Source organism: Scleropages formosus, chromosome 15, assembly GCF_900964775.1.
Source record: "Scleropages formosus chromosome 15, fSclFor1.1, whole genome shotgun sequence".
In the NCBI taxonomy this organism is placed as follows: domain Eukaryota; kingdom Metazoa; phylum Chordata; class Actinopteri; order Osteoglossiformes; family Osteoglossidae; genus Scleropages; species Scleropages formosus.
The window spans coordinates 616,754-687,003 of record NC_041820.1 but is presented as its reverse complement, the minus strand read 5'-3'; the positions used below and the strand labels follow the sequence as shown (position 1 = coordinate 687,003).

Here is a 70,250-nt window from a genome sequence, read left to right as displayed (position 1 = left end):
CCCTGCCATTTTTGGGTTAGGGTTTGGGGTTGGGGTTGGGATTAGGGTTAGGGTTAGGGTTTGCCTTCCTAGTTGCATCTCCACCCTTGGGGCACATCATGTGTTCTAACCAAAGCTGTGATGTGCGGTTCTTACCGAGGCCTCCTGGCAGAACCGCAGCGCCGCTGCTGTCGATGAGCAGGAAATGGAAGTTTGGAAGTTAGGCTTTGTAAATGAGGGGGTGGCAGCGGTGGGATTTATTTTCTCTGGGGTCCGAGTTTCTCTATATTAGTTATTGAATCCATAGCAACGGGGTTAGTGTGGGGAGGCGGTTACAGCAATGGAGTAATAACAAGAAGAACGTTGTGTGTGTGTGTGTGTGTGTCAGAGAGAGAGAGAGAGCTACAAGGTTGGTGCAGCAGCTCTTCTTGCGAACTTGTCTCACTGGGGAAAGAGATGCACGTCATTGAAGTTCTGGCTCTTCTGTCCCTCTTGAGATCCATTGCGCTGCCTGTCACCGGGTGATGGCTGTTAGGGTTAGGAGCGCATGGGGACACGAGAATTACCATGGTACTTTGTTGAGGATGCTGTAGGAAGTGGACTTGTGTAGAGGAGTAGAGGCTGTTGCGGTCAAGTGCGTACAGGCCTTACGGTAAGATCGGTGTAAATCATCGTAAAGTGTAGGAAAAAACAACCTTGTGCCCCAACGACATTCCTCTAGCTACCATTAATAATAATAATAATAATAATAATAATAATAATAATAATAATAGTAGTTGTAATTGTTATATGACTTCTACATCCCTAACCTGTGAACAACGTGGATGTGAAGAAGATGGGATAAAGTGCTTGTGAGATCGTGAGCTCAGCAGAAATAAGGGTTTCGTGACCATTTTTTCCAGTTCAGGGGATCCGTAGCAGTGCTTTCCTTCGCTTCGTGGGCCACCTGGGACACCTGGGACACACCTGTCCGGCCTCTCTGTCCCAGGGGCTCCCGTGTTTCCGGGTACAGCTGCGATGCAGGTAACGTACTTTATTGTTTCCAGCCTCCGTTGGGGGCTTCGGGAGGACGTACGTCCGGGGTGTGTATTCCCGGCGACGGTCGCTAAACGCTGCTTGGGACGGGGTGAGACGCCCCCCCTTCCTCTGGCCTGAATGGTTCCGGGGAAGGGTGAAAGGTGAAAGGTGGTGCTGTTGGATGATCCGCTGCCACCTGTGACACGCCCTCCTCGTGGGCCTGTCCGCTCTCTGGAGCTACACCAAAGTCATCTTTCCTCGCCGGAGGGACACGCACGCACTCACGCACTCACTCACGCACGCACACGGGTGTAACTGCACTTCGGATTAACTGTGGGCGGGATACCTTTGCAGCGGAGGGGGAGATAGATTGGCACGCCGCTGTCCTGCAGGCAGAGCCTAACCCAACTGCGAAAGGCCTCGGTCCTAATGGATCGGAGGAAGATCCATTAGTGACTTCATACCGTATGTATTAAGTAACAATGAGCCCATCAGACTCTCATAAACATTATAACACACTGACTGGTACTCTGGGGGCTGGAGGCCAGTTGGCAGACAAGTCCATATAGGCCCGAGGCTGCTGTAGGCCTTACCGTGGTGCTCCGGTGCCCCGGCGTCCTGGTGACCTAGGGTCCTGGTGTCCTAGGGTCCTGGTGTCCTGCCCCTGCTGGGCCCGGCTGCTTTACATCTGTGGAGACCCAACAGGTGCCAAGTATCGGTAAATTCTTTGCTGCCGAGAAACCGCAGACACAACTAAAATAAAGTTTGGGGGTGGGGAAGGGTGGGGTGGGGGCTTTTAGTTAAACAATGGCATCTTTCTTTGCGTTTGATGATGGATGGAGCTGTAGGAAAGTCCAGGTCTGGAACAGATTGGGAGGATTTCGAGCTCGAAGGCGAACCCGAGAACGAGAAGCAACGTTAGGAGCGGCGCTGCAGGGACACGGGTCTCTCTGCTTTTTTCTCTTTCAGGCTCCGCTGCGGAGGCTCTGCGTTCCGCCAGGTCCCCGTACGTTGGGCGTAGCCTCGACGCACCTCTCGGCGCCCCCCGGCCTGTGTATGGACACCTGGCCATTTACATGTCTCGCTCCATCCATCCACACACACGCGCACACACCGCACCCGCAGCCTGGCCCGTGCGCACATACATGAACGTGGAGCGAAGAAGAGCGTAAGGTGGGGATTTCCACGGAGCCACAGGTAAATTGCAGAGACGCACGAAAGGGCCGCGGCAGAAGAGCCCCCCGCGTGGCTCCGAGTAAATGAATGTTCCCCTTATGATGCTCCCGTCCGGTGACTCTCGTGTTTTCCCTTCACTTTGTGCTTTGCTCACTGCCCTCCCTACACGCCCCAAACACGCACCGCTTTCTTCTCGCTTTTCTTCTCTTCGAGAGCGCTTGCTGCGACTCCCAGAAGTCCAGGCGGCCGACCGCCGATGAGCCTGCTGGCTGTTTCCACTGTCGTGTGTGTGTGTGTGTTTGGGTGTGTTGGCGCACGTAGGGGTGTTTCTCACTCCCCTGAAACGGAGACGTGCGTTGGATGGAAAATTCACCTCCTCGGCCTTTTTAACACGGAGCATCTAAGTCGTGTGTGTAAGGGGGGGGGGGGGCTTTGACAGTAATCTGCAATAATTGGCCCATCCCAACCCCACCCCCACCACCACTGCATTTCCCCACCGTCATCTTTCAGGAAAATCCCCTCACCATCACAAAAAGAATTTAAATAGACTCCCCCCCACCCCCCCACAAATGAGCTTCACTCCCTTCCTCCCCGAGGTTTTATCTGAGCACTTAGAAGCAATTATTAGTAAAAATGAAAAGCTCTCGAACAGACGGAGCCATTGAGAACAACCCCCATTTCTTTCTCTCTGTGCCCGAAAGGCAAAAAGGCGAGACCGGGGAGGGGATCAAGGTGTCGTGCGATGTGTGGAGCGTGCGACCGACTCCCCGCCCCCGCCGAAGTGGATGTAACGTGATCCCGCAGGGATCCCGGAGAAGGACGAGTTCGGCCCGCTGCCGCGGCCTCGGCGGGACCGTGGGAAAGGATGAGTCGTCCACCTGCGAACGTGGCGGATGGAGACGCTCGTCCGCGCTCTCCGCCTCTGCTCCCCGTTCGCGTGCCGTGGGCGGAACCACGCCGGCGCCCGTTATGGCCGCCGGCGGAGCCTGCGGAGCCTGCGCGTCAGGAGGCGCCCTCTGGGCCCTTAGGTTTTGTCCCTTCTATGCCACCGCTGGCGGATCGTTGGCCGTGGGCTGGCGCTCGTACCCGTGCGCGCGGGGGGCTCGCCGCCGACATCGTTCACCAAAAACTTTGCCCACGGGACGCCGCGCTCGGGGCGGGAGCTGCGGGCTTTCGGCGGCTGTCGCGGCTCTTTCACGCGTCTCTTTGGCGGGAGCTCATTTGTTCCGGGCCGCCGGTCGATTCACGTCGCACGCGAATGAAAATCGTTAATTTTGTCCGCTCGTTCCCCGGCGAGGCGTTCGCGCCGCAGGCGGCCGTGGCTCTTGAAACGCGATCCGCCGACACGTCGCCGCTCGGGCGTCGGGGGCTCCCGGGCCTGGAGGGGAGGAGAAATAGTGCCCGGAAGAGCAGACGTCCAACGACGAACCTGGAAATGGTGCGTGCGTGCGTGCGCGCGTGTGCTTCTTCCTCCATCCCCCACACTTTCTGTTTCAAATTAAAGGGAAAAGACAACTGTTTGAAAACTGCCAAGGAGCGTCTGCTCCAGCGTCAGCCCTCATTACCTTACAGGGGCGCCGGCGAAGGCGGCTGCCGCGTGTCGGCGTCGAGGCGCAGGCGGGCGCCGCGTCGAGGGCCTCCCTGCCTCCGCCGGGCCCGTCGCCCTCCCGTGCGCTCGAGGAGCGAGCGCGGAGGGCGGCCCGGGGGAGCAGCCGGGTGCCTTATTATGGCACTTCTGCGAGCGGCGCTTGTCTGCATCTCAAACGCTGTTTTGGTGCCTCTTCTCCTGCGCCTGCCCACGTGTCAGCTCGGCACAGCACACGCACTTGAACCTCGACCTCCCGCCACGTGGTTTGTGTCTTACGGGTGTGAGATTGAGAAAGTGCAGCTGAAACCGGATTATTTAATGTGGTGGAAACCCTCATTAATCAAGGCCACGTGGCCCCAGTTCCTCTCCATTCCTTTCCTCTTCAGCTCCTCTCCTCTCTCCTCTTCTCTCCAAAAGGACCCTTCCACGACCAGCGGCACAGGATCGGAGGAAGAGCGAGACGTGCGAACGGGGTCGTGTTAAGCACGGGGAGCGAAGGGCCGTTTCTGCACCCAGCTGCTCTTCTGATCTTCCTCCAGAGTTCATTCCCAGCTCTGGGGAAGTAAGTGGGTGTTGAAGAGATGCGGTTTTCAACTGAGTGGCACACAGTGAGCGCACGACTGGAAATGACCTGCTGAACTCTGTGTGTGTGTGTGTGTGTGTCTGTGTGTGTCTGTGTGTGTTTTCCCTGCACTATGTACAATTCACAGGCTATTCTTGTGTGAGAAAAGGAGACAATGAATATCGATTCTCAGGAAATACGGTGGGAACCAGCTTTCCGTGGGGGAACCACACATCTCCCCAAAGTGTTTTTTTATGCTCTTTTGGGCACTTCATTACAGTGTATTTCAGGTCATCTCATTTTTACTTATTTTCTCTCAGGCTTCTTCTTCTCGTTGATGCGTCAGGGAAAGCGCGTGCACGCACACGCACACGCACGCACACTCGGAGACCCTCGGCCGCTAACGGTGGTGGATTTACACCCCCCGCATCCTGTGGCTCACGCAGCAGAGAAGGGTTCACGAACAGCGTGTGAGGCCCCCCTCTTCTTTTGCAAGTTTATACACAGTGTCTTCAAGTGTTTTTCTCTTTCCATCGTGGAGATTTAGAAAGCGCTGCGGTCGTATCGATTTCTGTCTTTCCGAAAACCCCGACCCGCTGAACCTTCGGAGCTCGGAGGGGCCTGAAGGGCTCCGGCGACCGCCGCTGTCAGCGTCAAATGAGGAGGTTCGGCGGTTCCGCGACTCTGCGCCGGAGTTCCGTCCTCGCTCGCGGCCCACCCCGGAGCCGCCCTCTTATGTCCTCCGTTCGCGCCCGAAGCTGAGCTCGGAACGTTCCGTTGTGCCCCACGTAACGGCCTTGTTCGGCACCACCGTCAACTGGTCGGGAGCCTTTAAAGCCCCGTCGCGTCTACCGGATCGCTTCGGATCGGTGCCCTTCGCCACGCTGACGGCTCGCGCTCCTCTTGCTCTTTGGAGGCGGAGAGAGGCTCTTCAGAAGGAGCTTCGGAGGGAGCTTTAGTTCTACTTTGAAATATTTACAGAAACCGAAATACCGTAAAGGGTCGCTAATGAAGAAGAGAACCGAGTTTCCGGCAACTCTTTTCAACACGGTCACCGGTGCGCTGGGAACGCCGGTTTCGGATGCGGCGGCCGCTCCCTCCCTAACTTCCTTCCTTCCTTCTGCTCGACCCCGGAGCCTCGCGCTCGGAACTCGCGAGCCGAACCGCGTCCTTCTCCGCGGCCGACCGATGCTTCGAGCGCCCGTCGGGTGGGCGGTCACCCGTCTCGGCGAATATGGACGTCCGCCTCCTCGGACCCCCGTCTGCTGTCCAAAGCGACGGCGAATGACCTCGACATGAATGAGGCGAAATGATGAGCGGGAAGAGAACGATCGGCTCTCGGAGCAAAGGATTCAAGGGCGGGACTCTGCCCCCCACACAGACACACACACACCGACCTGTCTTTACTGCTGCATGTTACACTCTTGAATATCGTAAAAAACGCAGAAATGTTGTGTATTTGTTGCCCTCTCACACTGTCTGCTGTACCGTGTGTGTTTGTTGCCGGCGGCCGGCTTTGCTCGTTGTCCCCACGGCCTGCGGGACGCACACGAGTCGGGATGTTGCCGTGGGCCGAGCCCACGTATGGCGCACGCGCGTGTGCGAGACGTACAAAGTGGAACGGCACTCGGCCCCCGGAAACCCCGCTTCGTGGCAGAGGAGCGGGACTCGGCGTTTGCGTGGAAATTGTCCCGAAGAGGCAGGACGTTTATGTAAATCGCTTTTCATGGGAAAGAGCAGGATTTGCATCCCTTTCGCTCAGCTGCTTGTCGTCGCCTCTTGTGCGGTTATTCCCAACAACGCGACCGCTGTCGCCGTCGCTCGTTCCGGACGGTTTGCGTTTCGCTGCGTTTCGCTGCGTTTCCGCTCCTGTGCCTCGTGACCCGGCGGCGAGAGGACAGCGTCCTGCCTTGAGCTCGTACGGCGCCGGTGCGTCACAAAGCAGCGCAGCCCCTTGTTACCGTGGGAAAAACGCATTGAGTTTTGCGCAGCTCCTCGTGCGATGAACATGGTTCATACGGTGAAAGACAGTAACTGTAGCGTAGAACCGCACGTCCGTATCCAACCGAGCGTCTCTTCCTGCTGCTCTAATGAACACTTTGTATCTTCTATGAGATGACTGGGAGTTTTGTACCTCTGAACTACTCCTCCCGTGCGTGTGTGTCCAGCCCCGTGCCACCAAGCCGAGCTCTGGCTCCCCGCGACCCCACTTGGGCCGAGCGATTCTTGACGGTGTCTATAATCTATGCCTGAACCGCTCGTCCCATGCGGGGGTTGCGGGGAGCCAGAGCCTAGCCTGGCAATACAGGGTGCGAGGGGGAGGGGACACACCCAGGATGGGACGCCGGTCCATCGCAGGGCACCCCAAGCGGGACTCGAACCCCGGACCCACCGGAGAGCGGGACCCGGTCCGACCCGCTGCGCCACTGCGCGCCCCTCGACCGTATAATGTATGTAAATGTGAAAAACCAAGTGCAAGAAAAGTGTATGACGTCATAATGTACGAGAAATACAGGTAACTTGCCAGAAGTGTTGTAAGGCTGAAGGCTTTTTCCGCCTTTCCTCCTCGCCGTGTCGACAGGCCCGGTGCCGTGAGCACGGACAGGTAGGCGGGGGTTACACCTTTGCACCCTGACGCTACCTGGCAGTTACCGGTTCTGCTGCTTTGCTGTTGCGACTGCAGGCAGGACTCATAACTGCTAGCGCTGACGCTAACGTTGTGCTCCACTGCTGTACTACCGAAAAGGTGTGTGTGTGTGTGTGTGTGCGTGTTGGGGGGGGGCGGGTACCATTTTCGACCGAATGAGAGCTCTTCACATCCTGTTCGGAGAAACGTGCTCCTACAGGCTGAGCTGGATGCCGCCGTGCTCTGGGAGTTAGTCTGGGAGGGACGTCTCTGTAGACTCCAAGCGGGATGAGAATCCCCCCCCCGACCCCCACCCCCACGCAGTCACACACGGAGCCTTCCAGGAACACTGATGTGATCCGACGAGCGAGTGTGAGAAACGCTGCGTCACACGTCTGCCCTCGCTCCCCTCGCTCCCCTCGCCCTCTCCTTCTCCCCCTCACGGTGCTTCTCTCGCTCTCAGCTCCACTGTGGGAACGGCGACTCTCGGCTCCCGCCCGCTTTCCCTCCGCTTTCCCTCCGCTTTCCCGCCTCTTTCCCATCGCGTTCCCGGTGAAAAAATAGCCGGCATCGTAGGCACCCGAAGCAAACTGGTTCCAGCCCGCCGTGCCTCTCGTGGGTTCCCCGAGAAAAGGTCGCGCCGCTCGGCCTCGACGCCACTTCCAAAATAGCCCTAATGGCTTTCGTATGCAGGTACCCGCAGTCCTCCGACTTGGGACCCTTCGTCCGTGAGAAATGAGGCCTTTTAAAGGACCTTCTGCTGCTTCCAACATTACGGCTCGTCCCTCCCGCTTTTTCCGCTTGTTTTTATCTCCGCTTTCCCATTATTTGGAGCCGTCCGGGGATCCCTGGCCGTGTTCGGTGCTACTTGTCCCCCGGCGGAGCAGACGCACCATTTGTGTGTGTGTGTGTGTGTGTGTGTGTCACTGTAGATGTGTTTCTATGTCCACCTGTGTTTGTGCGTTTCCTCCGAAGACTCTACAGTAGAGGTAGTGCAGAAAGAGGCTCCCCACATGGGCGTCAGGTCTACGCTCCGCAGCTGGGAGGCACAGGGCCACGCTTCGGTGCGTTGACCTCAGTTCGCGATGCCCAACAGCCCCCTCGTTTCTAGGGCTCACTCAGTGTTTGGGTGTGTGTCTGCGGAGGCAATTTCACAGTTGTTTTCAGCATCGCGCCAATGTCACGGTTACGCGGTTCTTCGCTCGTCACCAGAGGGTCGCGAGTTCGGCACCGTTTTGCTTCCGTGCCGAATGCGGTCGGCAGGGTAGAGCTCCGGCGAAGCCGCTCCGGTCTTTTACTGCCGGTGGTGACGGCTGTGTCAAGAAGTACCGGTGTAAGGCGAAGGCGCACTGAACGTGGGAGCTGCCGCTCGCCCCCTTTCGCCGATCATGTGGAACAAGTTGAAAGCGGCGTGAAGTTCGGACGCCGTTGCGACCGGTCGTCGTGTAAAAGGTCTAAGAAAACTCGTCGTCCTCGGCAGGAGGAACTGCGGACGAGCATCTGCGGGCGCCGATGAAATCGCTGTCGGCGCACGTCCTCCCCCGTGCCACGGGCAGCTGAAGTGTCCCGGAGGCCTGCGCTCCGCTCTCGTCGTTCCCGCTCTCAGCGAGCGGAGACTCGTTAGCGCCGGTGCCACGCGCCGCGTCTTGGTTTTCTCCCTCTCGCCGTGCTCTTGCTCGGGGCGTCTCGAGCACTACGACCGGAGCGCCTGGGCGCGTTCATCAATTAGACGAGAACGACGCGACGTACTAATGAGAGTAAAATTGTTTTCTGCAGGGAGCCGCCGAACTCCGCGTCTCTTTGGGCTGCGGGGATAATAACATCCCTCGCTGCTCTTTTTTTCTCTCGGCTCAACGGTCGGATGGATTCTTTACTCGGCCTGTTGCCTTATGAGGAGGCGCCGCTGCTCCGTGGAAAGGGGGGGGGGGGGGCAGGGTACACTGAAGTCGCCGTGCCTGGGGGGAGTCGCGCTCTGAACCGTGGTACCGACCCCATGCTGGGCTCTGAGAAGTACAGCGAAACATGGTTTTACACAACATGCTAAGCAGACGTTGGCCTCGCAGCAGCGCTGGCCAGTTCGGAGGAGGATCTGGAGGAGAGCCGTAGCCCAGCGGCCGTGCGAGCGGTACCGCGGTACGGCGGGCCGAAGGCGATCCGAGCGGCTCTCCGTCATCCTCCGAGTGACGGCGCAGTTTTCCAGGCCTGGAGGAGATTCCTGCTGCGTCAAAGAATAAGTTCCTGTAACATTGTCCTGTGGAGCTGAAGTGCCCCCCCCCCCCCCCACACACACACACACACACACAGTGTCAAGGTTCCCCGTTTCTTACATTTGGAAACAAAAGAAGCCGGAAGTGCAGAAGCTGAAATTTTTTTTTTTTTTTAATTAAAATGAATTTGAAAATTACATCAGTCGCACATAAATTTATGTATTTCAAGCAATTAATACAGACACTTTAAATTGAAATTACACCAATGAAACTGCAATATACATCCTTTTTAAATTAACATACGTGATTGAGACACATGCCTTGAGCAGAAGGAAATTGGGAAGCATGAAAAACAGTACAGGCACTGAGACAAGGTGACCGTGATCTTGTGTGTGTGTGTGTGTGTGTGTGTGTGTGTGTGTGTGTGCGCGCATGAATATAAATATAAATGCCTGTACAGACTTTGTCTCAAAGCTCAAAAAACACAACCAGAATATTTTAAAATAACATTTCATGTAAACAAAAGAGCAAAGACTAACTTTGTAAATGTTGCAATATTACAGGCAGCAGAAATACGTTTGTCTTAATGGATTAAGGTTTGTTTGGTGTCTTATTTGGTTTTTCTCACAGCTGTATGACTAGCCCTGAGAGGGGAGCGGCCGTCATTGTGCCCTTCCTCAGCACGGTACAGCACGGTACAGCACGGTACAGCAGGGCGGAACAGAGCAACTGCCAGGCCGCTGCTGCTTCTCTCCCACTGCAAGCTGATGGTTTCACACCTCACACACCGCGCACACACACACACCTCACACACACCTCACTCACTCGCAGCAGCATTAAGAAGAGCACTTAAAAGGTCTGGAAAGTTCTGGTCAGCAGCCCGGTTCTGTGACCGTTATTCCCCGTTATCTGTTCGTTCTTTCGTCGATGAACAACAATGAAAAGGAGCGAAGTGCGAAGCGCTGATTGTCAAAGAGCACCGTCCCGGCAAGTCCTGGCAAGTCCTGGCAATCGGTTCATTTCATCCTGACAAAACGGTACTAGAGATTCTGGGGGTCCAGCAGCTGGGTTGGGAAATCCCACCAGTTTTTTAGTTTTTTTTTTTTTTTGAAATTTTATTTATGTATTTATGCATTTACCCAGCATGCTTCAGCTGCAGCCCCAGGTGTTCCCCCACATGAGAGCCAGACCCTTCATGGCACAGCCTTCATTAGTGCTCTAAGTGCTGCCTTTGCTCCTGGCGCCGCCCACACAGCACAGCGAGCTGCTGCTCGACGCCCCGACTCGGGTGGCGCCGCGTCACCGTGCACTCGGACGGCCCGCGCACGTACGCTGCTCAGGTGAGGAGTCATCACCAGAAACGCCGCAAAAGAGCTACGGCTCATAAAGGCGAAAGGTTTTCCCCCGACAGCGGCACCTGTTTCCGGAAGGATCCCCTCACTGTACTTTCAGCGTAACTCTAACCTGGCTGCTACTTAACGGTAACCCCCTCCTTCTGAACACCTCTTCTCCGCCTCCCTAGATCCGCCACCTTTGGTCCAGGACAGCTGAGGCTGAGCCGAGCGGCACCGCGTTCTGGTCCCGCTGGCCCGACCTCGGCGTCCCGTGGGCTCGCACCTCCCGGCGGCACCGCGCGGCACCGGCTTCCCAGCATCAGCTCTCGTGGCCTCCCGGGCGGCGATGCGTGAGGCCGGAGAGCCCGCACCCTGCCGGCGCTGCCGGGTCTTTCTGCCTCCGGGTCTCCGGGCTGTTTGCTGCCCTCCGTCACACGAGCATCTGAACACGTGACCTCGTCTACCGTAGACAAACCATAAGCGAATAATAGTGCAAAGTGAGATTTTTACTCCTGCTACTTCTTTTTCTTTTTTTCTTTTTTTACTTCTTTTTATAAGACAATGGGGTCCTGCGAAAACTAGAGAAAAAAGTATGGAAGAAAGAAGGTAAAAGTGGCTCTGGCTGATACTGATTCTTTTCGTTCTCATCATCTGACTTGTTGGATGGAAGGATGCTGGGGTTCCTTCACACTCAAACTGCTCTTACCGGCTTTAGTGCATCGAAGCTACAATGGAAAACAAACTACTGAAGTGATCATTTTATAACTTATAATATGTTACAGTAGCTCAAACTCAAATGTTATATGGAAAAAGACAAGGTGGAAAAAGTAAAGAGAGTAAATGGAAAAGAAGACTTTGACCCAGCGTGTGGTAAATGTACATTTCCTGAAAGTTGGCTCAAATAAATAGGAAACACAAACCTTAACTGTCCAGTTTAAGCTAACGATGCAGGCCTCAAGAAACCGCCATGTGATGTCGTGCGATGTGATGATGTCATGTGATGATGTCATGTCCCAAACAGGGATCAACATGCATCGTATAAATGAAAGTAACGCAGAGTGAAAAGCAGACGTGGCGAGATGGCGAGACGTCTCTAAAGCACCGAAACGCTCCATGAAAGACACACCACCTCTTCCTTTGGTCTCTGCAGCAAAAAGAGGCCGATTTCCATCGTTGGCAGGTGGCCTCTACGATTTGGGTGGACAAAACAACTTAGAAACCGAGTTGTTTTTCACGCTCCGCCATCCCCAGCAGCTCACACCAAGGTGGGCTTTGCTCTTATGCTGGACTATGAAGAAGTCTCGTTCGCGCAACCGGGAGGCCAATACGATGGGACGCGAGCGCCAGCCAACGGGCGCCGGCACATCTGGAGCAGGAAGTCCTCGAGAACGTGGAAAACATGCGCGTGTCCTGCCCCCGCGGTGGACGTACAGGCGACGTCCATGGCGAGCCGGCTGAGGGAACCTGCTCAGCAGTTCAGCTGCGAGCGCGTGGACGTGTTGGAGACGCCCAGCGGCCGTTGGGGTTGTGCTTTTCGCCAGCGGACGTGTCTGCGCGATGCACCTGAGCAGCAGAAGAAGCCCACGAAGTAACTTGAGAAAGAGGGACAGCTTGACCCGCAGCTTCTTCTCCGGCCCGGCGTGGCTCGTGCCGACATTAAACCGCACCTGCGTGCACCTTTCGTGCGTTTACACCTTTGGAATTCTGGGTAATGACTAGTGCGCTGTGCGCTGGCCAGTCGTGTCATCGCTGCAACTTTGCTTGCGTCTTTCTGTGGTGCCGTCAGGAGGTGGCCCTGGAACAGCACGTTTAGTGCCGTACCTATGGTGGAGGACAGACTGCCTCTGGTGCAGAGAGTGTGTGTGTGTGTGTGTGTGTTTGCTTCGAAGCTGACAACTGAGGGAGGACTGAACATTGCGCAGCGGCGCAACTCGGACGTTTGTGGACCGACGCTCTCGGGCCTCGCCTTGTTCCGGATGCTCACGCTTGGGAAATCCGGTGCGGTTCTGGGAGCGTCTCCTTGACGCGGAAAAGGGTTCGACGGGAGCAAATGAGCCAAACGTGCGGCGTTTGTTCTTCGTATTTTTCTGCTCGTGTGTTGTTGTTGTTTCTCTTTGGACGACGCTACGTGTCGTCGTCGTCGTCGTCCTCGCGACCTCTCGCCCGCCCTGCTCAGTACGGCCTCCACACGGACTCATCCATCCGGCCGGGGGTGGGCATCGTGGTGGGGGAGTTGCTGTGGCTCCCGTCCGCATCCACCCCATCGCTCTGGCTGCTGAGGTTGGGGTTCATCAGGCTGTTGCCCCCGGCGGCGGCGGCGGCGGCGGCCGCAGCCCCGGTGCATGAGGACAGCATGCGGGTAGGGGAGCGCTCCCCCCCGGCCGCCACCATGGAGAACTGGTAGGAGCCGGAGCCTGTACCGTAGTACAGGTGGTAGGGCGAGGAGTTGGTCTGGAAGTGGCTGCTCTGGTTCTGGTTTCCCGGGTAGGGCGGAGGCAGGTAGGTGTGATAGCGCGACGAGGCCGACATGCCCGTCATGCTGATGCCCCCGATGCCCGAGCCGGAGGGGCTCGCGGAGTAGGTGAAGGCGCCCGGGTAGTGCATCCGCGGGTCGGAGAAGCGGGGGTCCGTCAAGGGCGACAGCGACGGGAACGAGGTTCTCTGGGGGAACAGGTCTGTGGTCCCTGTGGGAACATTGCGGAGAGCGTGTGACCGAGGGCCAAAGCGACGGTAACCAGAAAGACTCTCGACCGCTGCGTGCTGCCTGGGTGTACGGGAGGGGACGTGATCCAAACCCCGAGCGGACGCCTGAAAGCGCGGACAGTGCTGCGGGTAAGTTATAAATTAGAGCTACGGTTACCGTTAGTGGGTAGTGGATGGGGATGCGAGGGTGTCGCGTCCCTACCTTCCGCCCGTGTCTGAGAAAGGACAGAGGTGATGCGAGACAGACGTACGGTGGGACACGGCACAAAAACAGCGACACCACATGCGCTTCTTTTAACAAAGGTGTCAAACACAGGCGAACGTGAGACGGCGAACAGCGGCTGCAGTCGGTCACGTTGAAGACGGGAGACGGCCGTTTGGGGTAAACGCGAGCGCCAGTGCGTTCGGAGCCCCGTCGACAGGGCCTTCGTGGCGTCGGGCGACGCTCCCTAAATACTGGCAGCCCGCGTGGCCGCGCTGTAACCTGCACGCTCGATCGGGCCAGCGCTGACACGTCACCTTCCCCGGCAGAGCGCCGGCCCTCGGTTCGGCGCGTCGGGCATCCGACGGCTGTTTGTCGCTGCGGCCCGGCATCCTCGGCCCCGCCGCGGGTCAGGGGACGCGTCGAGTCGGCAGTGCCGCGGGCTCCGCTCCGAGCTGCCCCCTAGCTGCGACATGGGGTACTGCGCGTCTGTTGCCGTGGCGATAACGGCGCTGGAGGGGGCTATGAGCGTGCGTGAGGGTGAGCGGGAGGAGAAGAGGTCAGAAAAGCCCCTTCGGCACTTGTGCGTTCACCTCCTCGCAGCTTTCCACACGCACATCGAATGTGGAAAACGAGGAGCCAGCGTGAAGCGCATGTGACGCCAGCAGTAACGAAGCTTTGAACCTGTCCTGCACCGTCACTCGTTCTCTTCGCTACCGTCAGCGGTGTGAGCAGGGTGACGGTACAAAGCTTCCTTTCACAGATGTCACGTCACAGAACGGGTCGCGCTAACAACTGTCCTTTGGCACCAGTCTCCAGCCCCCTCTTTGCGGTTCCGCTTCTATCCGGTCAGCGAGCCGCGAGCGTGTCTACACACTCCTTCGATGCGTCCGCACGCTCCTTCCGACTCCCACACGTCTGCATCAAATCGGAACGCCGGCGACTCTGGCGACCCTCTCGGTGTTCGCAGGCAACGGGCCCACGTGACCGGGGTGTAAAATGTGCATTTTGAGGGCAGCGCGAAGCTGTTTTTGTGCCGCCTGCTTCTGTCACGCAGAGGCCCTGGGGCGGTGGGGGGCCTTGGCGTGCCACGGCCCTGTTGCAGCATCTTCCTGTACGTCTGGAGGACTGGGTTTCGCTTTTGCAGAAAAAAGAAAAGAAAACACACACACACACACACACACACACACACACCGCCTCTAACCCTTTTATTTCTCTCTTTCCTTTTTTCATTTTTCCTCTCTGAAAGTTTTTTTTTCCCCTTCAGCTGAAAATCTCTCTTTTTATAGCCTCTGCTTCTTTTTTCCAGGGGCTACAGGCTGCCGCAGGGGCCGGTATCTGGTTTCACGCGAAGAAAAGCCCAGAGTCGGCGGCGCTGCGGGTTCGACTCCTTCGGCTCCCAAACGCCGGGACACCGTGCGCTCGCCTAAATATAGGCTCGTGCGCTTCAGCCGCCACCCCACGGTACAGGCGGCACGTAGGAGCCCCGTAAGCAACTAAGGACGCAGCTCCGAAGGGGCGGTGGCGACGGGCCTCCCCCCTTCCCCTCCCCTCCGCCCTCCGCACGCCCCCCGCGAGGGCTCGGCGGAGCAGAGTTCGGCCCATTTGTTTGCGGCAGAAAGCGAGCACGGTGCCGGCTTTGCGACCTGCTCTCAGGTGCCCCCGGCTGCCATTCAAATTGCGGCTCTTCACCTGCGTGCCGTTTGTAGAGGCGGAGAACGTGGCGGCACGGACCGCAGCCACAGGAACGCGGCTCACGCAAATCCGAGTGCGGCTGGACCCGGGGCGGGGTGGGGCGCTGGGCCTCGGTCCCTCGGTCCCTCGGCCTCGGTCCCTCCCTCCTCATCTCGCCTCGCAGCTAATGCTGCTCCTCATGTGACCCCCCCACCCTTTCCAAAACCTTACTGCAACTTTGACATTTACTTCTTGAGAGCATCGGTTTTAAATGCATCGCGTCGCATGGGGGCCCAGCGATCGGGGTCACTGACAGATGCAGACGCAGGCAGGGAGAAGGAGCGTCGCCGACTTGGAAGGGATACGAGCGCGAAAGAACAGCGGCGTGCGCTGGGGACGCGGTGAGAGACGTGAGAAGCGACGAGAAGCTCAGTGCGACGGACAGACGGACGGACGGAGTGGCTGCAGGCGGCGCTTACGGGACGCGAGCTCAAAGCGCTTACCTGACCATCGCAGGTCATCCTCTACCTTGCACGTCTTGAGCGGTAGGTTTGGAGCGTCCATCTGTTCAGACCACAGAGCTGTAAAACATGAAAATGGACACGAGGTCATGGAGCGGAGTGGAGCAGCAGTGATTCGCAGGTTCCGTCCGGTGCGCTTCACGGCCCAAACCCGGCTTCTCCTTTTCCGTACTTGTGCCGTGGCTCCTGTTCGTGCCCATTAAGCGTCCTCTCGCGCCGCGCTTGTGGGTTTTGCCGACTGAGACCGCGAGGACAGGCCGCTGTGCGGGAAGCGGTAGCTCTCCGTCCTCCCTCGGGGGGACGGGAGCCAAGTGGACCGCTGTCGGACCCACCGCTCCTACGAGGTTCGGTCGACCCCAGCGTCTCGGTACGAAGCAACTCAGCAACTCGGAAGGAAAATGCGACAGACCCCCCCCTCACCCCTCAGGGCAGTGGCTCAATGTAAACCGCACTCTGACCGCACCGCAGGCATCTGACCATTTCATATGCAAATAGTGGTTATTTACTTTTGGTCACAGATGGTGCAAGTTGTTACATGCAAACCTTCACGCGCTGTGTACACAGATCGGTTCGCCCCCACCCAGCCAAAGAAGCGCGTGCACACACACACACACAGAGAAACGCAACGGAAAATGGGTGTGTTTTCACTCGGGATCCTGCCGGCCGTCACTCGGGGCTAAGGAGGGCCGTGACCTCCGTGAAGGTCAGCGCCTGCGCTCGACGGCACCTCTCCCTCGACCACCTGGCCGCACTCCTCCCTCGGAGCGACGCCGCTTCTTGCTCGGAGTTGCCGGGTTCAGCGCTCAGGCACTTGGACCGGCCCCAGCTCGCTCCACAATGGCAAATTCTTACACGTAAATGGAGTTATTGAGGAGGGTTCGAGCAGCTCGTGTGATCCGTCCGAGAAAACAAACATTTCCTTCAAATATTTTCATTGGCTCACTGGCAACAGCAACAGCGAGTCGCAGATTATGGCGCTTAATGAGGCTCCGAGGCCCCGGGGTGGGGCTCCCATTTGGGTGGGGGGGGTGGGGAGCGCCGGGGGCGTGAGCTCACGGTTGCATCACCGGCGCTTGCGCGCCGAGCCATCTGGAGGCGCCGGGGCCTCGCCGAGCTCTGCTCGACGTAACAAGACCTCGAGCCAAAATGGCAGGTTCGGCAGAACTTGAGCCAAAATGGCGGCCGAGTCGCGAGCGAACCTGGAGACGGGGGGGCAGCGTGCCCGAGAAGAGCAGCGGCGCAGCCCCCTGGCGCTGGCGCAATGAAGCGTGTCATTGAGGCGCTCCCTCAATGGCGGGCCTTGTCCGGGGGGCTCCTTGTTCCGCGGGGCCGCCGGGCCGAAAGCCGGGTGCGAGGCGGCTCGCGGAGACATTCGATATTGCTGTAGGGCCTTCGGTGGAAACGCGACTCAAAACAAACAGCGGGACGGGAGAAAGATTCTGTGTTCGGCCCGAGACCCCCCCCCCCCCCCTCCCCGGGAGCGCTCAATAGACACTTTCAGTGCACGCCGGTACCCCTGTAGCGGTTGCCACGGTAACGCTCGCGGTACGCGGTTCTTTCGCACCGTCGCCGTAGAAACGCCCGAGCGGAACCCGTGCGCTTCCGCCTCGGCTCGTGTTCCCGCCGTCCGGGAGGCGGGAGACCTTTCGAAGGGAACTTTTGACGCGTCTCCTCAGCGGAAAGGGTTCGCTCGAGGACGGAGCGGAGACAGCGTGCGAGCGTGTGTCCGACACCGCGCTCAAGGCTGCCGAGACGCGGCGACGCGACGCAGTGACAGGAGGTCTTCGTCCTGCTTCACATCGCGTGCTCTTTAACCCTGTAGCGGGCGGAGCGGGCGGAGCCTCGGCACGTCCCGCACAACGGCGCTGCGGTTAACGCACCGGGCGGCACCTTCTTTCACGAGTCGAGTTACAAATCCCTGCACGTGGGACGCAGTTTCCACTCTGTCCGTTTCTACTTCTGCTCCGCGGTGGCGTGACTGTGAGCTCCGTTCACCTCCGAGCTCATCAGCGGAAGCAAAGGCCACACAAACACAATTAAGGTGGTTAAGGCACCGCCTGCACGGTACTCACTTGCGAAGTGTCAGTGACTAGCGAGCGCTGCTCCTCAGGAGAAAGCGCTCAGCGACACGCACTCGGCGTAGTCAGCCGACTGACACGTGAACGCGACCCGACCCGGACGCAGACGGAGGGACGTTTGCTCGATTCTCGCGACTTCGCACCTCGGCTCAGCGCGAGGAGCCGGCGCGTCGTGGGCGTAACGCTTCCGGCGCACGGTAACGGCGAGCGCTTCCACGCGGAGGAGCTCCTGCGGGACACGTGAAGGTCGAGCGAAACGCTACTAGTTAGAGCTGTATGGCGAGAGTACAACTAGTCGCCGTGACGACGGACGCGCTCCGGCTTCGGCTTCGGCGCTCGGCCCGCGGGCGATGCCGCGACGTAACGTTAAAAGACGGACGGCGTCTCCGACAGCGCCCTCCACGCGTTTCCCGGAGACAGAGGAGATTTCGTGCCGAGTTTCCTGCTCCGTCTCGTGTGTCTGCAGCGTGAACAACAGTCGCTGTTTTGTATCCACCGGCGTCTCTATTGGCAAATGTGTCTGGCATAACGGCGTGTGTGCACCCCCCCCCCACCCCCCCACCCCCCCAACCCCCCACACCGCTTTCATTCCAGCGGCGCGGAACGTGGACCCGAGCCGAACGAAAACACAGGTAGACGTCTGACTGCGTGGGCGAGTCCTGTTGCTGCACGTTCCGTAACGACTGTGGAATCAATCGGCGTGTCTGTCTGGGACGCAAACAAGCGCTTGCAACATCGGCATGTAATTGTGTGTGTGTGCGTGTGTGTGTGTGTGTGTGTGTGTGTGCACGTGCGTGTGTGCGAGCGCACGCAGACGTCTGGAGTGCGTAGTGCTAACAGCTGAACTCAGACACTGCGTTACCCCAGAGAGAGAAAACAGCACAGTGATTTGCATGTGGGACCGATGGCACCGTGTGTGTGTGTGTGTGTGTGTCCCACCAGCACCGCCAGCTTTCCGCTGGGGTGGGGGGCTGTGTTTACTGTGCGAGAAAGCAGCGGCGCGCGACACGCGGCTGAAAGAGCGCAGGGAGGGTTACCGTGCTTTAAAAACAAAGTGGTAAAACACATTATTTTACCTGTTTGCCCAAAGGGAAGGGAAGGGCCATCGCAGTAACACTTGACGCTATGGTTATGGTGTGCGGTTAAGGTTCATCTGCCGCCACACACACACACACACACACACACACACCTGGAGCTGCTGACATGCTTGCATATGAACTCCACCCTCACATTCCCCACGGCTCCGGGGGGCAGCGGTAGCCCACCTCGAACCGACATTTACGTTGTTGTGTCTGCAGCGCGACGGTTTGTGCTAAAGCCTCGAGTGCCATTTTCAGTCACCCCCCCCCCCCCCTCCCCAGCCATGGAGGTGCGCTGAGGAATGTGATGCTCAGTCTCTGCCAACAGGGTCCTTCTCTTGGAAGCTCTCACTCCCAGCGGAGGAGCTCCTGTCCCGCTCTCCCTGAGCTCCACGCAGGACGAGCCGGACGTGACCGGAACCCTGGTGTCCGAACGTCTTTGCTCCCTGCGCTGAAAACAGGCCCCGAGTTGGGCGCTCTGAGCGGCTCTGGGCCTTTTCAGGGCTGTATTTCACAGGGGGGTCGCAGCACGAGCGCTACCTGGGGGGCCTCCCGCTCCCCGAGAGCCACACGGGCAGCAGGATGTCAACACACAACAACAACACCCGCAACTCAGCGGACTCCTGGTGGGGCCTGGGTGGGGGGGGCAAGACAGGAGCCCCACCCAGCAGCAGCCGGAGCACCTTGACAAACAGCTCCAAATACGGCGGTACCGACCGGCCCACCGCTCCCACACACAGCCCCGGGGAAAGAGTGTGAGAACTGGTGAGTGGGTGGGCAGCATCCACGTCACCGACCGTGTGTGTGTGTGTGTGTGTGTGTGTGGGCGTGCACGTTTGCACACTTTTACAGACATTCCATTGTGGCTGGTAGCTCAGACATGGGTTTTCAAACGACTGCTCGTCGTCATCGTGTAACGTCCCCCCAACCCCCCGCCCGAAGCGCGTTGGCACCGGCACGTTCGGGGCATCGCGCCGCAGCGCTACATTCCCGCAGACGCGTTGCGGGACCGCCGGCTTTCCCACCCTGCAGAGAGCGGGCGCGTCGGTGCCCCTCTGCTGCACCTAGGTCGGCGAACGCGCGTGAGCGGCGTTACGGTGTGCCTGCCTGCCTGCCTGCCTGCCTGCCTGCCTGCCTGCATGCGTGCGTGCGTGCGCGCGTTGGCCGGACGTGCAAACGGCACCTTGGAGCTGCGCCTGCGAGCTCTGCCCGAAGGGGGTCTGGCTGGGCCGGGGGTTGCTGTTGCCCGGTCCCATCCGTAGACGCGCCCCCTGGAAGCGCTCCAGCTCGCTCAGGCGGTCCGGGAACTGCATGCTCTTCTGGGGGTCCTCCAGCTTCACCCTGTGACCTGGGGGGGGGGGCAGTTCAGAGAGGGAGGGGTTACAACCAGTTGGGCACAAAGTGTGTGAGCTCAACAACAAGTGGTGTAAGAACGGGGGGGGGGGGGGGGTAGGGGCTTCTCTCTTCAGCCTTACTTGACTGGGCAAAGTGCCCCTTTGAGCTGTGCGAAGGTGTGTGTGTGTGTGTGGGAGGGGTGGGGGATGGGGGTGCATTCGGGGGATTCCCGTTCTATTCTGGGAAACAATCAGTGTAAAAACACTGTGACATAGACGCAAAACTGGAAAAACAACCTCCGCCGCAATCCTGGGAAACGATGGAATTTATTGTAGCCCAAAGATGTGAGACGACACTTTGGGGAAGGGAGGCCACTGCTGTGTGTGTGTGTGTGTGTGTGTGTGTCCAGGCCGGCCGCTCTGTCCCCCCCCCCCCGTAGCACACGGAGGAGAGCTCAACAAGAGCGGGACAGAGACATTTGCGTCGCCGGGGGACGTCGAAGGCGAGACGGGCGTCCCGCCCGCCCAAAACACCTCCCTTCGCGCTGCTCGGCATCTTATTTATACCGTCTGCATGAGTTTCACCAGCTCTGCAGCGGAAGGAAGTTATCAGACGTGGTTCTCAGGCGTTTGCAGCTTCTAGCAGCCTCAGCTCACAGGTGGCTGGTAACCAACGTCTCTCTCTCTCTCTCTCACACACACACAGGGAGGGGTGTGCAAAACGGTGCAGATAGGGGCCCGAGTGTCACGCGGAACACAGGGAGCCGGGACGGCGGAACCCAAGCGAGCGCGGCGTCGTTCGTCAGAAGTCGAGGGAAGAGGCGAGCTCTCAAAACCGGGGACGGGCGAAGGGTCGGTCGATCGGCGAACGGGACAGGAACGAGGATCCGCGGACGCGGTCGGAGAACGAAGCGAGGAGTGAAAAAACCGGAGATCGTGAACGGAGAACAGAGTAAAGAAGAGTAAAGAAGAGTAAAGAGTGTGTGCGCAGTAACGCGAGGAAGGGCGGTTGTCCCAAACGAGATTCCGCAGCGGTACGGGAGCCGAAGAGGGTCTTTATAGGGTGAGCGATTACTCGGGAGCTAGTGCGGAGTCGGGTGTCGTCGCTTGCGTTGAGGGCGTGGACGTGACACTGACGAGAATGCTAAACGCACGTATGCTGGGGTGCGGCGCTCTTTATAGGTGTGTGTGTGAGAGAGAGAGAGAGAGAGAGCGGAGCATCAGCGACGCAGCGAGTAAGAAACGCCAAGTGTGCCGATGTCCCAGAAAAGGTTCCGTCCACCACGTCTCGCGCAGAGGGCTGCCTCCGTCCACCCCGTCCCCCCCCCACGCACGCGCGCGCACCGCAGACGCGAGTCCGAGACGCCGCCGAAGGGACGGGCCTCTAATGGACGCGGGGCCTTAATGCGAGTGCCAGTGCGGGAGAGGCGTGTCTGAAAGGACATGTGTGCATCCTGTGCTTTTCTCCTTGGCACTAGGCAGCGCCCACCCTCCCCCCGCCGTGCCCTAATGCGGAGTAATGGCTCGATTTGAATATTTTATCACCGTATAAAGGGCGTGAGCAGGCGCACAGATATGGATTTGCCCGTCTCCTCTGGCAGTTGACCCAGGGGTAATATATCATCTATCGCACACCCCCCAGGGGTAATACGGCTCTTTGTTTACCACTCTGACCATTTGCTGGCACGGCCCGCCCCCCCAACGAGCCCCCGTCCCACGCCTTCGTAGGAAAGGGTCGCGCACACATGTAGTCCTAACAGGCTGGTGAGCACACACGCGCACGCACACGCACACACACGTAACGCCCCCATCCAGCTCGTGGGTCTACGGGGGCCGGAGCAGCTTCGCACCCCAGAGGCTCGATACTTTCAGCAAGAACAGACCTTCCCTGGCGTCCCCTGCAGCCCCGCAGCTCCAGCATTTCCCCGCATCCCACACACACACACACACACACACACGCACCCCCCGCCCCCCCCGGACACTGCGGCTACCGTCTTCCAGGGCGCGCGGGCGGCCGAAGTTTGGCGAGAGAGCGGCACCTTTCGGGCCCGTCGCCCAAAAATAGCGCTCCTCTCACGACGTCCCACACGCTCGCCTGCGCCACCTTCCAGGCACCGTACCGCGGTCGGGTACCGTTGGGCCGAAAGCCGACGACCGATGTCGCCGCGGAGGCTCCGCCGGTCTGCGTTCAATCGGCCTCCGCTTGGGGCACGAAAGCGAGTTTCGCTGCAGTAGGAAATCCACTGGCGCCGCTCCAGTTGGCAAACGGTGGCCACATGCTGCACTTCCAGTAGGGCTGGAGAGCCATGAGAGGGAGCGGCGGCTCGGGGGGGGGGGGGGGCGCCTCATTACGGCGGCCTGGCCCTCATTACCGGGACCCTCCAGTTACTGCTAGAGCAGGAATCGAGCTGCCCGTCCGTTTCCTCTGCTGCCCGTTTCAGGGCAAAGGGGGGAAAAACCCAAAGCGTTTCCCACATGTTCACTCTTTTTCTTCGCCTGCCAAACCTCCCTGCCCTCAATATGCGCACACACACGCACACACACATGCACAGACACGCACGCACACGCACACGCACACAGCTCCTCTCTCTCTCTCTCTCTCTCAGGCCCCTATCCTCAGCTGAAATGCTGCATAAATTGGTTGGACGCGGTGCCTCTGCGACGACTCCCGCCGCTCCTCTTCCAGGGCGACGCAGGTCAGGCCGGATTAACACCCCACCCCGGGGTGAAGACCCCCCCACGGGTGCGAGGCGCGAGAGCCCCGGCCTGCTACTCTTTCCCAGGGCTTTGTGGGCCTCTTAATATTTTATGAATTTTGCTGCATTTAAGAGCGAACGCTGCATTTTTCGTCATGATGTCATAACCACAAGAAAGGCACGGCCCGCGAGAGCCGAGGCTGCTCGAGCGGTACAAAGCGGTACGACGTGGTACAAAGAGCGCGGCTACGGCGCTAAGACTTTACAGGTCAGTACCACGATGCCGCAGGATCGCATTGTGACGAGAACGAAAGCGAGTACCGCGGTAAGACGTGAGCATTCAATGCGAGATCGGCCGGGCAGAAGGTGATCTTACTCTTTTATCGGTAGTATAATGTGCTTGACGTGTGTGTGTGTGTGTGTGTGTGTCTCTCTCCCTCTGGACTCTACTACTGTACTCTACGTACACACAGACACACACACACACACACACACACAGCGCAGGGGACAAAGGGTCTCAGGTGTCTTGTTCTGATTTCAGGACCTGATGCTCCAAAGTGCCTGCAGCTCTTCACAATCCCATCACTATGAAGATCTCGTCTAGCCGTTGAGGAGCTAGACCTGCTCGGGGGGGAGGGGCATCATTGCATCACATCGTCATAACGGCCCTGATGTTACATTATTATCAGCAAATTCACTTCCCTTTTTCTGAAAAAGTCGAGCTACGAAAGTGTCGGCGTGGCGCCGCGCCGAGACACGGCCGCACGGCGTCTGCGCTCCGATCTCGACGGCGGCGCTCGGTCGAACCTCACCCCGGCCTCGCGACCCCGGCGCCGCGGCGGGCCGAGCCTCAAACCGAGCGCCGCCGGGGCCATCGCGTCGCACGGAGAAAGAGCCCTCGGGCCCGGCCGCGTGTGTCGGAGCGGGTCAGCGGCACGGGATGCCTTCTCCGTCTGGAGGTTGTGAGTTCGAATCCAATGAGTTCCTATCTCGTGAAGTCTACACCCGACGTGGCAACGGCGAGACGCGGTGAGAGCAGGCGAGACCGAGCTGCCGCACACTAAAGATGACACAGCGAGGGGAGCGACCCCACCGTGTGAACAAAGCGGTCCTTGCAGGTTCTCCGCCGTGACAGGCAGGACTGAGTCGCGAGCCAATGCAGGCCGCTTGCTGTCCCTTTGCAGGTTTGAAAGAAAAACACACACTCTGTTTCCGGAGCCTGGAGCGAAACCCGGCGTCACGTCGTAGGGGGTTCGCCGGATACGCTCGGAGAGCAAACATCTCCGATAGAAATAACGGAGCACGACGCGTGTGCGCGTGCGGTGTGTTACGTGTGTGTGCGATACGTGTGATGCGTATGCGATGTGTGTGTGATGTGATGTACTGTGTAAAAGTTTTAGGCACTTGGTTGGGAAAAAAGCTGTAAAGTGAAAATGCATCCAAAAATAATGCACTCCATTAATAAACTTCCTACAAAGCTTAGTAACCATCCATCGTCAAGAACCGCTTCTCCCGAGCGGAGTCGCGGCCGGTTTGGTCGGGTCCCGCCCTCCGGGGGGTCTGGGGTTCGAGTCCCGCTCGGGGTGCCGTGCGACGGACCGGCGTCCCGTCCCGGGTGCGTCCCCTCCCCCTCCGGCCTTGCGCCCCGTGTTGCCGGGTTAGGCTCCGGTTCCCCGCGACCCCGAACGGGACAAGCGGTTCAGATGGTGTGTGCGTGTGTGCGTGTGTGCGTGTACTTTAACAACGTATAAAACCCTTACTGTAATACCGGCTTGGAAATGTGCTCTTTCTCCTTGATACTAATGCAGAAGACATTAAATAACCGTCTGAAAAGAACATTTTTGCAAAGCATCTAAGCGCCTAAGACTTTTGCACAGCACTGCGGATATTATGCGTGCGTGAGATGCGTGTCTGGTGACACCAGTCCGGCGTGCCGTACGGGCCGTTCGGTCACGCCCGCGATGGGTGCGCGGTCTGCTGTGCGGGACGAGCTCTTTCACCGGCGAAGAGACATACGGGTGAGGACAGAGAGACGGGTGACGGCGAAGAGCTCCGCGGGGGGTCGATCCGGTCGGTGTCACACAGCCCACTTCCGCTTCGTGTCGGCGAGGCGTCGAGCCCCTTTCAACAGCTGCGCGCTGCAGCTCTGCAGCTCTGCAAGCCTTGTCTTCTCCTTCTCCTTCCGCTTCCTCTTCCTCTGAAGCGTTGCCCCCTTGCTCACGGGCGCCGACAGGCACGCCGGCCACCGCTGCTCGCCGGTCCGTGCTTTCGGCAGCAGCCAAAAGGAAGGAAACGCCTTTGCGTGCGGACGTGTGATGCTGCTGTGGGTGCTGGGCGTTACGCTTGGGTGGAGAGCGTGCGCCTCAAAACCCCTGTGGCAAACCTGCTTCCTTCCACACCACAAAGGCGGCCCCGGCGCCGTCATTGGTCGACCGCTGAGGACAAGCGTCCCGATTGGCGCGCAACGCCGTAGACATGCCGCGTTTCCGGGAAGTTTGGCCCGAAGGCCTCATCCTGCCCACCGTAACCAACAGAGCCTCCCTGCTCCTCGCGTTGGTCTGCAGCTCAGGAAGCGGCGCCAAACTCTGGGTGATGGACTGACGGACGGACCGACGGACGGACGGAGCACCGCGCTCCGCCCTGTGAGGCCGTGACACCGAGCGCAGCTCCCTCCGCGAGAGGTTGGGTCGTGCCGCACGACTCGCTACGGCGATGAATCAGGCTGTGAAAGTGTTGGTTTCGCCGCAGGTGTCGCATGACGCACATCTATTAGGTGATAACCAAGGATCGCGGCACCGCTGCTCATTCGGAGAGCTTTGCACGTAGCGCAGGATGTGACCCGTGCGAACTGGCGCTAACCGTGACGTCAACGCAAGTCGAAACACAGCTGTGCAGTATGCGGACGAGCGAGGGCCGCGCGAGCAAACAGGGCAGCCCTTCAACGACACCGGGTTCGGGCCGCGAGGCTCCCGTTGCCTCCGCTCGGGGGACGTGCGCTCGCGCCGACAATACGGAGGGAAGCGTAAACGCACCGATTCCGGGGGCGGGGCGCAGCCGGCGTGTCTCCGGTCCGTCCCAGGGTGACCGCGCTCGACTTCGCCGGCGGGTCACGGCGGCGCGCTGCCCGGACCCCGGCACAGCGGTGCTCCCACGCTACTGAGAGGCTGCGTTAAAGGACAACCGGCACGCGGAGCTGAGCTGTTCCGCGAGGAGAGGTGGCGGCGACGTGGGCGCAGGGGCGGGGGGCGCCAAGGCTGCCGCTTTGACTGCCGGCCTCGCCTGGAGGCTGCGCTCGGGCGTTTGTGTGTCTCGGCTCAAGTGAGAAGGTGTAACCGTTTTCACACATCCGCCTGCGTGGCTCTGCAAAGTAACGCAGGGCCGCTGAGCCGCAGGGTGCGAAAGCACAACGTCAGTGTGCGCGTGCGTGTGCGCGTGTACGTGTGCGTGCGGGCGTGGGAGTTCCAGGTAAGGGGGTCACCGCTACATGAGGGGATGCTGCCGAACCCGTGTTCGGTTGCTGCCGTTTAGGATGTCGGATCTGACTGAGGCCGGAACCGCAGACACGTCCCTCGGTCTCATGAGACAAACATCCGCTCCACCTTTTCGCTTCGCCGACCCCCCAACGCGCACACACAAGGAAAATGAGAGTCGCTCACTCTGCTAGTTTCCCATAAGGCACTTAGCGAGGCTCCGTCGCCCTGCTGCCAATCACTTCGCCACTCGTCCCGTTTAGAAAGAAAATGTTCGCGATCATAATGAGGGTTCGAGAGAATATATTCCAACTCATGCGCCATTTATTCTTCTAAAATGAGATCTGCGACTTGATTCGATTAGCGTGATCCGAAAGGAGCGCGGCGGCTCTCTTTCTCTGGGCCCACGTAAATAGGGAAGCGCAGGAACACACGGTGCACATTTACCCCGTTCAGTACTGCGGTAAACAGGAAGACATTTGGCAACGAGGCTCCGCGTGCACGTCGACCGCGCTTCTTCTCGCTCCTTTTTCCAGAGCAGAAAAGGTCGCACTGTAATTAATTTACTACATCTCTTCGTGGCCACAGCACAAAGTGCACAACTGTCTGCGAGGGAGCGAGATGTGCGAAGGAAGCTTCCGGAAACGGGCTCCGTGCCTGAGGCCACTCTGAGCTCGGGTTCGAGGGCAGCGGCTCGCTACCGCGTTTCGCCCAGACGCTCTCTTCGTTTCCGCTTTACAGGGAACGGCTCAGCTTTCATTTCACCGCCGCGGAGGGAACCAGCGGCGACCGGTGACACCGAGATGCAGACGTGGTAAAAACCGCGTTCACTCAGTACCTGGACTAGAGCACACTGGAGCACCGGCAGGCTGGGGCGCTGTTCCCCGCACGGTCCGGAGCCCCTCTATCGGTACGGGGATCGGAGCCCCGCCGTCGGTACGGGGTCAGGAGCTCCTTGAGCATCATTGTTCCTGCTCGGAGGAAGCGGTCACGCGTGCTGCTCTTCACTTGTGCTTCAGACTGGCCATAAAAACCGCACCATCGGTACGGGGATCGAAGCCCCACCATCGGCACGGGGATCGGAGCCCCACCACCTGCACAGGCCCCAGCCTTTCCTGCAGCTCTGAGTCGCTCCTGGGAATCAGTTCACGCCGACTGTACAGATGAAGCGCACTTCCGTGAACTAGCGAGGATGCGATGCTGACGTGTCCCTGGGCTGGACGCATGTCACGTGACTCTGCCTGTCCCCACACGCTGGTGTTTCTGGGAACTGGCGACCGGGTGTGGTCGCGAGGCCTGCCCCCCTCCGCCCCCCCAGGGCGTATTTAAAGGTAGACACACCTGGCAGGCTGCGCCACATGCAGCAGCTTCTCATTTTCAACGTACGCTCACCTCTGTTTACTCAGGGAGGGGGCCGAAAGCCCCCGAACAACAACACAGCAAACGTCTTTGTTTGTCCGCTTTGCATGCCGTGTGCAGACGGTGTGTGAAATGCAAATAAATTGAACCCGCACCCCCACCCCCCACGGGGCGCCCTGCTCCTCGATAACCGCCCTTTCAGGGAGGACAGGACAGGACAGGACGACATTGTGGGGACGACACAGAACGGCTACAAACTAGTCCCAGGAAGAGCTGAACGAGGCTCTTGTACCCCCCCCCAAAAAAAAAACATGATTAAAGACCCTCTGCACCATATTTTTTGTTGTTTTATTGACTCAGCTAAGTGAGTGAGACAGTTCATTATGTGTAATGCAAAGCTACATTGAACATGTGTTTAGGGATAATACTGAGGTCATAAAACCCAAAGTCAGATTGTTCCAGGATCCATAAATATATCTGCTGGTCCAAACCTTTGAAAGAGTTTCCTTTGTCGCTAAACTAGTTAATTAATAGCATTACACAGACTTTTTAATGTCATTTGCTCGTCTTCTTGTGCGCAGTGGCTGCGTGTGTGAGAGTGTGCGCGTCGTCCTGCCTTTCCCCTCCCTTTCCGAACCGCGGGACACGCACCAGCCGCCGCGATTGGCTCGGGGTCACCCGCGGCCCGCGACGAGGCGGCCGAGGCGGCGGCGGGCGCACCGAGAACGCGGGTTCGGGGGACGCGCCCAGGGGGGTTCGTGCCGAGCGGCTCGTGGGCTGCGTTCACGGTGATGCCACGCAGGTTTTTGAGCGAGTGACCGAGCTGTGTCCGAAAGTGCTTCCGTTCTCATCTCCTGCTCTGCTCGTACACGCGCACACACACACACGCATGCAAAACGGTGGTAAGTGAGCAAAGAAAGTACTCGAAAGAATTTAAGGACCAGAACGCAATCCCTGCTTGGCTCTATGTGCGCCCGCATGTGCGTCTCTGTGTTGCCCATATATCCTCGGCCGCCACGCCCGCCGCGCCCGCCACGCCCCGTTAGGAGCACGGGGACGGAAGCGTTTGGCTGCGGCTCTGCCTCCGGCTGGCCCATCCGGTTTTCCAACTGAAAGCGCGTACAGCGTGTGCGTACGGCCCTCAGCGGCAGCTCCGGCCTGACAAGAATGCAAATGAGAGGCCGAAACACAAACACGGCGCAGGTCCCACAAGCCGTGCCAACGCAGGAAGAGCCCGCAGGTAACCAAAGCGCGTAGGCAAACGTGGGCGCGGCTCCTCGGGAAGGAAGCTCCCGGCCTCGCGCCCCCGCGGGAGGAGTCATGCTTCAGCTGGACAGCATCTGCCTGCAGGCGCCTGCGAGCGGCAACCAGAGCGGAGCTCCTCTCCTGCGGGCTTGCCTCCTAACCCGTGACCGCTTCGAGCAGAGCTGTACAGGCCCACCCTCTCAGCTCCCCCCCCCCCCCCCCCCCCCCAGCGATGGCAGCGGACCAAAATGTACCGCCGTAAGACGCCGACCAGAGACATGTCTACCCCACCGCTGCTCACATTTCTTTTCTTAGTCCGACACGCTTCTTTTTCCCTTCCCCTGAAGTCCCCTGTGCCGCGCCGTCGAGAGCAGGGGTGCGGTGCGGTCCGGCCGGGTCCGGTGCCACCGCCTTGCCTTTCTTTGTGCTTCCAGCTGCGTTCTGAGCTCCAGAGAGCACAGCGGTGCCGCTGCTCTCCTCCGTCACACGCGCAACTCACAGCCCCGTGCAGCGCTCGCCGGGACCCGAACTCGACCGGTTCCGCACCGTGCCGCGACCGAGAAAGACCTCGTTTTTTCAGATATGACACGACACCCCTTTCCCACTGGTGCCTTTCTTCCGTCGTGCTCTAAACGCGGTGGGGCTCCGGTTTTACTGCCGACAGAATGAGCACGAACGCTGTGTCCCAAACTGTCACACAGGGCACCTTCCTACAAAGAAGTTCAAATGAAAAACTAGCGCACCATCATTTCTCTAAAAATCATATATGGAGCCCAACACAACGCCCCCCTGGCCGCTATGGGTTTTTTTTTTTATTGGGAACAATTCTGCTAAACCTGCGGAGACTTTTCCGATCAAGTTACGACTCATCCATCGTAGCCAATACTTGAAAATTCCTCCTCTGCATCACTGAAACGTTACTTGTAATACATATTTATTGCTGACTTAGTAGCTGGCAATTGTGCGCACAACCAGTTACTGCACCTTGAAACGCTGCGCCAGGTGCGTGCTGGGTCCGGGCCCTGGAGCGGCTCGGGCGGTTCAGTCAGGTCTCGTCGATTTCCCCGTAATTTAAAAAAGTTGCCTTAATTGGCGTTATTTCCTTCGTTGTTGCCAGAGTGTGCTACCTGTTTTTTTTCTCTTTCTTTTTCTCGTTCGGCCGCCCGCTCGACACGACACGTTGGGAAGAGCGGAGTTACGTACAAAAATGAGTCACGAGACCGAAGTGAAAGCAAAACGTTCCCACAGCGTTACCTTTTGGACCGAGTTGGAGACGCGGCGACACATTCGAGCAGCGCCCGCCCGCCCGGCACGGCCCCCTCGAGCTCCGGCTGCCTCGGTCCTCCGCGGGGTTAAAACGCTTCCATCCTAAGGAGAGCGCGAACCCATTTGCCTCGCCTGTTCTCAGCGGACCGCTCTGTCCAGGCCGCGAGTCAATGAGCCCCCTTTGCGGTCGCCCCCCCGGAGCCCTCGGAGCAGAGCTATAAGGCAGAGGCTGCGGCCTTTGCAATTGTGGCTTTGTGACACCTGGCTCCTCTTAGTGTTTGCGGGCAGTGAGGCTTTGCCTTAATGCGCTTGAGGGATCGCGCTCGAGGCGGCTGTGCCATCCGGCCGTCCATGCCGCGCACCGTCCGATCGATAGGCTCTCCGGCCACGCCGGCCCTCCCGGTGTCAGACAGGCGAGCCCCGCCACATGCGAGCTCTGCTTATTTTGCACGGCGGCACTGATTTCACCAAACAGGACGCCGTCGCCTCCGGCTTTGATCGCAGCACCACTTCCTGCCACACACTGTAATGTCAAAGGTAAGCGCGTGTACTTACGCCGGGGTTCTCTCGGTCCGTCCACGGTCACCTTGATGGCCCGATGGTAGGTGGCCACTTGCGGGGGACTGGTGAACACGGTGATGGTGAGGGTGAAGCTCTTTCCTGGACACAGGGCAGGGCAGAGATGGACGAGAGGCCGTGAGCGAGCAGCGGCAGAGCGGTACGTCCGTTACGGCGACGGCGTTCCCACGGTGCGGCGGTTTCACAATGACTGACTGTCTCGCTACAAATTTCTCTCAGCGCTTGCATGTGCAGCTGTGAGAAAGGTGCAGCTCGGCCTTAACCGCGCACCCTATCAGTGTGGCACCCAAGAGAGGTCAGCGCTGGACTGGGCGTCCCTCCACTCCGGCGCTCTCTTCCGGAACATTCCCAGCGCACTTCAGGTGAGGGGAGATGCCTGCTGTAGCACGGTAAAGGGGCTGCTCTGTATGCCACCGGGACAGCAACCGGACGTCCCCCGAGAGACTGCAAGAGCACTAGTCCTGGTGGTGGGCTGGGCTGGGCTGGGCTGGGCTCTCATTCTGGACTTTAGCCGCAACGTTTCCCAGTGAGCAAAGCGGCAGCTCTCAAAGTGCTTTTTTAAACATGGAAAGAGGAACATGATGGGAAGCATGGGGAACACACACACACACACACACACACACACACAGAGCAGACGGAATTTGGAGAGAACTTTTAAAGATGGACTCGGCCGCACAACGAATTGCACACTGATGTCTTTGTGGGGAGAGTAAACTTTCCCTCCTTTACTGCAGGGTTACTGTGCTCCTTGGCAGCAACTCCCTCACTGTGGTATTTTCGAGGTACTGTACCGTGTTCCCTCTGCCTGCTGCTGCAATGGCTCCCGCCACACAGGCACCTGACACACACACACACACACACACACACACAGTTGAGGCTCCCACGGGCACACCCCCTCCCCGCGTGGACGGGACACGCACCTCTTCCGCTCCTGCCCACGAATCGCAGGTCGTTGAAACGCGCCACCTGGTTCTTCATGACGGCCGAGGCGTTTCTGAGCTCCGCCGAGTAGTTTTCGTCGTTTCCCGCCATCACTGTGACCAGGGTTCCGTCGGGCACGTCGCCCAGGGCCACCACCTGATGGAGAGGAGGACAGAAGGACAGGGGGACGGACGGAGAGACGCTGAGCTGAGACAGGGACACAGAGCAAGAGACACTGCGCGCGCCCCCCACCGAGAAACACACGTGACGTCGCGCGGCCTCACTGTGCGTCGGTTGCTGTGTCGCTGCTGCCATTTGCGTGGACGTGGACGGAAATATTACATCGTACCACGAACACGTACCTTTGCTTCTTTCTTATTTCAGCACCTGCGCAAAACGCAGCTCGCGCTGTCTTTAATTACACAGCGCGCGCTAAGTTCATGTCCGTCACCTCGCTGGCTTAGTCGGTTAGCGCGTGCGATCATTGCAGGACTTGATTATATTTGTATTGTTTCTATCGAACAGATTAACTACACACACAGTGACAGTAAGTACACGAGTGCTGTGTTGCTCTGGGGTGAACATTTCCTACAAAGACTCGTCGGATTTTATGAAAATATAAAAATACGTAAAAATGTAAAAAATAATGCTTCATAAGATAGATATTGCTCTACTATAATATTATAATATAGGTAATGCTCTAAAACATAGATACTGCTATATAATATAGAAAATGGTCTAAAATATGTAATATAGAAAATGCTCTATAAATATATATAATAATACATACAGCCTGGCTACTACGTCTCCAAGTAAATGTTACAGTTGCTTTGAAAAGCACTTAAAGCAGGAGCTTTTGCAATGAACACCTTAGAAATGATCAAATAATTTTAACTATTGCACACTTTTGTGAACACATTTAATTAACGCTGCATAGAGACATGATTATTAAATAGATGTTCATGTGCGCAACTCGGACACAATGTAACGGCGCTCTTGTCTTTATTGTGCCGCATTTCGTGTTTAATTCTGTGTTGCTGCGATTTTTATTCTGCTCTTTCTTTTCTCCTTTTATTGCGCTGTGCAGGACAGTAATGTTGTGTGTTTCCACCTGTTTTCCTGTCTTCTTTTCTGCTGTCTATCATTTTTATTATTGTTTCCCTCGCATTCTCTTGTGGTATCGTGCTGCGACGCGGACCGCGCGCACACACACACACACACACACACACACACACACACACGCGCGCGCGCGCGCGCGCACGCGCTCCACGTTCACTTTGCCCGCAGACGCGAACCGTGTGTTTGGTGAAGCTTCAACGGAATGAAGAATTTATTTATTAAATTTTATTCAGTACCACAATAAGTAACACCTGGCTTATTTCCTCACTCTCACTGTTATCGGCGCAGAACTGAGCGCCTCTCAAGTCTGAAAAATGAACAATATTTTAGAACTGCTTTTAAGAAAAAGGGAAGCACATTAATTTTATATCGCTTACCATGTTTTTCGTTTGAAAATGTATTTTTTTTTAAATCAAATTATTTCAATCATTCTCGGCCTATATTCTATAATTCTTTCGCGAAGGAATAAATAATAAATATTAACAAATAAGGGACACATCCAAAACAAATATCGAAGTAAAGCGCTGTGCTGTCGCGGTAAAAAATGTTTTCCGTTTCCCCTGAAAATTCGAGAAGAAGAGTCACAATTCCTCGACTCGAGGTTCGAGCAACTAATAGAAGCCACGTGAAAATGGCACAGAAATTAAACGACGCACGACTCGAGCTTCACGGTTTTGTTCCAGTCACTTTGATTGAAATGTAACGATGTATGTATATATTATTATAGAAAATATAAACATGAAAAGACATTACAGACGAGTATTTGCCGAAGCACACAGCACAGCACCCACCGCCGTGGGTCACGGCGTGGGTCGACTGCGTGGGACGGCGCCGTTTACGCGACGGAACGCTTTTTAACTCGGGCCCGCGGGCAGCCCGGCGCGTGACGTGTGCACGTGGAAGGGGAACAGAGTCGCACTTTGTGCGTGAGACGGGAGGAGTGATGTCGCAGCCCGGTCGCACCCTCACGCGCACCTGTCCCGTCCAAACGTGAGCGCGCGCGCGCCGCGCGGGGGGCCCCGGCGCCGCGCGCCCTTCTCTTTGCTTACCTTGAAGGCCACGGGCAGCGTCTTGTTGCACCTCCAGTGCGACGGCAGCACGGAGCACAGGAAGTTGGGGCTGTCGGTGCGAACCAGCTCGCCGGCATGGTCGGCCAGCACGTCCACGACGGAGCGCGCCTCGGCGCGTCCCCGCGCCGTGCCCGGGGTGCCCATGGGCCCCGCGCCCTCGCCGATCTTACTGCAGGGGAAGGACGTCGAAGGCGGCGTGAACCGTCTGGGAGCGCTGGGGTCTATGGGAATATGCATCACAACAGCGTGGTCAGTCCAGCCGAACGTGGCCTTTAACCCTTGGAGCGCCGGGGTCTTGAGCCGAGCTCCTTGAGTCCTTCTGCTCGTTTTCCTCCCGCCTTAGTTTAACGGGCCTCGAGGACTCCGAGCGCGCTCTGCCGTCCCGCTTCTCGCTCTTTCCGCGAGCGGCTCCACTCCGAGCGTCCGGCGCCGGAGCTCTCGCAGCGCGCGACGTGCTCTGCCGGCTCTCTCTGTGTCTCTCTCTCTCTCTCTCTCTGACAGACACACACACACACACACACACACGGCTCGTCCTGTGGCCGTGTCGCCTGTCGCTGTGTTGTCAGCGCGCGCAGCACAAGTCAAGTCGGAAACCGCAAACTGCTGCCGCGCTCCTCCGCAGCGGCTCCGAAACGCGTTTCCTATGCAAAGTCTGTGCGCTTTCTGTTCTGCACCTGATGATGATGATGCTCTTCTTTCACAAACATTGTATTCTTAGCCAAACGGACGCTCTGAAGTCGGTTAAATCATGTCGGATGACTGCACGCGTAATTAAATTAAAGCGCGCGCGAGCACGCACGGAGACGGGCGGACGGGCGCGCGCTGGAGCTCTTACTTCACCGCCAGTGGAAATGCAGACCGCGCGCGCAACCCGTCCGCTTTGCGACACGTTTCATGAAACGATTGTCCGCGCGCCTTAAGTCTCGCTCGCCTCGCACGCGCCCCCCGTGTCGCTCCGGCTCCCGCGAGCCGCCGACTGCGCTCCAAGTGGAGGAGGAGGCAGGTTTGTGTGCGGAGGCTCGTGCGCAGCTCCTGCTCTTGCGTGAAGACGCCGGGGCGCTTTCGGGCAGAAGTTGTCCGCTTCGGCTTCGCGCTGCTACGCGCTGCGCTCGTCCGCTGCTGCTCCTTTCCTCTTCCGTGACACAGACAGCGCGCTCTGTTGACTGACACGCGCCGATAAGCTCCTTATCTGATGGAGAAGAAGTGAGAGGAGCTGAGAAACGGAGCGCAGCACTCTTGTTTCCTCCGCCCTTCCTTCGCGCATCCACTGCGCCTCTCCGGCGTCTTTGTTCTCGCACTTGTGACGAGTTCACTTCCCCGCGCGCCCAACTTACAAGAGCAGAGCACGGGAGAGGAAGAGGAGGAGGAGAGGAGGAGAGGAGGAGAAGAAAAGACCACCTCCTCGCTCCGTTCCCCTCTTTGCTGCTTACGAGGCGCCGCGCGAGGAGAACGTGCTGTGCTGTGCTGTTATTTACTCGAGTGGGTCGGCTCAGTGCCGAGAGTGTGGAGTGTGTGGAGTGGGGAGCAGGGAGTAGAGAGTGGGCAGTGGGGCACCCGCACCAATGATCTCACTGGGCTGGGCTCCCCCCACACCAATCAAGCGGCACAAGGGACGCGGCACGCGCGCCCCCGTCTCGTCTCGTCTCATCTCGTCTCCGTCTCCTTCTCCCGAGCGCCAATCTCATCTTTGTTGTCACTCACTTTCTTTGCGCGCATTTATATTTTGAAAAGCCGTCGCTGTTGTGCGGAAGCGCGAGCGCAGCGCGCCACGCGACATTTCCAAAAGTTTTCTTGCGCAAAACGGGCGGAGTCATTAAGAGTTGAAATTCTCTTTGATCGTCGCTTTGTTTAATACGAGCTCTTTCGTCCCCCATCGATCCCGTCCTTCTTTCCGCCCGTCCGAGCGCTTCGCCGGAGCCCCTCGGCGCCTCGTGTCCCGGGAAAAGTGGCTCCTTGTCGCACCTGGTCGCCGCACCGACGAGGCGCCTCTTCTTTATTGTTAGAACATGGATGATGGACAAACTCTCTAACCTGGACGCAGTGATAAAGTAAAATCCAGTTTCATCAGAGTGTCCCCTAAAAATTCGCTTCTGGCAGCAGTATTCTATTCGCAAAATGTTCATTTAATGTAAAAAATCTTTCTTGAACATCGCTCAGTGCATGTCTGTTATTTCCTAGTAATAAAATATCATGCCGTGTACACGATTACATGCGCTTCCTTATATTATTTAACAATCGCGGTTGTTGCTGTTGTCGTGAATTCAAAATTTTCCACAGTAGAATATTTTATTTCATTTTATTTTATTTTATTTTATTTTATTTTATTTTATTTTGTTTTGTTTTGTTTTATTGCAAAGAAAATAAAATCTCCATCTTGGCGCATGTAAATTCCTTTCTTGTGTTGGAAAAATGTGAACAGATTACGATTCTTGCACGGGCTACTCAAAAGCTTATTGAAAAAGCTGCTTTTGACGTGTTAGATATTTCTTTTAAATGACACCTTTGCGCAGCCTTTTGAAAAACGAAGCTCCTGTCACTGCAAAACGAAAAAATATTGGAACAAAATGCAACAGAAGCGACGCGATACTTCAATATCAGTGTAACCACTTTGTACTTTTGTTTTGTTACTTTAATCTTTCACACAATTTCTTAATTTTATTCTTTTAAGCAGTCAATTAATTTCGTGAATTTCGCCCGAAACACAACAGTAACATGTAATTTGCGAACGAATCGGAACTTCTCACGAAACATGCCACCCGTTCAGTTCATTTTTAAGACAAGATATAAACATTGATCTCGTTTAAAATACATATGAGATTTGGAAAATTAAACGCAACGCTACATTTTTGAATTTGTAATATTTTCCAGCTAAATACCATGCGCCTAATACTGTAGGCCTATTGACAGTATAATAACAGTATAATATGGAATCTTTAAGCTGCTCATGGAACGGGTCTTTGAGCGCGCGCCGCACGCGCGCGCGCACCTCCCTGCTCCACCCCGCACCGTCGGCCGTCGGACGCTAGTTGGCGCGTTTGTCTTTTCCAAAAGGTGACGGGTTCGGGTTCAAATGTTGGTCTCCGTGTCTCTGAAGTGCGAGGTGCGAACGAGGGAGCAGAACGTTTCTGGGGTCCAGTGAACGCGCGCGTGCGCGTGCGTGTGGGGCGGGGGAGCAGAGAGAGACGCGCTCGCACACTTTTACCAACAAAATCCATTTAAATTCCATACTGGGAAAACAAGAGTAAGTAGCTTGAGCGGAAACATGGTGCACTTTTATAATAACTCTATAATACTGTACTCGTTCTGCTGCACTGCACGCGCTCCCGCTCACCCTGTTTCTTCCTCTTTCACGTTATAATTTCATGTGTTCAGACTGTCACAAACAAACGCAGTGCGATTTTCGTAAGATTTCGACAAGCGTTTCAGACACATCGCGTGTGAACGAGAAGATGTTTTTACCCGGATCATGATTAGTTAGTATTTGCTCCGTAATGATGTTCTGATAAAATCGGGATATTTTTTTATCCGCAAACGAAGTGGCAAAAATGACAAGCGCTGTGCTACACAAAACCACAGTAAAACAGAGTATCGATGGGATAAATTGAAATATGTTCTGATACAATTAGTTATTTTCTACCAAGTTACTTAGGTCTTTCTTTTTACAAAAAAAAGCGAATAAATAAAATCCGATATTTTAGTGCTGTGAAAAGAATCGTTTCCTAAAATGAGATGTAACAAGTGAAGATGCGATCAAAACGCGCGTCGGGGAAGGTGGGTCAGGGAACCGGAGCCAGAGGAGTGACTGGACGCCTCTCTCACACACACACACACACACACACAGTTGTTCTTCGTCTCATCACCTTTTCATAAACACTGGATATATTACTATAAAAAAATTTCTTGGAAACGGCAAAATTCAAAGAGAAACGCAACATTAACACTGTTTCCATTATTTGCTGCGCATTCATTTCTGAAGGCAAGAAATGATTTTAAGAAGTAACTTTGTAGCAAGTGCTGCAGTAAGTTAGGAAAGGCTATTTGTGCCGTGTTGTCATATGATCTAAATGTTGTGACAGCCGTTTTCCTCACATATTCCTCATAATTTCTCATATTCCTCATAATTTCTCACCGGCTGCTCCGTTCGACCACAAGCTGGACACTGAAACGCGCTAATAGACGAATCCGCTTTATTGACAAAAATAAACACGCCGCAGGTTTGGAGGCTCAGGCGTGTGTCGCTGTCCGAGTGTGGGGCGTGTGCTCCTCGGCGTGTGTGTGTGTGTGTGTGTGTGTGTGTGTGAGACGGAGCTGTGTCGTTCCAGGCCGCAGGTGTTCCCTGTTGATCGCGCGCTCCACTCGTCCTGTCCAGTTGTCCAGCCCATCTGCATCTCCTCCTCGACCTATTAGCCCCTCTCACCCTTTTTCACGTGAAACAGTATTAAATATCACGCATCCACGTTGCGCGCGCTCCGCGCACCCGCAGTGTAGAGATGGACGGTGGTGGTGGTGGGGGGGGGGGGCAGCACGAACCACCTCGTCGGGACCCAACCCAACGTCCCATCGTGTCCCTCCCCACCGGCCGGCAGTTCGCGCTTCGCGTGATTTACAGCGCGCGCAGGCCAGGGGAGCGCGTGATTTCGCGCCGCCAACCTTCCCGCGCGAGGACGAAGTCACGTTCAAAGGCACCCGCTTCTGTGATGGAGCCGCAGACGGAGGAGGCGCAGCGGGACACCGGCGGAGCGTCGCAGGCCGCGGAGCGCGCGCTCACGGGACCGCAGATGTCCGGTCGCAGGTCGCCGCGCGCCTCTCATTTCCTGCCACTTTTAACGGACGTGTCTTGACCCGAAAATGAGTCACGGCGGGCGTGTCGTCTGGCTCTGCTCTGGCCTCTTGTTTTTGTTTATTTAAAAAAATACGGTTATTCAGATTTTTTTTCTTTTCTTTAATTTGGACTTCTTTGAAACATTTAAAATACACATTACATAAAATGATGAATGAGTTTATGAGATCCTCCAAACCAGAAACTAATTACTGTGTTAAAGGCGTGACTTGCTGCAGTGTTGCAGGGGCGCCGAGCGGACAAGGAGCGCTTTCACCATGTCTACAGCTTCCTCTCATCTCCCTGCTGCTGCGCCCTAATGTACCTGGGGGCAGAGAATGGCCTTCCTCACCTGGAGCCATCGGCCCTCGCAGATTTCACACTCTGCTTCGAAATGGACGGAAGGGCCATTAGTCAGACTGAAGGTTCCACGTTCAAATTAGGAAAGAAGGTTTGCCGGGGGCGACCGTCACCGTGAGCTTCAGATTGCGAGGCCGCATGACGGGAGCTATGGGGAGAGACGAACGAGCCTGCACTCACAAGGCACATCCCCTCTCTCTCTCTCTCTCTCTCTCTCTCTCTCTCTCTCTCTCTCTCTCTCTCTCGCGCTCTTGCTCTCTCTGTGTGTGTGTTACCCTCTGTTTCGTTTTTATCTATTCCTTGAGCCTCCTCGTTCCCATACCCCCATGTCAGTTTTCAACATTGACACGTCTTGGTTCTGTTGCAATCACTGCGGCGAAACTAAAGAGGCCTCCTGACAAATCACGTGGTCCCTCAGCACGGTGTGTGTGTGTGTGTGTGTGTGTGTGTCACTGTGCAGGACACCTCTGGCAGCCTCCAGGTGTCAGCATGCTCTTCCTGTCCATAGTCTCTAGAGGGGGCTGCTAAGCCTGTACAAGCTGACCTTGTGCTGAGGACAGTTGCCAAGGTTACTAAGCATCACTCGGGTAGACGGTCACCCACCGAGGGGTCCGCGTCATCGGAATAGTGAGTGACGCCGGTAAACGCGCCGAGCACTTCTGCTCTTCTGCGTGCCGCGCACTAGAGTCAAGTTCACGTTGTCTGGCTGGAGCAGAACAGACGCGGGGAAGTCAGCTGTCGGTTGGTGTCCTGGGCCTGGACGTCCACGGGCCCCGCGGACAGGTCGCCCGGCCCACCCAGCGGCAACCGTTTCACTCGGTTTCACGGGTAAAGACTGAGACGTGAGCAACGATCGACTTTCAGGGTATTTCTCGCTTTCTCTTTCCCCCATTATTCTCCTTGAACCCGATCGCATTTCTGCTCCCCGGCGTTTAACCCGTGCCTGACGCTCGCCTTGGGGGCGGGGGCCACTCTCTGGAGTCTGCCTTCATTGTGTTACACTTTGCTCATCCGCACATCATACATCATGAGCGCCGGCACGCTGGTGGCAGCTCACCCCCCCCCACAAAAGCCAAGAAGAAAGGCACTATGGGACTTTGAGGACCCCGAGCGTCTGGCAGGCCCATTTCCTCCAAGTTTGCCCCAAGTCAGCGACAAGTGATGACTCGACCGACTGCTTCTGCACATTTCACCTTTGGCCTCTGCTGGGCTGAGCCTTTGGACTATCCGGCCATTCCCTTTATCCCTGGGCGATTTGTCACCGCTGGATTTGGGTTCTGGATCCAATCAAGCTGGGGCTGGTCGGCATCGTGGTGAACTCCTCCTCCTCCTCCTGCTCCCTCACTCTCTCCCTCTCTACCTCCCTTCTCCTCCGTCTGTCTCTCTCTCGTTCTCTCTGTCTCTCACTGTCTGTGTCTCTCGCCAGGGATTTTGATGCCATGAGCGCAATCTGTAATCTATAGTAATTGCATGTTGCAGAAAAACATTTTTCCGCTGTGGTAATCGCTACAAGATGTTCCTCAGCATCGCCAATGACAGTTACCCCCCGAACGTACTGACTCACTCTCTTGGGCTCAATACAGTGGGTCGGTTATCGCTCTTGGCGACAATGGCTCGAGGACGGGCCGCGGAGTCCCGCTTGGGCTTGGACAGAGCCGTGCGGTTCTCTGTCCCGATAGCAGCCACTCGCTTGTTTACTTCCAAATCTGAAACTGAGCAGCACATCGCATCACGGAAGCTGCCGGAATAACTTTGCGTTGGGTTTACGCTCCGTGGGAGCTGTGACACGTTACGCTTGGACAAGTATATAGAGCTTGAAACGTCCCTCTTCGAAAGTTCAGATCCCTTCTTTGTAAGACAAATAAATAAACAAAGAAATAAAGGCCTAATCATTACAGAATTTGGATTCCTTGAATTTGATGAAAAATGGCACGCGCCACCTATGCGCCGGTGAAGCGGTACATTGAGGTCACACACTTTCTCGACATATTTTAGCTGCCTTTTGCGCTACGCGGAAACACACGTTGAGGGACGTCGGCACTTTGAAGTGCAGCACTGCGTTGTCTTCATTTTGCCATCGAGAATAAATAACGTGCTGATTTGTAAACCACCGACTGTAGGAGCAGCGCTCGCAATTCATATTCCGCACCGTAAGGCTAGAAGACGAGGCCCGATTCGCGCTGCGCACTTTCTCACAGTCCCCGCCCGCCCACTCGGGTAGCCTGACGTTCCCCAGATTTACGAGCCGTAGGAACGTCCCTCTCCCCCCGCAAGCGGTCCATACAAGGCCCCCCGTGCAGCCGGCACTTGCTCTGCTGCCAGTCCGCCGGTCCGCCGGTCACCGGACGGCGCCCCGCCCGGTCGGCCCACGGTCACGGGGAAACTCGGTCTCGGATGGCATCTGGTCGAGATGGAGATGGGAGCGCTGGGCTCCGTGCCAGCCCACGCTGGCCCCAGAGACAAGGCTTGGCCTGCCATACGCTACGCATGTGACCCTGCGGCCGCGCTGCGGCGCGTCTCTGTGATGTCACGAGCCGCCGCTCGCCGCTCCGTCCCACAGAGCCCCAGAGGAACGGTTCTCTTCTCCTGCTCTGCACTTGTGACCCTGCGGCTGCGCTGCGGCGCATCTCTGTGATGTCATGAGCCGCCGCTCACCGCGCTGCCCCACATGAGCGCCGCAGACAAGGCTGGGCCCGCCATTCACTACGGCTGCGAGCCTGCGAGCCTGCGAGCCTGCGGCTGCGGCGCATCTCTGTGATGTCATGAGCCGCCGCTCACCGCGCTGCCCCACGCCGCCCCACACGGCCCCACAGGAACGGCTGGTTCCGCCGCTCTGCGCTCGAGATTCTGCGGTCTTTCTGTGGCTCATCTCTGCGATTCCAAGACGCAGGACCTTTCGCCTGAAGGAGAACAGCATGGGCGGGAGCCTGGCACCGGCTCCGGGTGCGAAAAGACGCCCCGGGCGACTTCGGAGCTTCGCTCGCCTGTTTACATGAACGCTGCAGGAAGACGAAAGTTGTACCGATCGGCCACCACGAGACATGTGTCACATGACAAATTGCACCCAGACCATCTCCTCCCCCCCGCACACTCCACCGAGTGGCGGTGGATGTTTTCCCCGTCCTTGACCTCCGCTTTACAAAGGAACTTTCATCCCCTCCGTGGAGTTCATCCATCCATCCAGCTCCCATCAGCGCTAAGTGTCTTCCGAGATCAAACGCCGTCCTCGCGGAGAGAGAATATCGATTTCAGCTCTGGACCCCGTTCAGACTTTAGAAGGACTCGGTCGGCTGTGAAAAGCGAAGCGTGACGTCCCTGCCAGAACTGCGCCGGGCGCGCTAATAAAACGAATATAGAAACTTTGTAAAAACACCGAAGAGCTTCCCGGGCGCCTCTGGAACGAAGTCGCGAGAAAGACGTGCCCACTTGTAAAGGCAACCCGTAATTCCGCGTTTTCCCAAAATGAAATTGCATGTGAACCGAGTATTAGGAAGCCATGGGCAGCGGCTGCCAGCGACCGCGGCCCGTTACGCTGTGTCTGTGGACCACGTTTGAGCGCGTTTCGGGACAATGCCTCATTGTGCGGATGCGTGTGTGTGTGTGTGTGTGTGCGTGTGTGTGTGCGCGCGCGCCTCAAAGAGCCTTTGTACGGTGCGACGGCATGGAGGAGCGCAGCTCGTAATGAGCGCGGCCCAGTGTCGCTTAATGAGTCGCAGCCCCGTGAGGATGGGCGAGCGGGACGGACGGCCCCGGACCGCGGTCGCTGCGGCCCCACCTTTCATGTGGTCGCCCATGGAATTCTGTTGTTCCCTCGTTCCTGCAACAAAAGCCACATGTTTTTTTGTTGTTGTTTTTGTGTGTGTGTGTGTGTGTGTGTGTCTTTTTTCTAAACATTGTGCTCCGTCTTGGGGAAATTTGTAGGAACACGTTGACGTGTAGAGCGTACGAGTGGCTCGATTTTTAAACGCACACACACACACACACACACACACACACACACACACGCTCACGCAACAAAAGTCCATGAAACCATTTTGCTAACTGCCATTCCATCATAACACTCCTCCCATCGCAGTCCGCCCAGCCTCTCCTCTACCTGCCTTCCGGCCCCGCTGCTGATTATGCGGAAAACTGTCCTCCTTCACACCTTTCAGACTGACCGCAGACGCGCTTGTGAGTGTCTGTTTGCCGCGCTGAAGCGTCCCGTGTGTCCCTCCCGCGTCTCCCTCCGCATCTCCCTCCGCTCTCCCTTCCCGTAGTTGTTTCAGTTGGACACTCTGGTCACGACCTACAAGGCGGTCAAAGGTCCTGCTCCTGACACCTGAGGGTCACGATCGCCTCCTTCCTGGCCCAGTCAGGCTGCTACGCTGCACCGCAAAGCTTCTCGCTTCTGGCACCGCTGTAGTGGGATGAACTCCCTCTGCCACTCGGAGCGGCTGAATCCCTCTCAAGACTCAAGAAGCTCCCCGAAGCACATCTCCTTCATGTGCTCCGTGAACGTTCGCCGGATTATCTGTTTAAAGATGTTTTCTCCCTGGCAATTCGATATGCAGCTACTCCTGGCGAGATCGGTGGTTTTGGACAAAGTGACTGCACTTGGAGAATCGTGTCCCTCCATCTATTGGCGTCATGTGCTTTTGTTTACCCTCGGCTGTATGCGGATTTGGAGAAGCACACTCTTTGCTGAGTGAGTAAAAGTACGTGCCTATGCTGGAGCCGCGCTCAATCTCACTCAAGGGGAACGCGGTCAAGGCGGTTCCACAACTCGAACGTGGGTTTGCCTGCTGCGTTTCCGGTCTCTTCGGAGGAGCCCGTTGGGTCAGCGCCGAGGGGAAGCGCAGAAGCGGCGCCGCTTTCCTGACGGCGCTCCGGGGATCAACGGCTCCGCTGAAGCCGGGCGCCTCGACGCTTCACGCTGCGTTTGAGGGACACGTGGCGACCGATTGACCGGCAGGGCACCCGAACCTCTCCAGCTAAGGCGACGCAGATGCTCATCTCCGGTGACACGATTCCGCGTTGCACGACACAGTCGCTCAGACGCAAGCGTGTGCTTCGAACCTCAGCGTCTCACGCATGTGGTCTGTCTGTGGGCGTGTCAGCTCGAGCGTCATATTGGACGACTCGAAGCAGCTCCTGCATTGCGTCCGTGTGTGCGTGTGTGCGAGATCTGTGGCCCCCCGTGTGTCAGTTACACCACGGCACTGTGACACACCGGACCGGAGTGTTTCTGAAGCCAGCAGAAGAGGAAGCATTAACAAGCCAGGTGTCAGGAAGTGAGGTGGGGGTGGACACACGCGTACAAGCACAGACGCACGAGAGCATCATCATCATCATCATCATCTTCTTCTTCTTTTCATCAACAGCCTCACGTGAGAGTTTCCACACAGCTGTGAGAAACGTGACCTTTCTTATTGTGGGAGGAGAGAGGGTCAGGAGTCGAGCAGTCAAGAGTTTTCGCAGGCCTGCTGCTCCGGTGTGCCGCCACCTACACGTCAAGAGACGTAATGGGGGGCAGCTGGTAGCGTAGCGATTGGAGCTGCTGCCTGTGGACCTGAAGGTCACAGGTTTGAATCCCACTCTAACAAGCTGCGGCACCGCAGAGCCAGGTACTTGCTCGAATTTACTACAATAAAACTACCAAGCTGAATAAAGGGATAAGAACTGCACGTCACTTAGGAGAAAAGCATCCGCTAAAGGAAAAGGTGGAACGCTCTATGATCATCGTTGTTCCCTCACTGCGTTCGTGTCGCTTCTCATGTCTCTCGGCACACCGTGCTGGGAAAGTGAGGAGGCGGTTGTGTTTTCAGAGAGAGAAACCTGCTGAGATTGTTTCAGTTGGAGGTCTGATTCACAACGACGCCCAGAGATGAGTGTCAGCACTTTGATGCCCTGTTCTGCTGGGCCCAGCGAGTCGAACGCTGCTTCTCACACTTCGCAAAGTCAGCCAGTGACAAACACTCAGCACGTATTATTCTGCGCACCCAAAAGGGAAACGCAGCACAAATGGGCCCTAAGTGCATGTTGGGAGTGAGCGGGGGCCTCCGGCTGAAGTGGCTTCGGTGAAGTGCAATGAGCTCCCTGTGTCCCTCAGAGCTGCTGAATCCCATCTTGCATCCAAGAAAGGCTTCAAAACCAGTCTTGTTCACATTCATTTCGCTCCTGATCTCCGGAGAGCTCAGTCAACGAGTCCAGCACCATCTGCTATGACTACGTGTGTTTTTGCCCTTTGAATGTCACTTCTAGAGGAGCTACTGGAGGGATGTGAACCAGCAAGACGGTGGCGTGAGACGCACACAAGCTGGGTATCTGCAGTCCTGCGTGTGTGTGTGTGTGTGTGTGTGTGTGTGTATACAGCTCTTTGTCTGCTGATGATGCGCCGTGTTGTTTCTCGGCTGCAGGGCCCTACAGTGGAAAGCGTGCGATGAACGAAGGGATAACGGAGAAATGTAAATGAGATCGAGCGAGTGACGCTGCGGAGGCGATAAGCTGATCGATGAACGTCTCGGCACGGCGCCCACGCCACGCTGATTAGAGGTGTGACGCCTTACGCTGCTTCTGAAATGAAGTTTCTTTTCCTGCTCGTTCACCGTGGCCCCAGTTCCCAGGCACTCTGCTCTTCCTGTGTGCCCGAGGCCCGGGCGCGAGCGCTGCGGCGACGAGGGGCCCCGGGGCGTTCGGCAGCGGCACCCAGAAAGGAAGCCGTGTTCACGGTTTCGGATGTGAGCCACGGGGGACCGGGTCTCTCTCCTTCCCCCACCACGTGCGGCACTTGAATATCGGAAGGAAGTCGTTGGCTGGGGCGCGAATGCGCCGCTCTCTCGTCGTCTCTTTATTAGCGAGATTTCGAGGATAAGAGATGCGCTCCCCGCACTCCGGTCACGTCGAGACTTTTACCGCGCCTGCGTGTTTTACAGAAGGAGAAGCTTTCGGCACGGGCCGTCAGGCCGCTGCCCTGCGCTCGAAGCCGGTCGCTCGCTCGGACGCCGTTTCGCCGTTATTTGCGACGACGCGCGGCGGGGCGGGGCGGGGCGTGCGGCAAGCGGGATCCGGTGCCGGAGCTGCCGTTTCCTCTGCACACGTCCCGAGCGCCGCCGCTCTGTCTGTCCAGCCGTGAGAAGAGCTCTCCTGGGCCAGACGGATCGACCTCAGACTAGACAGTGACAAGAGGAAAGCGTGAAAAAGAGAAACTGCCCGCTACTTCTCTAGCTGGGGAAATCCGCATTCGTGCCCTTTTTCGTGCTCAGAAATTGGAGAACTGAGGAGCTACGGTTGCCTGCAGCTGCAGAGCGAGCGACTCGCTCGGGGTCACTTGGGGTCAGCGCTCACGCCGTACCTGTGTCAGTACCGGACGTGACGGCACCGCTCCATCTCGTGTGTGTTTGCGACTCCTTTATAACGTGGCGTCCTGAACCCGAGCGGATACACGCATCAAAGCCTCCTTCCCCGGGCCGCCGTAGCCGCACGGCTCACGCACACGCGCACACACACACACACGCGCGCACGTACGGATAAACGCGTGCTGTCCGTAACGAGTTGGATCTCGTGTTTGTCTCTCTCGACGTTTTACGACACGCCTCCTATACACACCACGGTGTGGAACTGGGGGGTGGGCGTCCGCGCGGCTGGCGAGGACGGCAAAGTGCAGCAAAGTTGTTCACTTCGGCCCCCATTTAGGCGAGGCGAGGTACGGTTGGGCGGCCGGATCGAGGAGCGGCGCGATGCCCGGCAGCTGCTGTGTTGATGACGAAGAAGGTCTGCTGTGTGTGTGTGTGTGTGTGTTCGAGTGAAGCGCAGTTTCACAGCTGTACGACGAAAGGCTGAATTTTACGACACGCAATACGGCGATGGGAACGAGAGGAACGCATCGTGGCTGGGGAAACGCACGCTGCATTCTTGACGCTCTTGGCCTTTTTCATTGCCTTTGGAAAGGACCGCATGCCACATTAGTTACAGACACCGACCGAGACGTCTCCGTCCGCAGGTCCCCCCGGTGCTGCACAGCTCCACCCTTGTTTGTCGCTTACGTGACATTTGGTCCCCGGGGCCTCGGCCGGTTCCCCAGTAACACTTCCTCTGGATTTTTCCCGCTCGCAGCTGGAGCACGTGCCGCACGAGCGGAACGGGCCTCTGGGAACGCCATCGGGGCCACCGCCGGGGCTCTCGCTTCCCCTTCCTGCCCTGGGGGACGCGGCTCTGGTTTCAGTCGCTCGCTTCCCCGCGTATCTCGGTGTGACACGGCAGGAGCGGGTGGGCGAGCGTCTGTGTCTGCGTGCGTGTGCGTGTCTACGGATGGTGGGCTGTGAATTCCCAAACATAACCGGCGAAACGCAGCGAGGGAAAACTACGATTGCGCCCTGCTTTCTCCCCGACCGTGACCATAGGGTCGTAACCCCTGTGCGCCGGGAGAGAGCGGCGGGAAACGGCAAGGTGTCCATGCAACCGCCGAAATCCGGGAGGTGCGGAACCTTCAACCAAAGAGTAACACACAGTCCGCACAGGTTCCTGTCTTTATGTCTCTTGGTGTTTCATTTTTTTCACATAGTGTGTGTGTGTGTGTGTGTGTCTCTGATGTGGATTTCGGCCTGAACCAAACACATATTTTACCCACTTGTCACAGGGAAAAGTAACAAATTGATGTTCTCTCGATTAAAGCATCCAGGCTGCCAGGTGTCTGTCCGAGGGAGAAGCGTTAAGCGGTGTGACGGACGAACGGACGGACGGACGGACGGACGGACGGGCTGCATCGGCGCAGGGATACGAAACACTAAACATGCCCGCCCTCCCTAAGGTGGACGCGCAAGAGGAGGGGGACAGCGCGGGCACCGGGAAGCTGGGGGAAGGGGAAGAGGTGGCCGCGCGGCACCGACACGCGCCACGTGCGAGCGGAGCCCGGAGGACCTCAGAGCACCTTCTCCGTTTAGCGGGAACCCCAGTGTCGTCGGGAGGTGAACATCCACGTCGGTTCCGTCGCGCTCAGGAAGCAACCCGTGGTTTACCGCTTTTACGCGCTGTTATCCTGCACCCTCCGGTGCGCCGCGTGTCTTGAGCGCTCGTTGGAAACGTGTCTCCGAGGGCCGAGAGAACGCGGTGAGAGGCCGGCGGAGGTGGTGTGCGGAGCGGTGCTCTGCTGCGGCGCCTTTGCGGCGACTGCTTTGCCAGGTAACGACGAACGTCTCGCGAGGGATGTCGCTCTCGCTCGCTCTCGCGGCCTCACTCCGCCATTTCCCATCATGCTCTTTTTCCAAAGCGACACTTGCACAGCTGCGAGCGTGTCGGTTGAAACAGAAGCGAACGTGAGCTGTGATGGAGCGGGGCGCAAACGCGCGACGGCTGCGGGAGCGCAGGAGGCCGCGGGACCGAAAGCGAACGTGGAAAAGCCTCGTGCGGCGCCACTGCACGCAGGGATCGGTGGCAGCGGCAGGCGCGAGGATAGACGAAAGCGCGAAGGAGACGGGTCCGAAGCGAGTGCGTGTGGGCACGTTGACGCACGCGGCGGGAGCCTTCCCCGTGTCGAGAGAGAAATGAAAGGAGGCACCAGAACGTCGCGATTACACCTACGTGGCCTTTTCGTCACGAGCGTTCCGGCGACCGTCAACACACTCGCTCGCCATCCTGCTCTTACGCTCCTCTGCTCACCCACAAAGGCGTCACGGCGGCCTCCTTCTGCGGCGGGACGTTTCGAGAGAGAAGGAGCGCCGATCGTGACACTTTTCACGGAACGCTCATCGATGTGCGAGCTGCTAGTGAATTGACGGGCGATTCCGATTTTTGCCCCGAGGAGCAACTGAAGGCGCCAGCGTTCGCCGGGCCACTTGGGCACGGCGGCGCCGGCAGCTTCGCCCTCTGCTCTTTGGCATGTTGGTGCAGCAGGCGCACGGTTCGCTCTTCTGCACGGTCCGGAGAAACGCCCTCAAAAACACGTAGAAACGGCAGCAGAGCAGAGCGCTGCGGGACGGCCTTCCGACGGCGTGCGGCGACGAGAGCGCGGCACCGGATCCCCGCAACCAAACACATCCCCCGAAACCTTCAAGGGCCTCCAATGTGCCTGCAGATCGTCATCAGAACATCTAAACAGAGGACAGTGTTGCATTTGACACACACACACACACACACACACACACACACACACACCTCGCGGACCTTGCGTTTGTCTGCTGCGGTAGAGGACACCGCTGTGGGTACTTGTTGACCACATGGGAGACAGAGAGACATGATGGAGCTCTGGGACATGGGGGGGGGTGCTCACATGGGCCGGCGCCACACAAACGCAGCGAGTGACACAAAACGAGAGCGGCGGTTCCCACACTCCTCGATGGAAGTGAAACGGCAATAATGCTCCAATAATGAGGATTTTCAGCGTCTGCGGCTTTTGCCGGACGAGACAAAGCGAGAAGGAGCCGTGTGACGGCGTGTGGTGCCGGATCGCGCCGGACCGCGCTCTCCTCAAAGGGCACGCCGACCGAGGACAGTGTGGACGCCGCCACCGGACACCTAGTACACGTTGTGCCTCTCAGTTCCCTCTTCTGGAGCACCTTCCTCCAGGGCCAGAGCCCGGCGAGCCCAAGCAGCCCGTACCGAGCGGCCCCCCCGCTGGCGCGGCCGCGAACGCGAACCCCCGCAGGGCCCAAAACTTCCCCACCTGATGAGCCCCCACAAGAGGCACCATTACTCAAGTCAAAACTGGCCCCTGAGCGGCGCGTGTCTCGGCAGGGTGTGGGGTCAAGGCCCTCGTGCCCTCGTGGGAGCGCTCTCACAACGAGAACGCGGGGAACTTGCGCCGGCAGATGCCGTTTGGCGCTCTTCGTGAACAGTGCGAGCGATGCAGCCGCTCGCCTGAGGAAACGGAGACACGTGGCCTAATTGTGGCGAATGCGAGTAGCGATACCGCGTCTGTATCAGATTAGAGCTCTTCGCCTCGTCGCCTCGTCAGACCCTGCGCCTCGGTCTCGCGTTCTGCCGTCGAGCGGCGTGCCGGTGCCTGTCGCGGCACCGAGAGAGGACACCGACAGTAACGCACCGTGAGCTCTGTGGGCAAACTGTAATCAGTTCCACTGAGACTTTTCTCCCAAGCGACTCACGGCCTTGAGCCTTTTACACTGATTTACCTGTTGATACTCTGTCAGTTCCAGGTAAGTCCCTTGACCAAGGTGCTGCGGCGGGAGGTGGGATTCGGACCTGGGCCCCTTGAGCGAGAGCTGTCGGCCCGGCCCAAAGTTCGCAAACAGCCGTGCCGCTTGACCAAATGCCCGACACTCCGGCGCGCCGCGTTTTCGATCCGCTTGATTTCCTTGATTTTGTCCTCGGCGCTAAACGTCGCATAAAGGCCTATTTCCCGCGGTAATGACAGCAGGCTGTGTTTACATTCAGCCTCGCCGCGTCTTTCTCCGGCTACTGACACTCGACACCGTCCGGACGCCGCGATGAGGCGAACGGCGGAGTGAACGGAGGTTACCGAGAGGCGTCTCCTGGAGCGGGCGAGCAAGTGGCGAGCGAGCAACCTATGGCTCCTAGAACGCGGCCTACTGCGGCAGCGCAGCGCGACGTCCGTGGGGCTCCGAACCCCATGTGAACACGGTCGGGGGGGGGGGTCTCCGTCCGCTCGCTGCGTCTGAGAAACACTCTGCAAACAATTAGGCTCTCGCACTGGTGCATCTTTAGCCGTCTCTAATTAACACCGTGCCGAGACCACAGCGGCGCAAAGGCCGCGGTGGGTTCTGTTCTCAGCATGTGATGCTCTCCGACAAGCTTGGAAAGACCCCCGCCCCCCCACCCACACACACACACACACACACTCGTCGCTGAACTCTTTCACATGCAGTGCTTCAACTGTACATGTTGTCCCTATGCGTCTCGGCCCCTTGCCCCCCCCACCCCTGGTCCCATCAGCATAGCCTTTCTGCAACCCCCCCCCAGCAAAGAACCCTGCCTTCCCTGGACTTGCTCTACCTGTGTGTGTGTGTGTGGCTGCTGCTCTCAAACCCAACGAGACACAAAGATTTCAAGTGGACTCGTTCTCCATAAACGGCCTCCTTGTTCGGGCGTGAAACTGCGTTACGCTTGTGGCACCGGACGGCTGGCTTGAGGGGAGCAGAAAAAGGCGAAGAAACGAGGTTCTCAGGGCTCCTTTTCTTTTCTTTCTTTCTTTCTTTCTTTCTTTCTTTCTTTCTTTCTTTCCTCTGCTACACTGAATGATACACAGAGTGAGTCTCAGCTCCATTTTTCTGATTACATTTCAAGATACATAATGAATCGTCAGTGAGCCTTTGGACAAACTTCTGCTTTGACCACTGACCGTAATGAAGTTATTTGACGACACGCGTGTTTCAGGGTGAGAAGAAAACCAACCGTCCTGCGGCGTGCGGAGGGCAGTCGGCAAAAGCCTGGGAGGTCATTAGAGGAGCAGAGGCTGCCGTGAGGGCGCCGAACACAGACCACAACTGACAGGGTGCGGCCAACAAACTGACAGGGTGCGTCCAACAACTAACAGGACATGTCCAACAAACTGACAGGGTGCGTCCAAAAACTGACAGGGCGCGTCCAACAACTGACAGGGCGCGTCCAACAACTGACAGGGTGTGTCCAACAAATAACAGGACATGTCCAACAACTGACAGGGTGCGTCCAACAACTGACAGGACGCGTCCAACAACTGACAGGGTGCATAACAACTAACAGGACATGTCCAACAACTGACATGGCGCGTCCAACAATTGACAGGATGTCTTCAACAACTGACACAGCGCACTCGTGAGGTCTGCTGCTGGACAGCCGTGTCACAGGCTCGGTGCCTGAACCACAGCTCCCTCTGAATCACCCTCTGGCACCACCCCACGGTCAGTAGGCACCGGTCAGAACGCTGGACCAGCAGCCACCCCCGCTCAGAGGAAGGCTGTCGGAAGGCCTTCCGCCACTGCCTGCGAGGTGCCAAACGGACGCTATGTGTGTGCGGGACACGTGGGACACAAGTGGGAGGGGAGGACGGCGGGGGGGGGGGGGGGGGTCTCCACATCCACGTCCGCGCGGCGAGCGAGAAGGACGGCGGGAAAGACTCACCTCGGAGGAAGCTGCTCGAGTAGCTGGAGAAGGAGTCGAAGATGCTGTTGGAGGCCATGGCGGGTGTGAGGAGTGCGCACCTCCTTTGGCTGGCAGCGTTCGCCTTGCGGTGGGGCGAGCGGGAGGAAGAGAGCGAGAGAGAACGAACGGGAGACGGAGACGTGAGACGGCTGAGCTCAGGGCTCGTGCGCGAGCAAGACTTTGGGTTCTCAAGTAGAGCAGCGATCGCTCGCCGCAAGGCTTCTCGCCGTAGAGCGCGTGTCACCGATGCGGAGAAGTGTGCGGCAAGGGGGGTCTCGTGGTGCGATTCACGGGGGAGACGCCCTCGAGGCTGGTAGCCGCCGTACTTACTGAGACGGGGTGGACGTGTCCTCTCGGGGTGCTCGGGGGCGCGGCGGAGGGGGCGGAGGGGGCGGCGGCGACGGCTCTCACCGCGCTGCTGGCCCGGGCTTCAGGTGGCTCTCGGGGGGCGAGCGTGCGGCCTGGCTGGAGCATCGACGAGTCGACTCCCCGGTCCTCGCCGTCGGGTCGGGTCTCTCTGCCGTCACATGTCACGTGAGGTCACAGGGGCCTCCCTCCCTCCCTGGCTCTCTCGCTCGCTCGCTCACTCGCTCGCCCGCTCCTCTCGCTCAGTCAACGTTTGCTGTTTTTCCCTTTCTCTTCTTGTTCTTCACCGCAAGGCCTCCTTTGATTGGCTCACCGAGTTTCTTCTCTTTCTTCTTTCCCTCCTCAGGCCTGTGGCGAACTCTCCTGTCACACAGGCGAGCTTTCAAGTGGCGACCCAACAAATTTGAAGAAGCAGATACTTTAATGTGCTTTGAGGGAGAGAGAGAGAGAGAGAGAGAGAGAGCGAGGGAGAGGGAGAGGGAGAGCGAGCGGCAGATCACAGAGAGGCGGGAACGACGTTTGGACCGTTGCAGGCGAATGAGCGCCGAGAGGAGTGCGTTGGTCTCGAGAGCCGCATGGCAGAGCTCTGTGTGACTCACCGAGCCCCGGTGGTTTCGGGCCTCCGAAACCAACTCTCCACCCTCACTTACCACTTGATAGTATCGCAGTCGCGGCCCCGCCGGAGGCGCCGCTGCCGGCTCGTCCTCGCCATGCGCGTCCAGGCCGGTGCGGCGGGCGCCGCCACCTCGTCCCCGGCGGAAGGCCGCAAAGGGGCCCCGCTGATGTAAGGTGACGCAAACCCCGAGAGTACCGCGGTATCTGTGGAAGAGCGCGAGGAGGAAAGCGTGCGGCTCTCAGCGGCGCGTTCCTTCGCGGAGAGGCGTCAACGTCCGTGGCGCGCCTCTCGTTCGAGGCCCCCCGTGTCCGCAGCGTGCGAAACTCGGGTTCGAGCCACGTCTCGCGCAAACGCGCGCTCCGGAGGCGGTGCCACGTTAGCGCGGCCGTGCCGGGACTCCGTGGACGTGGGTTCGAATCCCCGTCCTGCTCCGCCGCCCTCGAGCGAGGCCCCGGCTCCGAGCCGAGGCGGTCGAGTTACCGCGCCCTCCGAGAGGCTCGGCCGGTACCTTTCGCTCTGGAGAAAAGCGTCGACTCGGAAACGAGGCGGCAGGAAAAGGGGAACTTTATCGTTATCAATTGTGGAATGTAATAATCTTCCGATTCTTTGCTGAAGCTTTTAATCCATCTTGACCGGACGAGTCACGCTCACCCGTTGACGTGCGTGTGCCTCGGGGTGCTCCGTCTTTCACCGCTTCCTCGTGCCTTTCATTCTTAGGACACGTGTTGAATGTCCCTGTCGCTCCGTGTGTGTGTGTGTGTGTGAGACTCCACCTGAACAGGGTGCTACCAGGGCCTTGCAGTTCCCGCTCAGAAGAGCATCTGACAGACTGGGAACGTCTCACTCGTATCGATCAATAATTTCGCTGCGCTCTTAAGCCGAACCACAAGTGCACCGCAAATGTGTGTGTTCTGAAGGCCTAATGAGGGAAATTCGTTTCTAGAGAATTTCTTTCGAACGCGCAGGTGCAGCCGCTCATTAGTTCAGTGAGAGCCGTTTCGGGCAGGATGGGAGTCGCCCTCGAGGAGGACGAAGACTTCAACAGGGAGTCCTCCAGGGCCTCTGCGGGACTGAGGTGCTCTGCTTGGGACGGCCACTCGGCCCGTGCGTGTGAGGCTGTGGAAGTGAAGGCCTGTCCAACATGGACTGTCCCACATGGCCTGCCCTACATGGACTGTCCAACATGGACTGTCCCACATGGCCTGCCCCACATGAACTGTCCCAGCCTGTCCAACATGGACTGTCCCACATAGCCTGCCCCACATGGACTGTCCCACATGGCGGCCGCCACGCGGCCTGACGCACCGCCGCACCACGCAGAGGCAGAAGGCAGCGCCAGGGGCTGATTCCCCGACGTCGACCGGCACATCGGCACCCTGTAGGTAAACACCATCTGTTTCACGTTAGGGTCGCGTCTCCGTCTCCGTCTCGGTCTCCGTCGCCGGGCGCAGGACGACCAAGTCGATGATCGGAAGATCGTTGCGGCATTTTCTTTTTTGAGAACCACTTGTTTATCAAGCCCCTGTATTTAAGCTTAATATAACTTGTGTTTTGCTGAGAAAATCCCTGGCGGCTTAATGTGTGACAGTGGTCCCCCGCCTTTGGGTGTGTCCACAGGGCTAAAAGCATATAGTGCGGTCGTGAGTTCAGCTGCAAAGGGTCTTATTTTGTGGTTTAAAAATTGCAGGCCTCTCCACATGTTCCCCATAAACATGGAATGTAGCGTGGGACTTGAGGGCGCTTTCGTAACGAAGGGCTCCTCATCGCACCGGAGCGGAGCCCGGCGGGCCCACGGTGCACCCGGGAAAGGCGTCCTCTGCGACCGAGGTGACGCGTCCAGCTTTTCTGGGGCAAAGACGATCGTTTGCCTTTTTCTTCTCACGTGGAATACGAGCGTAACCGTCTCCCTGCCGCAAGACGGCTTCGGAAATTCAGTTTTTCTGCCCTCCTTTCGTCTTTTCTTTCGAAAGCCGTAGGAGGAAGTAGAAGGAACGCAGTGGCAATAACTGTTACAATTCCAGCGCATGTCACCTTTTAAAATAACCTTGTAAAAACCGCCAGCTGGGCTCATGTGCCGGTCCACCGGCCGTGTAACAGGTGCTCCGGCCATCGTCCCCACGGGGTCACCCGCCCTCTGGCTGCAGGGCGCCGTGCGCCGAACCCCGCGCTCACCCCGTTAGCCGCCAGCGAGGGAGGGCGAGCGCCTCCCGCTTCTGTCCAACAGGAGAGTGCCGGTGACGCGGTGAACCGGGCCGCGCGTTACACTCATCCCTTATCTAACCGGGTCCCGTAGAGCAGGAACCAGCACAGCAGCCGAGGACAACATTTACAGGACGCGGTCCTTCCTCTTCCGCCACGAGTGCTTTATATACTCGAGTCGCACTTTCTGGAGCAGGGACAGGGACAGGGACAGGGACAAGGACATACTGTGTCTCGAACCCAAAACGTTTTCTCCCTCAGCGGTGTCAATGTCACCGTTCGTTCTCTGGCTAAATGGGCCCTACGAGTCCTTTGTGGGAGAGCGCCGAAGTAAAGCCTCGAACCCACGACCACATGAAGTCCATCCAGCGTGAGACAGTCGTGGGAAGGCAGCGTAGCGGAGCGACGCGGCGAAAGGGGCGACGCAAAGTGCCGAAGGCCCTGGACGGGACGCTCGGGCGCGCCGCGTCCCCTGTCCCTGGAGCTGTGCACGGCCCCACTGGGACGCTGGTTCTCAGCGGGGCAGGACGGGAAGAAGAAACAAAGTCACAAAATAAGGTAGACGATATTATAATAAGAAAACAATGTGGGGTTTTTTGTTAATCGATGTCATGCATGAAAACATTGTGTTTTTTCTTCATTTCAATTGCTTGTACATGAAATGTTCCCGGTCCGGGAACTAACGGTGTCGCTCGTAGCCGGTAACGAGAAGTGCAGCCTTCGCACGAGGAATTGGCATCGCGGCGAACGTGTGATTCCAAGGCAGGAAGTGGTGCCGTCCTCTGAGCAGAGAACCTCGTTTCTTCGCGCCATCGGCGCCGTGCGGCATCGTGCTCTTGCGCTGTTTCTTCAGCGCTGGACACGTTGCTCCTGGAGGGAAGAGCGGATGGCAGCGCTCGCCTGGATGCTCGCAGGAGACGACCTTCAGAGAGAAACTGCACTTTTCAGCACTAGATGGTAGTTATCGGTAATCGGAACAAGTGAGCAATGAGAGAGGTACCGGCAAGGACAAGTAACGAGGAAAATAATGAGGACGACAGGTAAGAGACGAGCGAGTGACGCCAGCGAGGGACAGTCAAGTCTCACGTCGTCCTCAGGTTTCCTCACCAATGTCCTCATGTAGGACTTTCATGGTTTTATACTGGACCCGAAAAGGTGGCAAAGCTGCTTTTCATTTGCCCACGTGTTTCGTGCTCAAATGATGGGTGATACGAGCTCTTCTGTGTGCGTGTGTGCGTGTGTGTGGGGGGGGGGGGGGGCACCTTCAGGGAAGAGTCCATCTGCTTCCTGGCATCACACGTTTCCTCAGGCCGACGTGTTTCGCTGAGCTACAGCCACAGGTAGAGAGAGGCCCCCCCCAACCCCACGCAACCCCACCCAACCCCACTTCGATGAACGTTCCTCCACTAAAGGCCGAGAAGAAGCCACTTCCCTGAAACGAACTGAATGAAAACACATCATTCGATCACCGTGAGTCCAAAATACTCTCTAAACACACACAGTTATGTATAATTGCCGTGTGTGTGTGTGTGTGCGTGTGTGTGCGTGTGCGCAAATGTGTGGGGTGAATTTAGGACTAATAGAAAGACTGTTAACTTACTGGACCAGTGAAGCACACTGGTAACGTTTTCTGTGTAACACATGTGTATAGACCAGTGTTTCCCCTGTGAAGTGAAATGGATTTGAAATAAAGACAGACACACACACTCACACACACACACACACACACCAGTGGTGGTGATGTTGTTTCTCGGCCTGTGGTTTGGCAAATTTTTCAGAGTGCTTGGGTGCTGTGCTGTGTTGCTAAAAAATTCTACCGTGGTGAGAAGCGTTCAGGTGCTTGTATTTTCTTCCTGGAGCTCAGACACACACACACACACACGTATACACAGGCGCGCACACACGCACGCGGCCACGCCACATGTCCAGCCAAGACGGCTCTGTGGATGACCGCAGGCCCCGCGAGAAACGCCGGGAAGGTCCCGCAGGCACGCGGTCCCTCCGCGGCACCGCTCGCGCGGCGTTCCGCCGAGGGAACCGTGCCGGAGCCGAGCGCTCTCCCCCGAGGGACCCGACAGCGCCGGTGTAGACGGAGCCCTTCACGCGCAGGGCTGCCTGTCGCGAATCCTGTCACGGTTCGTTGACCGCCGTTCGCTACCTGCCTGCCTGTCTGCCTCGTGCGTCTTTACTTCCTGTGGTTCAGACAGGGGTTTGCATGTGACAGACGCGCTCGCTGCCTCGGCCGCCAGGCAGGATGTCCTCGACGTGCCGTGCCGTGCCGCGCCGCGCCGAGCGCGAGCACATGCTCCGGTGCCGCTGTTAATTAGAAGCAGGAGGCCCTAATTGGGCGGCGACGGCACTGATGGGGGATTGGGGGCGGGGGGGGGGGGGGGGCACCCCGATGCTCCAAGTTAACGGAGTCACAAGTTTGCCATGATGAAGCGTTCAGCATGTCGCCGTGCCGTACTCCGTCTCCGGTGTCTCTGATGTTTCCGGTGTCTCCGGTGCGCTTCTGACCGACAACTGCCCCCACACTGCATCACACACACACACACACACACACACACACACACACACACACACACACACACACACACACAGGTTACCCCTGGTTCCCTGAAGGGAGTGTTTTGCCACGTTGCCAAAAAACACAAAACCGGTGCACAGCGAGCCATGTCCCAGACGCAGCTTCCGGCTAAGATGCTAAAATTCTCCACTTCCTGTACGACAGAGGAATTGCGAGCAACACACACGCGTTTGTTGAGCACGTGCCCTAGAGACTGTGAGTGATTGAGTGACTGCGGTGCTGGTGTTAGTGCCGGTGCCAGTGTCCGTGTCGGTGTCGGTGTCGGTGTCGGTGTCGTCGATGTCGGTGTCGGTGTCAGCGTCAGCGCCACATTTAGCGTCAGTGTCAGCGGCAAAACCGGTGCTGTTGTTAATGCTGATGCACTGAGGCTGACTCTACAACACTCTACTCCAGCGCTCTACTCCACACCCTTCTGCTCCACATCACTCTGCAGCTGCGAGTCACGCAGCGGTTGCGACGGGTAGGCCTTGTGAAACAGCGATTAGTTTGGCGTCGGCCGCATGGAAGCTCCGGCCTTGTTAGCAAAGATCTGATAACGGCGAGAGCGACGGTACGAGGCTGCAGCCTGTGGGGCCGATAAGCGGGAGGCCGTGCCAACGCCTGATAGCATCGCACACTCGCAGCAAAGACGGCGTTGTTTCGGTGGCGCGCACAACAGACGGCTCCGGCCTCCGCTCGTTCGTGTGGGGGGCATCCTGTAGCGACAAGAAGGGCTTCGGGGCTGGGCCCAGAGTGGGGCGGTGGGGGGGCGGTGGGATATGACTTCAGCTTCGCTCTTGACCACATCCTGCACCATCGCTACCTCTCTGGGCCACAACAGCTGGGCCATCGGTCCTGGGGCACTGGGAGCACTGGGAGCACCAGGCTACCCTCTCCATCATAACAGCGATCCATTGTCGTTGCGCTCCGTTCACAGGCAAAGTGAAATTCGCACTGGAGGTCGTGGTCATTTTCCTCCGTACCGCAAACGCAGACATATTACACATGGGCAGCGTATGAGCGTCATGTGAGTATAAATTTTGTCTGTGGTGTGTGTGTCTTGCGCGTGGAGCGAGCGGCGCGGTCTGCGTCGGTGTCGTTTGCCTTCGCTTTGTCACACGCTCTCGGTGAGTGTGAGAGCAGCGTGTGTCGCCGGCGCAGACGGCACGTTGTGTAAGAGGGGCGGCGGTGCGGGCGCCCGGCGGTCACTCGGCGGTCGCCCGTCGGAGAACTTCCTTCACATTGCCTCCTCTCACGGGTCGTCCAGCCGCTGATTCGCCAGAGTCGCCATGGCAACCCAGGGGCTGGCCCCCACGTCCTTCTCGCGTACTTACCGACCGGATCCGGACGCGACAGGCCGCGGGTTCGAGACCTGGGCCGAGCTCGACGGGGCGCAGAGCGCAAAGTGGCCAAAGTGCAGCTTTACACGGCTTTACGCCTGTTTGCGCTGAAGCATCTGCAAACAAACCAACAGCTGTGTCGTTATTCGGGGCGAGCACCCATAGCCTTCCGGCGTCCTGTCCTCTGGTCGCACTGCACTGGCACCGACAGACAAAGGGGGCTGTTTTTCATCAGAAGTGAGTCAGAAGCCCACCGCAGGGACACGGTCCATACGGTTAGGGCGTGTGGGCGCGACCTGCTTTTGGAAGCTGCCGCTGTGCGAGTCATTTCTGAAACCAGGAGTCTGGGTCGACCTGCTGGGGAGGGGGGTCTCAGTCTCGCTGCCAGAGGGGCCTTGCTCTTTCCCCGGGGCGACGCTGATGACGCCGCTCGCCCCCTCTGGAACGAGCCTCGTTACCATGTTATAGGGGCTGTTTTCTGTGCTTCTCACCCTGCTCCCTCCCTCCAGCACCGGATGGCTTGTGGATTGCGACAGCTCCCCCCGGCAGCCCTCTGCATCCTCGCCCTTTTAATATGGGAGCTCATCGCTCTCTGTCAGCCTTGCTCTCGCGGGGTGCCTCGAACCCTGGCCCCTAGGGGGGCGTCCGGGAGTGTCGGCAGCGCCTGCCTTTTATTTTAAGAGACGGCTCCCCCTTTGTGGTGGAGGCTTGACGAAGGCCACCCCGGGCAGGTTCTCGCCTCATCTCTAATGTGTCCCAGGCACAGGGGAGCGGGGGTGGGACGCCGGGGTGCCGGGGCGCTCCAGGTTGGCACAGTTCGGCGCCCCCGTGTTCATAGGAGTGTAAAGACATACGTTGATGTTGGCGTGAACGAGAGTCCAGGGAACCCCCCGCTGATGACCCCCTCCCCGGCGGAGGTGGACGGACGGTCAGACGCAGTGTCTCTGTTTGCCGCTTTCACCGGCCGACCTCGCTCTCCCCCCTCGCCCCCCTCCCTCGCTTCCCCTCGCTCTGCCTTCTTCTACAGTTTTTACTGTTCTTGTGACTGTAGATCTCAGGTCCTCAAGTTTGCTCCTTCAAGGGGAGTCACCGCAGCAGGACGTCGAACCCGTGTCCTTCAGAGCCACTGCTCTCCTGATCTCCTGACAGCTCCATCAATGAGCCCAACACCATCTGGGGGAAAAGAGTGTGTTACACGAACGCGTGCGAATGTGAACGTTGCTCCTGTTTCCGTTTCGAACGCAGCTCTGCTCCACCTGCTGCCACACGCACCTCTGACCGAGCCCACGGGGCGAAACGGGCCGCACCCGAGGGCACACGCGCTGGCACAGGTTGGCACGGGTCAAAGAGAAAGCAGAGAGACCTGAGAGCATCTTCAGTGGCCCCTGCGTGTGTGTGTGTGTGTGTGTGTGTGTGTGTGTGTGTGTGTGTGTGTGTGTGTGTGTGTGCGCGGGGCTCTCGCTCTCCCACCTGGGCTGCATTGCTCTTTATCTCCTGTCGACTAAGGAAGAAGAGCCCTTCTAGCACGCTGCCCTTATCTTGCCCTGCATCTTATCTGCGTGTCCATATTTCTCTTTCAGACACACGCACACACACTGACACACTGACACACACACACAGACACACACTTTCGTTCTCCTGTGGGAGGTTGACTGAGCACCACGCAGATGACAGCATTTTCACATCACTGCTGCTTCTGCATTGCGCACCACACGTTTGAGGTAGTTTCCCACGATCTGTTCTTTAAATAGACCCAGGGACATGTGGCCACTGGCTCAAAGCACACACACACACACACACTTGCACAGGACAGCAAGCAGACATGCTTTTGGCTGTTCACGCACACACACACACACACACACACACACACACACACACACACGTACAGAGATTTCCAAGGTAGAAGAGACGTTTGCGCCGAGAGCCGCAGAGCCCCGGTGCATTGTGGGAAGCATCGCAGGCCCACTTGAGTCTGGAGGGGCCCCTTGGGGTGTGCGGAGCTGGGGACCGACCCCCCGGGGCTCTGCAGCGGTGCCCCGTGTGCATGTGTGCACGCGCAGCCAGGTGCGTGGAGCCGCGGGTGGGGGTGGGGGTGGGGGTGCGGTTGCGGTCGGTGGCTCCGCTTCGCTTCTCTGCACAGAGATGAGGAGGGAACCGACTCCTCTCGTCTCTCTCCGGCGAACGCAACGTTTGCTGAGCCCTGCGCTGCATCACCTGACCCAGCAGAGCAGCAGCTTTCGTGACAAAACTCTGAGGTTTGGTTTCCGGCACTAGCGTGTCTGTGAGTGTTTTTCTGCGTGCGTGCGTGCGCGTGTGTGTGTGTGTGTGTGTGTGTGTGTGTGTGTGTGTGTGTGTGTGTGTGTGTGTGAGAGAGAGAGAGAGAAACAGACAGAAAGAGAGAGGCACGGAGACAACGGGGCACACGGTGACGGCGGTGTTCTCCCGCCATGGAGGGCGAGCAGGAAAAGACCCCCTTTAGGCTTGTAAGAGAGAAGTGTGTGAGAGTTCCTGCCGGACACACTCGCAGGTGTGTCCTCCGCTGCTCCGAGGGGCTGCTGGGAACTGAGAACTTGTCTCCTGCTGCAGGTTGGAGGGACCACCATCTCAGGAAGTGCAGCCACATCTGCATGCTGACTGTGGAGCTGTTTCCTGGCAAAGTGTGTGTGAGTGTGTGAAAGAAAGAGAGAGTATCTACTTGTCACTCACACCATATAGTAGCAGAGAAGCACTGCGCTGCTTCACTGGTTCCGTCTCTGAACAGCACAGGGCCTCGGAACCTCTCGGTGTCCGAGCACCACCCGAGCATCGCCTGAGCGTCCCAGCATCCCAGCATCCGAGCGGTTCGAGTCGCGTGCTTCTCCTCCATGTCATCCCCTCTGACACACATCGCACGCTGCGTCCACTCTGCCCTTCGCCAAGTCCACCGGAGGCGCCCGAAATACTTCCCACTTCGTGGAGCGGTGTCAGTGCGGAGGTCAAAGGTCACAGTGGGCCGTTCCATCACCGAAACACTGATTTCAGAACTGTTCCTGCAGCACGATCCGTGCGTTCGCGCACACCTTCGGTCAGAGAAGGATACCATTTCCGGGACGCAGTGCCCGATTGTGTGTGTGTGTGTGTGTGTGTGTGTGTGTGTGTGTGTGTGTCTGCAAGATGCTGGTGGACTGGGAGCTGCCTCCCACACACACACACACACACACACACACACACACACACACACACACGGAGACGGAGCAAACACCGGAACAGCACAGACGCTCAGCTGGGCTGAGCTCAGTGTCCGGCACACAGGTCTGTCCTCCGGTCCAATGAGAGCCGTCATCAGTCGGTTCCCTGCGTCGCTGCCCATGGGGACAAGCGGCGCTTCGGCGGTCCGAGGGCAGGCGCCTTCCAGCCGCACGCGCGGTCGGCCTGCCGCACCCTCGGCCCGGGGGCGAGCGACGGCACGACCGCTCCGAGGGCCCAGGACGGTCGGCGAGCGCTCGCTGCGGACGGAACGCACAGGCCCACACGAGAAGCACCGAGTGCAGCGGCCGTGCGGAAAAACACAAAGTCGACCGATTCTCATTACCAGAAAAGATGATCAGGAAGCATCAGACCGAGAAATTCCATCGAAGCCACAACCACAGGCCTGTTTTCACTCCATGCTCAGAGCTGCAGTTTATCGGGCCGCATATCTATAGTAAATTAGTTATAAAAATAACGACGTCTCTGCGTCCCTCAGAGACACAAATACGACCACAAGTGAACAGGGGCCTTTTCCGCTCTTTGGTCCGGCGTAGGAGATGAAACTGTTTTCCGCTTTCGTGTGCTCCCCCCCCACCCCCGTCCATCCCCTCCACTTGCCGCTCGCAGTCTCTGATGTTCACGTAGAAGCGCCCGATTTGAGTCATGCGACCGGGGAGCCGCCACCCCCCCCCCCGATGATGTGACTGTTCCACAGGAGGAGAGAAAATCACAGCTCAGGTTAGAGGCTTCGTTTGTGCCGAGAGCTTCCAGATGTGACCGATCAGAGGGATGTGGAGCAGCGTGGGAATTTAGACCTCGGGAGGATGTGTCCAGTTCCTAGCGTCTGGCTACCAGGGTCCGGCTTCCAGGGTCCGGCTTCCAGCGTCCGGCTCCCAGCGTCCGGCATCCAGCGTCCGGCTCCCAGCGTCCGGCATCCAGCGTCCGGCTCCCAGTGTCCGGCTCCCAGGGTCCGGCTCCCACTGCCCCACTGGAGTGACGGAAGCTGTGTCCCACTGAACCTGGTGGACCTTTTGCTGGAGGGCGGACCTGTTCCCCGTCCCGTCCTCTCGCGGCCCGACAGAGACACGCTCCAGAAAGGGCCGATGGCCGTAACTGAGCGGGAATGAACCACCTTTTGCTGTGTCCTTGGAGCGCTCGGACTGTCCATACACACCGGCATCAGGGCTTCTCTCGGGAAAGGGGCCATTTTTGGTTTGTCTCTCTGCCGAATGTTGGTTGAGCACCACCCCTGGGTTCGACTTTGGGCGGCGCCAGAGCCCTGAGGAGCCTTTCCCTGAGCAGCGTCACCGTGTGGCCGTCCCCCGAGATGCAAAAGGTCACGAGAAACCTAAGGGTTTCCTGGGGTCCGTGGTGCCTCCCCATTGTGGTACCGTGTTCCGGTAAAGTGATGGGCGCAATCCACCTGCATTTTCAGCGCCAAAACCACTACAAACGTCGCCGCAGCCCACGCATCTCCTGGGAAATTGTTTCCATAAACACACACACACACACACACACACATAGGCGCGTGCACAGTGCACACACGCGGCGCTCTTCCCCACGGTCAGGCCTGTCGACCAGAAACCTTGTTACCCAGAAACTCTCTGCAGGTTCTTGTAAGACAACATGAGTCATAGTGAGCCAAAGGTCTGTGAGTCACTGCTAACAAACCGCGGCAACAGCCCATCCCCCCAACACACACACACACACACACACACACACACACACACACACACACACACACACAAAAAGATGGGAAATTTTATTGCACCGCCGCGGACAGAGGATCCCGTGTCCATGCCGGAGGGCCATGCGGCGTCAAGCTGTCCCAGGCGTGGTGAAGCCGTTCCCGAGGGGCCACGGGGGTCAGACCCGTTCCCACAGCGCTCTGGTCAGCAGCGGTCGGGCGGCCCACTTGCGGGAAGCACCCGCACAGACGGCTCTACCTTTTCTCTACTTTTTCGGCTCTGGTCTGTGCTCAAACCATGCGAGAGACGCATGATGCACCTTCTCACGAGGTGCCACACAAGAAGCGAGATGAAAAGGCGAACGCGGCGCGTGAGCCCTTGAGCTCTTCTCGGCCACGTTCCAGCGCACGTGTCATTGGCACGGTGACGGTGCCGCCGGTCGGGGGGCGCAGCGGGTCCGAGACCACGCAGCCTTACGAGCGCGTTTGTGTTTTTTGGCATTGCAGCCCTGGAGTGTGAAGTGGCCTAGTTGTTCACGGCTGACGGAACTCCATCGATCGCGGTGGCCGCCGGCGACGCCGTAACTTTAGCGCACTCCAATAGCACAGCGCGTTACTCCGGCAGCTTTTGCTTGAGGATGATCTTCCTCCTGATCTCGTCCCGGAGTCGTGCTCTCGTTCCCGCGCGCACGCTCTTTGTCCCGCCCGCGCTCCAGCTCGGCTCGTTCTCGCTCGCATTCCGCCGCTGGGCCAAGTTCACCACCCATGAGTCATCGTTTACATCTCCAACTGCCAAGGCCAACGGTCAGCGCGCCGCGCGGTGCGATGAATCAACGAAGCCAGAGCTGCATGGCATTTCAGAATATCTCGCTCGTGAGCTCTGCCTTTCCGTGACGTCGATGAGAAGAGCAAAGGAGGCGTTCGCACCGTGGGGGACGCAGATGAAGGACCTGAGAGCACTTGTGCATCGCTAACTCCATGTGTTGAACCCCCACTGAACATCACCCACCTCACACAAGTGTGGCAAGAGGCCTGCAGCCATTACTTTTGGTTCCCTGGGTCTGGGACTGAGCAACTGGAGGCCGTGCACGTCTATGTGTGTGTGTGTGTTTCTTTGTCAGTACGTGTTCATGGCTGCTCTCACTACTCTCAATGTTTACTGTGGATCAGGTGCAGTGATGGGGCTCTTCTCCATTACTCTCCATGTCCAAGAGTATCAGGCCCAAGGTTCAGCACTCCTGTCCTGGTCCATCTGCCAATCCTTACGGCCCCCTCCAGCTCCTCCTTCAGCTCTTCCAGCTTCACTTCCACCTCCTCCTCCAGCTTCTCTTCCAGCTCCTCCAGCTCCTCCTCCAGCTCCTCCAGCTCCTCCTCCAGCTCCTCCTCCAGCTCCTCCAGCTCCTCCTCCAGCTCTTCCAGCTCCTCCTCCAGCTCCTCCTCCAGCTCTTCCAGCTTCACTTCCACCTCCTCCTCCAGCTTCTCTTCCAGCTCTTCCAGCTCCAGCTCCAGCTCCTCCAGCTCCTCCTCCAGCTCTTCCAGCTCCTCCTCCAGCTCCTCCTCCAGCTCTTCCAGCTTCACTTCCACCTCCTCCTCCAGCTTCTCTTCCAGCTCTTCCAGCTCCAGCTCCAGCTCCTCCAGCTCCTCCTCCAGCTCTTCCAGCTCCTCCTCCAGCTCCTCCTCCAGCTCTTCCAGCTTCACTTCCACCTCCTCCTCCAGCTTCTCTTCCAGCTCTTCCAGCTCCAGCTCCAGCTCCTCCAGCTCCTCCTCCAGCTCTTCCAGCTCCTCCTCCAGCTCCTCCTCCAGCTCTTCCAGCTTCACTTCCACCTCCTCCTCCAGCTTCTCTTCCAGCTCTTCCAGCTCCAGCTCCAGCTCCTCCAGCTCTTCCAGCTTCACTTCCACCTCCTCCTCCAGCTTCTCTTCCAGCTCCTCCAGCTCCTCCTCCAGCTCTTCCAGCTCCTCCTCCAGCTCCTCCTCCAGCTCTTCCAGCTTCACTTCCACCTCCTCCTCCAGCTTCTCTTCCAGCTCTTCCAGCTCCAGCTCCAACTCCTCCAGCTCCTCCTCCAGCTCTTCCAGCTTCACTTCCAGCTCCAGCTCCAGCTCCTCCAGCTCCTCCTCCAGCTCCTCCAGCTCCTCCTCCAGCTCTTCCAGCTCCTCCTCCAGCTCCTCCTCCAGCTCTTCCAGCTCCTCCTCCAGCTCCTCCTCCAGCTCTTCCAGCTTCACTTCCACCTCCTCCTCCAGCTTCTCTTCCAGCTCTTCCAGCTCCAGCTCCAGCTCCTCCAGCTCCTCCTCCAGCTCTTCCAGCTCCTCCTCCAGCTCCTCCTCCAGCTCTTCCAGCTTCACTTCCACCTCCTCCTCCAGCTTCTCTTCCAGCTCTTCCAGCTCCAGCTCCAGCTCCTCCAGCTCCTCCTCCAGCTCTTCCAGCTCCTCCTCCAGCTCCTCCTCCAGCTCTTCCAGCTTCACTTCCACCTCCTCCTCCAGCTTCTCTTCCAGCTCTTCCAGCTCCAGCTCCAGCTCCTCCAGCTCCTCCTCCAGCTCTTCCAGCTCCTCCTCCAGCTCCTCCTCCAGCTCTTCCAGCTTCACTTCCACCTCCTCCTCCAGCTTCTCTTCCAGCTCTTCCAGCTCCAGCTCCAGCTCCTCCAGCTCCTCCTCCAGCTCTTCCAGCTTCACTTCCACCTCCTCCTCCAGCTTCTCTTCCAGCTCCTCCAGCTCCTCCTCCAGCTCTTCCAGCTCCTCCTCCAGCTCCTCCTCCAGCTCTTCCAGCTTCACTTCCACCTCCTCCTCCAGCTTCTCTTCCAGCTCTTCCAGCTCCAGCTCCAACTCCTCCAGCTCCTCCTCCAGCTCTTCCAGCTTCACTTCCAGCTCCAGCTCCAGCTCCTCCAGCTCCTCCTCCAGCTCCTCCAGGTCCTCCTCCAGCTCTTCCAGCTCCTCCTCCAGCTCCTCCTCCAGCTCTTCCAGCTTCACTTCCAGCTCCAGCTCCAGCTCCTCCAGCTCCTCCTCCAGCTCTTCCAGCTTCACTTCCAGCTCTTCCAGCTCCAGCTCCTCCAGCTCCTCCTCCAGCTCTTCCAGCTCCTCCTCCAGCTCCTCCTCCAGCTCTTCCAGCTTCACTTCCAGCTTCACCTCCAGCTCCTCCTCCACCTCCTCCTCCAGCTCCTCCTCCAGCTCTTCCAGCTCCTCCTCCAGCTCTTCCAGCTTCACTTCCAGCTCCTCCTCCAGCTTCTTCTCCAGCTCTTCCAGCTCCAGCTCCACTTCCAGCTCCTCTTCCAGCTCTTCCAGCTTCATCTCCGGCTTCTCCTCCAGCTCCACCTCAAGCTCCTCCCCCAATTAAGCAGCCACAGCGGTTTCCCATGAACTTCTCTGAATTGTGGAGCTTGGCTCATTTGTTGCTTGACACGCACGCCATCCCACACTCTCTGAGTTTCTCTGTGAGCTTCCCCTTGTACCCGCAAAAAAACCTTTCACACACACACTGCACACACACACACACACACACACACATTTTCAGAACCGCTAGTCCCATACAGGGTCACGGGGAACCGGAGCCTACCCGGTAACACAGGGCGTAAGGCCGGAGGGGGAGGGGACACACCCAGGACGGGACGCCAGTCCGTCGCAAGGCACCCCAAGCGGGACTTGAACCCCAGACCCACCGGAAAGCAGGACCGTGGTTCAACCCACTGCGCCACCGCACCCCCCACACACTGCACATTTTACCGCATTTTAAATCATAAAACTGTGCCTTCATTTGAATTTGTGATAAAATTTGAGGAAACCCTGACAGGCTGCTACAGGCCATGCAGACATGTGACTTTCAGCAAGGTGATGATGGTGAACTGAACTGCTTCCCCAGACATGAACTGACAAAACAGAAACAAACAATCAGCATTTAGTATTTTAGTAGAGCCGCTAGTCGGGGGTGGCGGGTGGCGGCGGTGGCGGTGGTGGTGGTGGTGGTGGTGGGGGGGGGGGGGGGGGTGCGCCAGATTTGCATTGCAGTCCTGTGAGCCGCTTCCCCGAGTGTCCCCCGTGCTCGAAGGCAGAAGTGAGAAACGGCTCGGAGCGCAGCCGGCGCTTTCCGGTGTGTGAGCGGCTCAGCCGACAGTCTGGCTCGTTCGCACGCAAGCGGCGCTCCCGGGAACCATGGCAACGGCGACTCGCAGCATAGAAGCAGAAGCGAGGTGCCGACTGAGGAAGTCATTGGTTTTTTGATGGCCATTGCGGCGGTTTCTCTGTCCTCTTCCCCACCGCCGAGCGAGGAGGGGGAGGGGACGTCGGCGCAGTAACGGTCAGACGTGGGAGTGTGTGTGCTATGGGAAGGGAAGGGACGATGTGTGTCAGGGGACCCCATTGTCTCGCCTTTCACTCAGTGGACAAGAACAATGCAAAGTGACTTCAGTGCCACTGCACCACTGGTCTGTGTGTGTACCGCGTACGGTATTTTCACTGAGCCACGCGGCACCGCTGAGCTGTAGGTGCGAGAGCGAAGCCCGTAACGCAAGCCGGGGATCCGGGTCAGAGCCACCGTGCTCCCATTGGTGTGTTCTCGCTGTCTTCGAACGGGGACAGCAGGTGGTGCAGCGGTCAGATCCCTCAGTTCAGACTTATCCGGCTGCATTGATGCTGGATAAGGTAAACCAGGGTAAAAAGCTCAGTATACAAACACAACATAACATTCAGAACAAGTTGCCTTGGAGAAAACGTCTGAGAAGTGAATAAATAGTAATAATTCTGAGCAGCTTTTTTCAAAACCCACTCTGATTCCCCTCCAATCTGCTACATGGGGGGGGTGTTTATGTAGCTTTTCACTGGACGCATTTCTCCAAAGCAACTTACAATGGATACTATGTAGTGTTAGTAGCACACACACCTTATTCACCACGGTGACTTACACTGCTTACAAGAGGTTACTCATCCATGCATTAGTGAAACACACTCACACACTATGGGGGGACCTGAACAGCATGCCTTTGGCCTGTGGGAGGAAACCAGAGCACCCACACACAGACATGGGGAGAAGATGCAAACTCCACATGGACTGAGCAGGGATCGAACCCACATTCTCTCACACCACCCACACGCTGTGAGACAGCAGCGCCACTCGCCATGCCACCCATTTATTTAGCAGGGTAATTTCATCATGCCATTTCATGGTAAGCCCCTGGCTCAAGGCTACCACAGCAGGAGGTGGGACTCTTTTAAGTGAGAGGCAGGACTACACCAGCTTCTGGGACGCGCGTGTGGATGGGACACATTCGGAGCGCATGGACCTTTGTCTCCCCGTTTGTTCTCCTGGAGACGGCTGTGGTTGGGGCCCCCTCGCCCGGTCACGCCGTGGCTATTTCCCTCGGCCCCGACGTCCACCGATGTCCACAGTCGGTCCTTGGAGCCACACAGTACGGCTGCTGATGCAGCGCTTACGGCTGAATCCCACCGATTGCGCAGGTTCCCCTGGCGAAGTTCTTACCGTGAACTGATGCAGTAAAAATGACCCCGCTGTATGAATGGCTCAATCAGTGTAAGCTGCTCTGGAGAAGGGTGTCAGTCGCATAAATGTAAACGTGGTGCTGTGGTGCCGTGGCTCTGTGAGCGTTGTGCTGATTCGGCACTTTTGCCCAGACGGCAGTCGGCAGCGGCGCGTTCAAACAGCAGCTGCAGTGAGCGGCGGCAGTTCCTGGGGCTGTGCAGCGGCGCGGCAGCGGTGCTCCTCAGTTGCAGGCTTGAGGCACACTCGAACCGTGAGCTCAAAGTGCTGTTAAGGGGAACAGTTGACTCCCGCCGAGCGTTAATAGCTGTGTGTGAGCTGCAGAGCCTCGAGGCATCGCCGCCCTCTGGCCACACCTGCCGCAGAGGTTCCACAGCGGTGGCGGTGGCGGCAAGCAGGCCTCAGGGGGCCCGCGAGCCACAGGACTCCCGACCGTAAACACCCCAAACCCAGACGCAGCGCCTGGGGTCCGAGCTGAGGCTTTCCAAAGGCAGGCGCGCCTCCAGGGCCTCTCAGGGCCGCTCAGGGCCTCTGGCGGTCACAGAGTGTGTAAACACGCTTCCTGAACGCCTGCCAGCCCAGAGTGAGACGCCGGGGGGGGTGGGCGCGGTTGAGGGCACGACACAGAGAGAGGAAGCGGCTTCATAGAACCAGGTTTCTGGGTTTGTAACCCATGGCTGCCCGCAGGTGGAAGTTTCCCTGTGGACCGCG

General features: G+C 57.9%; 1 protein-coding gene across 1 annotated transcript; it reads right to left on the bottom strand.

Moving 5' to 3' along the window:
• Positions 1 to 11,575: 11,575 nt before the first annotated feature.
• Positions 11,576 to 52,725, bottom strand: runx3 (RUNX family transcription factor 3). Its single transcript, XM_029258375.1, has 8 exons — positions 52,389 to 52,725; positions 52,038 to 52,140; positions 33,785 to 34,026; positions 31,616 to 31,772; positions 30,672 to 30,776; positions 19,930 to 20,094; positions 15,572 to 15,649; positions 11,576 to 13,173 (listed from the first exon to the last, which is right to left on the bottom strand). The coding sequence occupies exons 1-8, from the start codon at positions 52,530 to 52,532 to the stop codon at positions 12,662 to 12,664; spliced, it is 1,506 nt and encodes a 501-aa protein (XP_029114208.1). The 5' UTR covers positions 52,533 to 52,725; the 3' UTR covers positions 11,576 to 12,661.
• Between the last annotated feature and the right edge of the window lie 17,525 nt (positions 52,726 to 70,250).

Bases quoted from the DNA above. Each gene is read 5' to 3' on its own strand.
- runx3 (XM_029258375.1), bottom strand. From the start codon at position 52,532: ATGCTCCAGCCAGGCCGCACGCTCGCCCCCCGAGAGCCACCTGAAGCC. The intron at 20,095-30,671 runs GTAAGTACACGC...CCCCCCCCCCAG, and splicing joins CGGACCGAGAGAACCCCGGC to GTCACAGGGTGAAGCTGGAG. The intron at 13,174-15,571 runs GTAAGCGCTTTG...ATGTTCCCACAG, and splicing joins GGATGACCTGCGATGGTCAG to GGACCACAGACCTGTTCCCC.